Source organism: Ornithodoros turicata, chromosome 3 (assembly GCF_037126465.1).
Source record: "Ornithodoros turicata isolate Travis chromosome 3, ASM3712646v1, whole genome shotgun sequence".
Lineage (NCBI taxonomy): Eukaryota > Metazoa > Arthropoda > Arachnida > Ixodida > Argasidae > Ornithodoros > Ornithodoros turicata.
In genome coordinates, this window is record NC_088203.1 from 33,412,956 (window position 1) to 33,485,044 (window position 72,089).

The window sequence follows — 72,089 nt, forward strand, 5'->3', positions numbered from 1 at the left end:
AGTAAGAGAAAGGGGAAGGGTATAAAATGCAAACGAAGTACGCAAGTGCAAACGTGCCATGGCTAATTATGCACTACTTATTATTCATGCTGCTAACGTCATATGTGACGTCATTTATTTACAAGAGTAGTAGTCCGCGCAACGGATGGATGGCGCTGACAGTCTCTATCATGGCGCCATCTGAAGACGCAGGGCCCTATGGGAGTTTCGCTACCTGTTTATATACCTTGCAGAAACGCTTGCGAAGCACCACGTGATACTTCCCATGATGCAACGCGCGCAGAAACTCATAGAACGTCACCTACTGGGGATGCAATCTCAAGTGTTTACATGGGGCATCCAAGCGAACCGTACCGACTCGATCCACCCCTCCGAAGCGGACCAAGTTGGGCCGCATTTGAGTGCGCTGTGAGGCATTTACATGAGCGCACCGGGACCGCTAACCCGGTTCGGCTCGCTTTAACCGGTCCCATGTAAACGGGGTGATTGTTTGATTTGATTTAGGTTTTTCTGGCGCATTAGCTACTAAGGCCATAATGCGCCAAATACAACTGGAAGCTTTACCTAGGTAAAATTTGTGTGTTTACTAAAACTAGGCTAAATGCTGGGTTAGTAATTAAAATGACAGATCCTTTAAAAACTCCGTATCTGTAAAACACATGTAGACATAGGTCGAAGGGTACAAACTTCGAAGGGTACAAAACTTTCATCGCCCAGCGAAAGCGCCGTGTGCAGTGCTAAGGTTTCTATAGAATAACACAAAATGATTTTGACGAAGATGCTGATATGCTGGACATACAATGAGGATGTGAATGATTGAGAGTTGTTCCCCACAGTGACGGTGGGATTGTTTCAAGAACCTCACACGAATTATGCGAGCGCTCAACGGTGAACGATGATTTACTTTTCATGCGTGAAGATAAAGAGATGACACAGCGGTTAAACGAAACAGCTAAGCGGACTGAACGCCACGGTGACCCATCCAATTCCTCCCATTGCTCACAGGTGCCGCCACATCTCAAGCATGGGGAGGGGATGAAAGATGAAAGTCACTGAAAAGGTTAGCCAGCTGTAGGGATCGAACCCACATCTTCTGGATTACGGGTCCAGGGCTCTACCAATTGAACTAAGCTAACACGCCTCTCCAGCGACTTTCGGGGTGCGTCATTTGAAGGGACGGCAAACCAGCCACTCACTCTCACTCACCCTCCTTTCACTCTTACATTTTTGCTCACTCATACACACATTCATACGACAGAAATCGACGCGAGCGGCACCTGTTGAACAAGAGAGAAACTGATGTTCTGAGGCTGGAACAACATAGAAGGGACAGATACAAAGAAAGCCTCAAATTACCAAGGAAATCAACGATGAAAGTCACTGAAAAGGTTAGCCAGCTGTAGGGATCGAACCCACATCTTCTGGATTACCGGTCCAGGGCTCTACCAATTGAGCTAAGCCAACGCCTCCTCTATACTGTCTATGCCTGTCAAGTCAGCGGGCACCCCCGGGCCTCCGTCAGGTGGCGCCAAATCCCTAGGATACGCACCACGTGACATGCACGCAGCAGCTGTCCGCAAGCAGAATTTAGCCTCGCGTTGCGGCAAGAAGCACTTCATCTCGAAAAATCTGGAAAACATTTGAAACAATTCGAAAAACGACGTACCGATAGCAGACGACAGTTCTCGCGACCCTCGGGAACTAGCGCCACCGATGCAAAAAAGGGCCGCGGGAGAGGAGGAACAGGAAAGAGGCGCTGGAGTACGGAGCGACCGTCTTGCCAGGCATTACAGAACTATAGGAGGCATTGGCTAAGCTAACACGCCTCTCCAGCGACTTTCGGGGTGCGTCATCTGAAGGGACGACAAACCAGCCACTCACTCTCCTTTCACTCTTACATTTTTTGCTCACTCATACACTCATTGATACGACGGAAATCGACGCGAGCGGCACCTGTTGAACAAGAGAGAAACTGATGTTCTGAGGCTGGAACAACATAGAAGGGACAGATACAAACAAAGCCTCAAATTGCCTAAGAAATCAACGATGAAAGATGAAAGTCACTGAAAAGGTCAGCCAGCTGGATCGAACCCACATCTTCTGGATTACCGGTCCAGGGCTCTACCAATTGAGCTAAGCTAACACGCCTCTCCAGCCACTTTCGGGGTGCGTCATCTGAAGGGACGACAAACCAGCCACTCACTCTCACTCACCCTCCTTTCACTCTTACATTTTTTGCTCACTCATACACTCATTGATACGACGGAAATCGACGCGAGCGGCACCTGTTGAACAAGAGAGAAACTGATGTTCTGAGGCTGGAACAACATAGAAGGGACAGATACAAACAAAGCCTCAAATTGTCTAAGAAATCAACGATGAAAGATGAAAGTCACTGAAAAGGTCAGCCAGCTGGATCGAACCCACATCTTCTGGATTACCGGTCCAGGGCTCTACCAATTGAGCTAAGCTAACACGCCTCTCCAGCCACTTTCGGGGTGCGTCATCTGAAGGGACGACAAACCAGCCACTCACTCTCACTCACCCTCCTTTCACTCTTTCATTTTTTGCTCACTCATACACTCATTGATACGACGGAAATCGACGCGAGCGGCACCTGTTGAACAAGAGAGAAACTGATGTTCTGAGGCTGGAACAACATAGAAGGGAGAGATACAAACAAAGCCTCAAATTGCCTAAGAAATCAACGATGAAAGATGAAAGTCCCTGAAAAGGTCAGCCAGGTGTAGGGATCGAACCCACATCTTCTGGATTACCGGTCCAGGGCTCTACCAATTAAGCTGAGCTAACACGCCTCTCCAGCGACTTTCGAGGGGAGGCGTTGGAGGGGAGACTTGGGGAGGCGTTCGTTTCGGAAGGGTGTTCCGCTTCCCACTCGCAAGACGCGTGCACGCTATGAATGCAGATCAGCTGTCCGTTCGTCTCTCTCCTCCATTCCCCATACAGCGACCTCATTGGAACACTCTCATTCCTCATTCCTGCTTGTGTTTGGACAGGCCGTTTCTCCAAACTTTACCCTCTCCCCTGCATGGAGAAAAACTGTCGTAGCGTATAGAGAGTCAGAATATGGGTGCGCTTACGATTTTCTAAATCTCTCTAATGATGATTAGTATTCTTGGCTTTCCACAATAAAAATATCTGAAGTATGCCCTATGAGACTCAAAACTGCGTTCTTCCGCGAAGAAAAAGAAAAGAAGAAAAGAAGAACTCTTAATAATCCATTTCAAGTGACAAATGCAAATAGAAGTTTGTTTCAAAATTTTAGATTGTTAACATAACATACATGAGGAGGAAATACGGGGGAGAAATCTCCGTTTGAAAGCTCCTCCAAACAATGATATCAAAGAATAATAAATGTATTTCACAGAATTATATTAATAACAACGAGTAATACAACAAATAAATCACAGTAACAATAAAAAACGTCACGGGCGTTATACACAATCATAACTAAACGAAGACATAAAGGTGGCTCTCTGTTTTATGCGAGATGTATTTACAATGGAGTATTGATAGCGATAGCGATGTCATAACTAGAAATTTAAGCACATACATCTGCAGTCAGTAAGAGATGTCTGAGAGTTTTGTAAACCGAGATAAGTTGTTCCATGAGTTTTATGTCTCAAGGTAACTTGTTCCATGCATGTGCACCATATATGATGTAAATGAAAAATTTGCCTAAGTTGGTTCTAGTTTTTGGTGTATTCAATATACCGGTCATCCCTGCTGTGGTACGCTTACTGGCATTAAGGCTACTGAAATCAATGAATGTTAGTCTGATGTTGCCCTCAATGATACGGTAAGTTATACTGCTAATACTAAGTATGTGAAAGCCTTTGAGAGAAATAGGAAAGTCAAATAGTAATTTGGGGGGGGGGGGGAAACGATTCTCACGGCCCGGTCTCGAATGGTTAGTACAGGACGTATGTGTCATTTACTATACGTTATAATAATAGTTCGAGGTTTTATGTTGTGAGACTACGGGATTTATATGTTATGCCCAAAACGGAAACGCAGCATGTTATGTAAGAATGAACAAAGGTATGGTAGAAGTTAAGTAGCATGTGTGTTGGAAAATAGTGTCGACTAAACGATCGTTGTCGATCGTTGAACACTCGCATAGTGACTCCGCGATGTCACGACCCCCCACATGAACCAAGACATTGAAATATTACGTAGATCTTATACGTATACGGATACGTATCTTCTATTAAAATCCGGCTTCAGTCCGACTAGATTGTATATTCTCAGGTGTTCATGTATATCCCTCTACTTCCGTGACTACCCCGACTGATACGAATATATGAGGCACATGCGTTATAGAGAACGTGAGAGTAACTAGAGCGCAACATTAGAGCCGGAGGAATTTGACAACATTTTCCTCGTCTGTGCGCTGATGTTCGAAACGGAACAGAATTCGTGGTACTCTGAAGCTCCGCTCTACATTAGTTGACGAAATCGAAACTCGGAGCATGCGTATCGTGATGTGCAAGAGTACCGAAGCGTGTTGAACGATGATGACCGCGGTGGTGTCGTAGGCACACCGCTCCGTAAAACCGTATCCAGAGAGACCTTCCACGAAGGCACCGAGTGTTCAGCTTCGGCGGAGGGATCTTACGCATGCTGTTTGCTTCACGATATAGTTGCCGCACAGGAAAATCCGCATCAAAAGTTATTGTTTTATCCACGTTTGACCCTTGTTCACAATTTATTGAAATTGCGCGAGAGAGTGCATAACTAGCGGTCTGGTGAACAGTTCATCGCGGAGATACTGGCATTGGTGGATCGTTAGAGAGGAGACCATGCGGCGTTTTTGCCGCAAAAGGCAGAGGTATGTCAGCACTAAAGTAAGCACTGTGGCAAGTTCCGCAAGGAACGAGCTCTGTGAGCTGTATCCTAAAAACTATTCCCCCATTCGAATAAAAGAAGCATCACCACGCTTAGACCAAGGTTTGAACCAAAAAGAAATGCCTCGAATGGCATAATTACTTACAAATGAGCTGAAAATGCAACAAATACATTACAATCAATCAATCAATCAATCAATCAATACATGCTTTTAAGCCTATGTGGGGGTTTATCATGCATTCATTCTTCGTAGCTCTTGGTAAGAAACGTCCACGCAATATGACTCGTCGCTGGCAGGTAAGAGATGCAAAGATCTTCACACGTCGATAGTAACTGGACGTACGCTGCTCATATAACTCCGTTGGCACAGTACACTGTATAGACCTTCGGTACACACTTCTAATCAATGACCAATAAAAATAATTACAAAATCATTCTCCTCCTGACTTGTTCAAAACTGGAGGCCTTTCTTGGACATTCCGCTAGTCAACCTTAAAATGCTGGCTCTCCGAAATCGGGCGAAAGCAAGCTACAGCACCTCTCACCTACCAATTCACGCAAGCTGTGTGAAACATTGTGAAAAACCTGAAAGTAGGGAGTTTTGGTATAACGTACGCTGCCGCCTTTGCGTACGTACGGGATAGCGTTGGTGGTTCTGCGCACGCGCAGAGACACAAGCTGAGCTTTGCGCATTGCGCAGAATCACAACGCTACGCCTTTACGTACGCAAAGGCGACAGCGTACGTTACACTGAAATCCACTAATAATTCTTGCGTTCTTAAACGGGCAATTCGGAACGATCGGTGAAAAAATTGCTGCACATCGTAGTTGGTGCATAACATGCACAAGTATACCTGCCATCAACTTCGTTTCTTGCTCGTGTGACGAATTATGCCTCGAATAAGAGAGCAATCAAACCGAAACAAGAATGTGGAGAGGAGAATCAAAAACTTTCCCTTCCGAAGGCCAACGCGTTACGTCGCCCTGCACCCTGGTCGTAGCCGCTCCGTTACATTCCCGGAACAAAACAATGAAGGAAGATTGGGGATGAGATCACTTAGACACAGATGGAAATAAACAGCGGTCACCTGCTTCCCTGAGAGTCAGAAAACAGGGCAGGAATGGTATGACTAATGCTCGGTGACGTTGGCCGAGCAGAGAAAGGAAGAAGTACTTCCATCGATGTTCGGTGGGAGCCAGACTTTATCAAATTTGGAAAGTCGTTTTTATGATTCCACCTTCGTTTTCAAGTGAGATATTTCACAACAGTGTTCAGTTCGTGTACAGTCTCCGAAGCAACACCGAAACAGACGTGACAAACAAACCTCTTCCTGTCAGACCTCAATGGCACTCCACAGCGTGTACGAGCGTCTTCCCCAAGCAATTACTCCAGACAGCTAGAGGTGTTCGCGGGCGCGGATATACCCGCGGATCCGCGTGGATATCCGCTTTACATCGAGGTTTGCGGAGAGAAATATAACGTATTGAAATCCGCGCAGATGATGTGCGGATAAACCCGTGCACCACCGCGATACGCGCGGATATCCGTATCTTATCGGCAAATAAGCATTAGTGTCTCTGTCGACGTACCCCAGGTGGAGCCACAATTGACGCTGGTCGCTGACAACTGTCGCTGTCGCAATCTGGCGACCGAACTACGTTCGTGCGCCAACCCGTGACGCTCGCTCCCACGCTCCAGGAATCATCTTCATCCTCCAGCTACTACATTAATGTTCACTATTTGTCAGTAAATTATTTATTCAACTTCTATCATAATTAGGCGACCACTTAAAGGCCGGCCCGTATGTTGCGTGTTTTTGTGAATATCGCGCTGCGTAAAAGTCTGCATGACCACGCACCCTGAACAAATACGCCCGTCAAACCGCATGGGGTGGAAATCCCGCTGCTGCGTGCAAAGCGGGTTTGGCGTATGTGCTTTACGAGGTGTTGGCAACATTCTCCTCTCCTTCCTGTTCCATCCTGAAACTGTTGTTTTCGTGTGCCTTCCTTTGTAATTGATTTGCATTTGTTAAAATGAACCCTAACGAACGAAAGTTGTTGTACTTGGATATGTCCTTCTGCAGCTTTTCCGCAAGAGCGGCCATTGCTAAAAAGGAAGTAGGATGCTGGACAGGAACCAGAAGCGACTTGCTGCGCTGTGATTGGTTGCTATGGACGCCCGTGAACTGACTGCTGCGTGAAATATCAAACCTGCTCTGATGCAGTGAATCACGCGCTACAAGCAGCTGGGACGTACGAAATTTCTCGCTGGGCGTGAAAACTCACCATGCGGGCCGGCCTTAAAAGTGCCAGTTTAGAATATCCGACTCGGTGGGCATTATACAGCAACAACTTAACACAAAATTAAATCATACCCGTTCAAGCCTCTGCAAGGAACCACGAAAGACGCACATCTAATCCTGATGTGATGTCCACAATTCGACCACCCGGGAAATCTACTTGTACAGTTCCTCAACACTATCGAGTACAACACCATCATCTTCTGCGAAATTAAGAGGGCATACCAGCTCTCCGTGCCAATGTATTTCCATGAAACACGTTTTATGCTTTTTCTCGGCAACCACCGCGCAGATTTTAACGCGGGTGGTTTCACTATAAAGAGGAAGACGAGATGAATCGGATAACTTTTATACATTTCTGATACATGTCGTATGTATTTTACGACGACGTCACGAATGTGAAAAAATACACAATTTTTCTCCTCCCTTTTTGAACAGGTTTTTATTAAACTTCTATAGCCATTACAAAAAAAAAAAAACACTTCGCATTTACTTTCTCTCGAAATATTTCGGGAATCGATACACACCAAATTTATATGTCTACCACTTTTCGTGTTTATAAAAAAGCATGAAACATGAGTACGCATACACACCGACTGAAAGCCCAGTGAAACACGTCATTCTGTGTTGCCATCTGGTGATGCAAAGCGAAAACCGCGCGGACCGTATCCTTCCGCCGAACAAGCGGTGCGCGTGCGCAGCAATGCTGGCTCGTATGGGTGATGTGGGGTGGAGTGTGAATGACATGCTGGTTCCTGCATTCTCTTTCTCTCTCTCTCTCTCTCTTCTCGTTACTTTCATGGCCCACTGACTTAGGGCATGGCCTTGGAGGCCGAGTACAAAAGGTTGCTTAGTTGCTCGTAAAGGATGATCCTCTGAGCCTGCATAGTCGTGGCCTGTGTAATGGAAAGAGAAAGCACACCGAGATCAACAACCCTCTTCTTTTCTCTCTCTCGGTGCGCACGGTGCGCGTATAGAAGAGTGAGATGAGTTTATTAGCTTCACGTGAAACATCAATTTGTCCGATTTTGCCAGTTCGAGTTTGTGCGGACGTAGTCAACTGTTTGAACTGTCTCACAAGACTAACGAGAATCTCTCGTATTTCCGGTTAGTGCAAGCCGGGCTTTACAGTCATTCTTTACAGTAACTCAACAGGACTGTGCTGTAATGTTCGTAATGCTGAAAAAATGCTAGGATTTCTACCGTCGCCTCCCATAATAATAATCCGCCGTTTCCTTTTCTTTTCGCTAAGAGTGCACGCCTCAGTCAGTTCCAAACTTCTGAAGTTTTCGGGAGGACCACGAAATTCGCCGGGTATAAGAAGAAAAAGGTCCCTGGATGTGTGGACGCAAAAAATGGTCCCGCAAGCACCTGCGCTGCCAAAAATACAGGGGCGTAGTTGCAGATAGCCGATGGAGCACATGACAGCCGACCAAGTGTTACCAATTGCTCTCCTGATTTGAAATTCAATTCAATGGGTAACATAAAATCGATATAATTCGCTGCACTAGTTCGCTGGTTTGATATCGTCCTCTGGATGCTAGTACTATTTTTCTACAGTTGGCCAGACACGGGTTTTGCAGTTGTCCCCTGAATCTTTTCTGTGTCGATGTTTATGTACAATGATAGCTGTACACCCATTTATTCATTGTTTCATGGCCCGTACGACTCCGCTTCTGTTGAAGATACAGTTCATGGACATCGAAAGTATATGAGAGAACAATTGCAAAGTCTGCGTCTGACGTACAATAGGAAAATACCATGCAGGAGATACGATATGCGATATAGAAGCACCACCCAGTGAGCGTCATATAAAGATGCCATTTATTCATTTGACTGATTTATTTGTCAAAAATGTTTATTATTTGACATCAATTATTACTTGAAAAAGGGATGGGGACTATGGATGAAAGACCTGTATGTCATGCTTAGTCACTATCTCAAACGGAACAAAACTTTCAGTGATGTTCCTGGGGATATCCTTTCACGAAAATGTCCGGAAAATCCCGGACATTTTTCCGACAGACGTCCCCCACATCTCCGAGTTCCCACGGTTTGGACTTCCCACAAATATCAGTCATTTGTCCTCACAGGAAATCACACGGAGATGCAGATGCACGGACTTACATGTGTAAGTGCTCAGGGCCCTGTATTTTCTTATTATGATTGATACTGTTTATTGAGCTGCTGCGTAAGTGGACAGATTCCTACTAGACGTTTTTTTTTTCTGCCATTTTGTTTCAGCTTCGGCCACTGCATCTTCCTTTTTCAGTTGCTCCTCTTTGTTTCTTTCTAGTATTTCTGTTACCGACAATGAGCATGAAGTTTTAAAAAGCAAAAAAAAAAAAAAAAAAAGCTCTTAGAACCATGAACTTAGAAAGGCAGTGGCATACCTTTCCAAATTGAAAACAGATATTGTATATTGCTTGTCTCGCGAGCTTCCACAAATTCCAGAGTCCTGTTTGCCTGCGAGTCAAACTAAAGGGTGAGGTGTTAATTTTAATGTGGTTGCGTATACCGATAACACTGGAGTGAAGAACTGCTTGGTGTATTAACTCACTATAACGATAACGTCGGTGTTTCTTACTGCTTTTGGTTTGAGTCATTTAGCTGGTTCGGCGAAAGTCGAGCTCACGGCGCGACACCCCTTGCCATGTTTCTCTCTCTCTTCTAATAATGCTCCCTGCAACATCCCATCAGGGACCCTATTCGGACAATTCTTCAAACGGCCGTTACTGTACATCCTGCGAATGTACAGGTAGGCACGTCCATTCATGTAGCTCCCAGAGACGTCCATCTGATATTTATTTCAGGACATGGACGTTGGGATCTATTTCGAACGTCCGCAGGATATAGTGTTCTGTCTGGGATGTGTCAGAGGAGGAAAACCTTTCAAGTTGCCGAATGGGCTAGGGTGAACAAAGCGGCCCTTGGATCGCTTCCTGGATGCGAAAAGGCGGGTTAGCATGAGGAATGTGTTTACGAGCAAGCGGATTACACAGAGATAAATGTTCCTTAGGATAAAGGCATTTACAACTGCAGCATTATTATTTATTATTATTATCTTTTTTTTCATCAACGCTCCAGGTGAACCAATAAGAAAAATCGAGCAAGCGACCGCTGCACCATCATTTCTGCCCACGCAATGAGGAACCACCTTTTCCGGAACCCAAATTCGCGTTCCAAGGAAAACCAACGACAATGCTCAATTGCTTCGTACGATGGTATGCCGTGTTTAAAAATCCGACATCACTATTTACCACACAAACTCACGAAATTTCTATGTTGTCAAGTCATTTTAGCGAACGAGAGCCACATCTTTGGCAGCTTCGGCTTAGCGGGGCGGACGCGACGGAACAGCACTTTGGTTAGTTTATTATTAGGTTAGTAAAAGTTCGGTGTTTGCATTTTCATGTTTAGGTTAATCTAAGTGCGCTTTGGCAGTTTCCCGCACACAACTGTGCATTTTATAGCCAAATAATATTTATTTACAGTAGTTTATTTTTCAACGGGGAGTTCGACCACGTTATTTTGAGGCACGCCCAATTTTTCGATACCGGTTCCCTGGATTTTCCATCTTTCTACACTCCTTGCTGGTTGCGCGTGGGATGACCCGAAACCTGTACCCGTCTGTTTTTGCACCGCGAACAAAGGGAGGACTACTGACGAAGATAAGGAAAAGCTCTGGGTCACTGGGGATTCTCCGCTGAACTAGTGACTCTACACTGAACGAAAGGTCTGGTGTAATGTGAAGTACCCTGTGAAAACCAAGGAGTGCCTAAAAACATACTAAAGTTTCCGGGTAATAATCATCGCATTATGAGACGGAATTTGTGCTCCGAGACCTCGCGCATCATGTTCCTTTCGTTTTATCTTGCTCATTTATACAGAAAGGCGGAGTTTTAGGAGCTTCCTTCTTCTCTCTTTTTCTTTTTTTGAATAGCTGTTACTAAATACAATGCATTTATTTAGACTGATTGAGTGTAAGTAATGAGCCTATCCAAAGGTCGAAAATCATTACACCGAACTCACAGAAGGCCGAAAGCCAAAAGGTCGGCTACTCATAACGCCGAACTCTCCGAAAGCCGAAAGCCAAAATACCGAAAAATCATAACGCCGAACTGTCAGAAGGCCGAAAATCAGAAGGCTGAAAATGGAAAGGCCAAAGATGCACAGGGTGGACACCCCAGCGGATTTTATTGGACACCCAGTGGTGTTTATCCCGTGTAACGATGGAACACCCATGTATCCTTGCCTATACACCTTGCTTCTCGAGGGGTGCTTGTAATTGGGGAGTGTTTGCTTTGGTCAGATCAGAACAAGCACTCCTCATATCGTTTTGTTTCCAGACAAGCTGAAAACATCTTCAGCGAATCAGGAAACTGAATGATGTCATTCGGATTGTCAAACGGAACGATGTCACTCATTGGCTAGGAGCGCGCTATGTTGTGAATCTTTGTTTCAACAGTGCAGGAAACGTGTGCATCTTCCGTTTTCGACAGCAAAAAGAAAGTACGATACAATTTTAAATGTTGGTTGGCCAAGAGAGCGCACCGCTTCAGCGATGTAGCTAAGCATGTCATCGTTTGCAGAGACTTTGAAGATCTTACCATTAGGCGGGATCACGAACGGTCCGACAAAGGAGACCCCTTCTGAAAGACATGCAACACACAGTAGCAATGGACATCGAAAGTGAAACGTAGGCCAGCTTACTTCGTGTCGGTGCTGGTAATGTCGGGTAGGGAAGCATTTTTCGTGCAAAGAAGTGTCTGGTGTTTTGTGGACGTGCCCTGAGAAAATGAGCGTGTACGGTCACGACACAGTCGACACCCTTAGTGCAGTCGCTGAATAGAAGCGAAACCCGTCGGTACTTACTGGTCGTGCATTGGGAACGACTTTGGAATGCAGTGCCACAAGGTGGGTGCGCGCGCTTCTGTTTTGTCGTTGTCATCTGGAAAGCATTTTAGTAATAATTATGTTCGTGATGGGGGGGGGGGGGTATGGGAGTTTTTCTTTTGAAATCCCACCAGCAAGTTAATCGTGGTATTTGATAAACACGGGGTGCGATTAACGTGTCGTACCACTTGATTTTGATTCGCAGGTACCAATTCCCGCGGTAAAATAAATCAATATTTTTACAGCGGCAGCTATTATATTCTCGACGTTGCTCAATCACCGGGGTCAGCAATCCTTGTTATTCACTGTTTACTGAAGAACCTTGACACCTCTTGTTTTTTACTATGTTGCTTCAGCATCGGGTGAAAGTAATTGCGCAGTTGCAATCTTAAAGGAGCATTAAAGTGGTATCTAACATGGCCCAAAACTGCTGTCATCTTGTAAAGCAGTATGTGAAAAGCATTCTCACAAAATATTTCTGTCCAAAGTTGTATCACCACGGTGCAATTAATTTGGAAAATCGCTGCCGCGGTGACAGGCCGGAGCGCTCCAACTGCAGACCACACCCACTCTAGTGTGACGTTCGTGGTAGAGAGCCCCTCATTCGTTCGTAGGAAAAACCGTCTGCTACGAACATTGCTAGCTGCTTCTTGTTGATTTCTATTATTTATATGATTTATATCACGTTTTCTTTAAAAGAAGAAGCATATACGCAGCCTGAGAAAATAAGATTACGATCACAAGAGTAATATATCCGTGGCTTCTGTGCAATCTCAGAATTCACAGCAGCAGAAAGCTATTGCGAAGCTGTATTGTGGAAGCGGTATTGTGGCGCCACCCGTTAGCCACTCAACCAACTGCGCGGTGAAAACTGTCGGACAGGCTGCACACTGTCGAGAAGCACGGGGTTTTTGCTGTACAAACGCAGTTAATTTCGGGCTGCACCACTCGTTCTTCCCGCGGTGCCTGCGGTCCCAAAAAATCGTGGTTGTGTCGTTGACAGCCTTCAAACCCTCCGTTTCGGACATCACGAAGCCGGAAGCCATCACTGGCGTCTCCCAAGCGGTAGCAGACGCTCCGGCCTGGGCGATGTTGCTCACCTCGATCATGTGATCCCAAGTCCAATGAGGAGCGTCCTCACCACTTGCGTCACATAGTGACGTGTGTGGTGGCACTCATCACGTGCCTATCGTGAAGGCGAAGGAGGGTGTTTCGCGCGCGGGAGGTTCAGGGAACTATTGCAGGCGTCCCAATTTAGCTACGGTTGCACTAATTGTGAGAAAACTGTTTTCGGCCGCCTAACATTCCATACTGACCAAAAACAGAAAAAAAGTTGTGGGCCTCTAGACTGCTCTGACCAGACTCTGACCAGAAGTTCAACAAATCTTTCGTTTGCATCTATTACGAAGGTATAATATGCCTCCAAGCTACACGCGAAATATTTTGGCTGTGCGTGGCGGCAAAGTTTGCCAAATGGGGAGCTCAAAACCCGCTTGGCTTTTCGTCCTGAACCCACGCAATCGGCGCCGAAATCTAGCCTCTTTGTAGCGGATATCCGCCAATTTTCATGTGCGTGACGAAAACATGAGGTTCATGTTTCATTGGCCGCCCGGACCGGAAGCTCTGCTGTTAGGTTGTGAGAGCGGCGGCATCCGCAAAGCGATCTTCAATATGGACGTCGAAGCAAGGAATGCGGAGACTTCGAGCCCGGAACTTTTTTCTGACCTTTCTGCGATGGAGAAGGAAATTCTGTGTGCTGAACAGTTCGGAAGCCTCGCTTTCGAAACGTCGCCGATGCCGCAAATGCGAGCCTAAGTCAACGCTCTACGAACATCGGTCACAGATGAAGCAAACAGGATCAGTCGCCTGTCTTCGACAGCCAGGTAAGCGATGAGCTTTTTAACGCACACTGTGATCAAACATGTAAACGTGTTCTCTGAAATTTTGTGTCCTCATATTTAATGCGTACTTCCTGTTTAAGGTGCCGGTGCGGCTGGTGTGTCATACTGCCGAAGGAGATCGAATATGCTTGTGCTGCAAGGAGCTCGAAAGCGCAGCCGAATGACAGCAATATGAGTGCATTACAACCCACGAAGATTTGTAACTTCTATGCCTCAATACGAATGTCCTGAAGGTGGATATTGAATTCCGTGGGCAGCGCGAACGTATGAGCGACCATATTCACAAGTAAGTCACATTTGGCCCTGTCGAACGATGTTAAAATTTGGGCGCTCGAAATTGGTTTCGTCCTGCATTAAGGTCGCTAAAAACTCCAGTGCAGGGCGCACCACATAAAAGACGACATAATACAGAACTGTGAACTGGAGAAAAGCAGTATTAGGCAACTGTGTAATTGTCAAGGTGATATGTCCTAAATCACCTCTTTGTGTATTGCCCTGTGTTTATGTTTTTAGCGTAGGCTTTTAGCGATATTGAGTGTTCTTACTTTCGATTCACTGAAGAGTAAAAAATGTTAGTTTCTAAAAGAATACAGCATGTGTAGTAATATACAGGGCGTGTGCAGATAAATTGCAGTCGCTTTCAAGCAGGGGCAGATCTAGGATTTTTCCTGAAAGGGGGGGGGGTGTCCGCTATGGACAAGTGTCAGGTGCATGCTGGGATTGGTCCATTGAACCCTATGTTCAAGTCTGGAATTGAGGGGGGTCGGGACCCCTGGACCCCCCCCCCCCCCCCTAGATCGGCGCCTGCTTTCAAGTACATGTAGAAATGCCACGACACACACCCTGTACTGTGACCGGTTGCCTATTTGCCTAAACTATATTTTATGTACACCTGCGTATACGATATGGATATACTGCATATCGCCAGTTCGCAACGTGTTTTCGCCACAAGCTTGGGAAAAACAAGAACATCGTCATCCCAGCCTGTGCAGTGAACAGGATCTGGCGAGCCTTCCACACAGAAAGTTCCACAGGCTTCAAGTACCCAACACCCTAACTGGAGGCACTTCGCACAGCTCGTCTATCACATTTAAACTGATTCAGCATCTGTATTTAGGATTACTTATAGCTCTCAGGATGATGCATGGTTCATCAGTTCAGTATGTTGTGTCCTTTTTAATGAGTCTTGCGGAAGGGTAGATGAGCACTCCTTTCGTTGTGACATTGTGTACCGTTGCTACAATTTCTTGAGCAAAACTGATGAACAAATGAAAATCAGCGTCTGTCTTTCAAATATGTATGTTCCTTGTAACTTCTGTATTTGTTAAGTGACCCATGTTGTCCCCCTCATGTAATGCCCGCAAGGGCCTTTGAGGTATATTCATGAATAAAAAAATATCAAAACCAGAAAAAGGTGTAACATCTATTGTAATACCTGTCCTGTCTGTGTGTATGATACATAAACATTCTCAGAAGGTTTGTTGTCACACTTTGCCTCATTGTGCCTAAAGGCTAATTCCACCTCTTACATCACCTCCACATCCTCAATCTCTAAAGCTGTAAAAGGCTAAATCAGGTACTACATAAAAAGGGGGAAGGAGGAAATTAAAAGATGAACATCTAAATTCAAAGAAACCTGGTGCTTTCTTGGGGCTACTCATGTCTCTGTCCTGGATGAGATCCACATAGAAAACAGCTTTTCTGAGCCTCAGTGATTGATTCCCTTGATTGCCCTGACTGTGAGGAAATACTCATCGGCTTGGTGGCAAGTGGGCTTGTTTTTGATAGTGCGATTTGGAATAAGGGCAGCAAGCAACATCTCTCTACGGTCTTAAGAAGGATATCAACATAACCTGTCAAGGCATAGCATTTCATATTGCTTTCAGTAAATACAACACTGCTCGTAGAAGTTGCGACCATTCATGTTGGGAAAGCATGTTGGAGTTCCCTCAGGCAGTGCATCCAGAGACAGGGAGTCAGGTTCATAGAGAGCACCTTATGAGATGAACAGCGACAGTGCCCAGCGAAGACACTCCAGAAATTTTGTGCAGGTTTAGGGGTCACGCCTTTTAACAGTTTTGATGGAAAGCAGGGTGTGTGCAACTCTGAGCTCTGGTGTATGAGTTCTTCTTATCTACAATCCGGTACCTGTGTTCTAGTAATCTGGAAAAGCCTTAGCTCTCTTGCAGGAAATTGTTATGAATCTGAGTGTCTTCTGTGGAAACAGGTTGTCAATGTCTTTCTATCCACCCTTCTTAGTTGCCCTAGCAAAAGCAAATATGTAATGCTGCAGACAATATCTAATTCTAGCACACTAGTTGCTTTGAGTGTTCTCAGGCTCCTGAAATGGAGCTACCTTGTGCGTACGCTGTGCCATGTTGGCAAGAACATAAATCAGATTGCCTTTGCTTTTGAAATTGGCCCTTGAGTGCTCCACGTGACTGCAAAAATGGTATCCCCTAAACAATAGGCAACAAGAATGATTTCTACAATGTAATGAGCTTTGTAAAACAACAACTTTATTTGAAAATATATTCCAAACGCCGGGTGACGACCTTACAATGTAGCATCCTTTACTGCAAACACCGCTTAACATAACGACTAAAAACGGAGCGTAAACGATTTGCCGCCTATCTGGGTGGCATCATCAGTACAACAAGGGCCAAAGACAAGCACCTCAGCCTACTTATCTAAGCGGGCATCATACACATCCGATAGGGGGCCACTGTTTGTATTACAGGCTGTAGGATGCATCACGTCCGATAAACCAGGACTCTAAGCACTTTCTAAGGCCTCATCGCTAGTCATGTGCAAAGGTTACGGCACCATCAAAATTTAATACATGTTCATCAGGCCAACAATAGTAGACTAATTTGGTCCTGGTTTCAGTAGCATTAGAAGCCTTGGGAACGTCCCTTGTGTGCTCTTTTAGTCTTTTCCCACGTCTTTTGTCTGTCTTGCCAATGTAGGTTGTGTCACAGTCTGTGCACTTAACTTTATATGCACAGTCTTAATGCCTGATGGGCACAGTTCCCCTCAAATGGCCTATCAACACCTTGGATGAAAGGAATGCACACCACTGATTTGACTCCGTCGATGTTGTTTGTGACTGTTCTCTGTTGTAGCGATGATGCCACCCGGATAGGCGACGAAACGTTCACTCTCTTTGTTCTCAATTGTTGTGTTAAGTCGGTGTTTTCAGTAAAGGATTCTACATTACAAACTTTGTTTGAATGATGATTAGTGGCAAGCTTCATACCCTGGACCACTACTCTAACAATTGTTTGCGTTAATGTGGTGAAATGGGGTAATCAGCCTTGTAAACAATTTACTTGGCAATATATTTATTTACCTGTCATAGGTTGAAGAACCGTGTGGTGTTAAATAACGGAGGGACGTGTAATTATACAAGACCGATCACCTAAAGGCCTTGCTTCACACTTGATTAAAATGTGATGCATATGTAACCCGAGGAATGCTGCATGGTGGCGATATGATAGGTTCTCCTCACGAATTGTTGGCATGGTTGCGGTTAGTCAAGAAACTGCATATCCAGTTAATGGTAGCAAGATCAAATTTTAATGGGGCTAGTTTGGCCAACAAGCAATCATAAAACACAGTGCCAAAAGCCCTCACAAAAAAAAAATAAAAAAATACTGCATCTACGTGAACCCAGAAATCAAGACAGTTTAAAATGCTGTGACCGAATTATGTTACTTTTGTCTAAATAACCTTTTCTAAAGCCATGCTGGAATTTAAAAAAAGAAATTTATAGACTCAACGTGGTTAACAACATGCTGGTATATGATGTGTTCGCCAGTGATGGCCACTAACTACTTCTACAGTAGTTTAACTATAACTACTAACTACTTTGGGATTGAGTAGTTTAACTAGTAGTTCAACTACTTTTCAGGGGAATAGGTAAAACTACTTTTTTAACTACTGCAATGTAGTTTAACTACATCTATAACTACTTAACGTTGTCCACCAACACCAATCCCTTGTAGTGTCCTTGGTCATATCGCAAGTATGAATCACTAGCGATAATAAACTTTGGCTCATGCATGACTCATGCGTGACGTCACGCGTGATAGCAGTGAAACCGTGCAGTTTCTCGCCTTCACGATAAGTGCGGAAGGCATTGTCAATGCAAGAAGAGACCACTTGCCACCATCATTTTCCTTCTGAGGTGCTCATCACTAAATCATCCCACACTCTGTACATGTCATTGCTCTTTATTTCCATTCTGTTTATTTCACCAGCACTTTACAATGCCAACACAGGCGTTCACTGTTCATGAAAGATTTTTGAAATGAAAGTTTTTGCTTGCGGTTTTCAGCTTACCTCATGAGAACAGCACACTGTTTGATTGTAAAAATAATTTTACTGTACATGTGCATATAAGCATGTATGCTCGATGCTAAGCCAATACATTAATACTCATTAGCACTTGGGACATTTTTCTAAGGATCAGCAGAACACAACTGTGACGATGCTGTTTTCCGGGGCTTAATTAACTCTTAGAAGCCGTTATCCTGTGACGTGATATTCGATATTCGAAGGACAATTTTGTCGATATTCGTATTCGAAAATTTCAATATTCGCACACCTCTAATTAAAAGTGAAGATTTAGTGCACATGCACCACATAACTGCTCTGCACCTCCATTCTCAACAAACAAGTAGCTCAAGGCAAAAGTCGGAAGCACAATCGTGCCGTAAAGCTTGCGGCAAAATCGGAAGTAGTTTAGGCCTTCAGTAACTTAACTACTGTAGTTAACTACTTAAAATAGTAGTTTAACTAGTAGTTGCCACTACATTTCTGCAAGTAGTTGATAACTACTTGTTAACTACAATCAGGTAGTTTAACTAGTAGTTTAACTACATGTAGTTAACTACTGGCCATCACTGTGTGTTCCATTAGTTTACAGGGAACCCTAAAGTGGAGCAGGTTAGTAGATAGAAAGAGCATAGTTGACACCTCTTATGAGGACAGAAATTAGCTTGTGACCTATGGCCATGACTCAGACACATACAAAGCACCTTTCACACAGATTAACGCATCTTCGTTCCGGAACTTCCACCTTTCATCACTGCTGTTCATCACTGTTGAGTGGTCTGTCATTCTTGTAACACAGATCTTAATTGAAATGCAGGTGCATAAGGGATGCTCTGAAAGAAAAGCGTTTGGTGTTAGCCCTCTTAATGTTTCCGAAAACAAACTTCACAGTGACTATTCTTCTGAAATGAGCAACTCCGGAACGAAAGGAAAAAACTATCTCTGGCCACATCATTGTATCCAACTGAAACATGACACTTCAATTGAATAATGGCAGTTAAAGATGATGATGAAGATTCAATTTTAATGGCACATAAACAACTCAGGCTATAGTGCGCCATAACCATGGGAAAATTGTGACTATTAAAAATCAGACGATTATACTAAAATAATATTATAATAAAAACAATCAGTGGAAGAAAAGGCATAAACAATTGTTTGCATTGTGTGGCTGGTGTCGAGTTTTCCACACTAACTGTAATAATAATGTACGTAGATATGCTATAGCATCAAAAGTACAGCGATATACACACTCAATATGTGGTGGGGATATGTGAAACCAACATAACACATACTTACATTTCAAACTTCCTTGAAAACGGCAGTCCAGGCACGTCGGATTTGTTAGACTCGATGCAAAGCCAGTAAGCACAGTGTGGAATGACTGATTCACCTTTCGAAAGCAGAGGTGCAGCCCTCACGACCTTTCGCCATCTCAATGCTTCAGAGCGGCATAGTCTAGTCAGGAGCCATCAGATGGGTCACATAAAGTATAACTGGGTTCCTGAAGCGGAGGGTTCTGTGGGATACGTATAAGAAAGCATACGTGTTACAGAACAGCTACGAGAATGATCGAATGCACTTGTATTGTTTTGAGTGCGTGGACTAGTAACTGAAAAATAAATGCGCTAACCTTGTTGAAACTGCTTTTCCGTCAGAACCACACGAGAGCACACTTTGTTTCTTTAGATGAAGGTTCAAAGAATTCAACTTCCGCATTTGCAGTACATCATCAGGTCCCGATGCTCCTTTGATATGCAGCAAACAGAATTTCGCTGAGGCGAGTGACTGTCGTAGCGGTTCGTTGCTTTGCAGCAGATCAAGAACAGTACGCCGCAATGATAGGTGAAACGTTCAGGTTATGGCGAGCAACTCCAACACCAAATACAATGACCCGAAAAAGGTAGGATGAGCCGGGAATCACACACTTTCGCAAGCTCGTCATGTGGCAGCCATTACAGCTGACCGGATACGGAACCATATGGAACGCAGGACAACATCAACGCAGATTGAAAAAGCAATCGCAAAACTTACTGCATGTGTTAAATGCAAGGTATATTTTTCTTTTTGAGACTCTGTAACAAAAACATATTAACATATAAATGACATTTCATAAAGGCAATTGACAGAGTTTTGTGTGACCATGTGACGCGTTTGAGCCAATTGTGGGTGTTGCCAGTGGCCCTCATGTTGACGTCATGTTGATGGTGGGCCGTGGTGGATATTCTATATAAACGTATGTTTTCTCGGTTTGAAGCTAGGCGTGCTCTACTCGGATGAAGTCGAATGTTTAAAATTCGAGTTTGGAGAAACTGTGGGGTTTTAATGCGTGAATTTTCGCATGGAGAGTCCGTGTTGGGTGCTCTATCGACTGCAAGTACGAAAGAGCTCCCACAACTTCTGGTCAGAGTCCCTTTAAGGACAGAGTTGAGGTGTTCGTTTGTCATTTGTGAGCGTAACTTTGACATGTCCATGTTCATCACAGAAAACACCAGGGTCCACTTGCACAAATATTGAGGAGATTCCTCAGTGGTGTCATCGGTAGCCTCAGTAGTGCTCGTGCGTAGAGCACTGCTTACTAGCAGAGCTACTTGGGATAGCACTGCGGAATTTCTTCAAAATTCGTGCAAGCGGACGTTCGTTGCAGTAAAACTTCGTTGGTGCGAGAGAAGTTGTTGGTTCGATGTTTTCTTCTGATCCCACTGCTTGCCGTAGCCAGTTGTTGCGTTTGATGATGAAATCGGGCAACGTCTCAGTCACTACACGACGGGTTTATTATAATACGATGATATATACAAGGCACAGTCAAGACGTTCGTCCTGAGACGTCCGTTCGCCTCGGAGTCCCGTTCGCCAAGTCCCCTTCTTTCTTTCAACCCTGCTGCTCATGGCGTTGTTTTCCAGTCCCCAATGCTGCCCTTCCCTTTGTACGACTTAAGTTACCCGCCTGACGAAAATAATACAAAAACAATACACCTCGTCCAAACGTTAACTCGCCTATCCAAACCATCCCCGAGCTCTGAGATTTATAGCTTCCTGTTTGCTACACACAACCATTGGAAGAACCCCTCACGGTAACCCGATCCCCCGTGTCTTCGCTCCAGACTCTAGGAGCATTATCTAGACACCATACGTGCTAGGAACGAGGGTGGCATCTTCAAAGTGTCCGGCCGTGTTCTCCGAAAGCGCGGGGGCACATAGAGGTAAAAATATAAAAGAAACCCGGTATTTCTGTCGCGCAGCAAGTTCCATCTTTACACCTCCCGCCACAAGAATGTGACAGGGCGTTTTGCGCTGTCACAGTCAAACCAACTTGCGGTGCGACCGACCTTACAACTACTCAAAAATATATCACACACAAACACACAAAATGCGGCAGATCATAGGAGACCGTCAGCATCACTCCAGGGTCCACAATCCTAGATAAAGTCACTGCATCACACTACTCTGTACATATAGTGTGTCTGCGCTGCGGTCCTGCCCTATATGTGCTCTACGGTGGTGTTGTGTCATGTTTTTCTTTCCATCGCTTCCTACGGCGGTATGGGAACCGCGGCAGTACTTCGATACTACCGTGTCGACCCCGCGGCATTCCGGACATATTTTTACTGGACTGTCCGAGTATGGTCTTAGGACATGATACCACGGTACCACTATCAGTGATCAGTTTCTCCGGCCGTCTTTTGGAGGCGGCCTGCGGAAGTACGAGCCCCCGTATTCTCTCCCCGCGGCACGACGCGCTGTCTGTCACCTCTGAGTTATGACCCCTACGTTTCGCGTGCGTCCCCCTGGCTGTGGTTGTTCGCGGTTTTGCCTCTGTCGCTCTCTGGGCGGCCTCGTCTGACTCTGCGGCCTTCACCGCCACTGGGACATTAGACATATTGGCTTCTCTTGCTGGTCTACCTCCTACGCTAGTCAGCGCACCCGAGGTCAGGAGTTCCCATGCTCCTCCCGCAAGAAGGCAATCTGTACCCTCAGCTAGCTCCTCCGTAAAAGCGCAGTGTACGCAACATGACCCTTCGGCGCCTTTGTGGTTATTTTCTTTCCCACTCATACTAAGCGGCACCGTCCCCGATTTTGCTTGGACTTTTTGGCCGAATGCCGATACCAGCGTTACAGTTTCCATGGCTTCCGCACTTTCATTTGGGAATAAGCTAGATCTCATCACTGTTAGTTCAGTTCCTGAATCTACAACAGCTTGTACGGGGGTGCTTCCGCTGCGCAGTTCCACAATCTGCAAGGCGGATATGTGTTTTGCTCCGTTCGCGGTCGTGCAGTTGGCCCTGTATTCCCGCGTTCCATTGTCCAACGTGTCGCAGACCGTGGCAGTCCCGGCATGATCCGTTGCTGCTGATACGGTGGCTACGTTTACTGCAGCTTGAACGCACCTGCCCTCTGTCTGTCCCTGCGGGCAGTTTCGTGCGTAATGCGGCCCTTCACATATAAAACATTTTAAGTCGTTTGGGCTCCGACCGATTTGTCCTCTTCTGTGAGGTTCTCTAGGCGCGTCCCTTGCGCTCGCGTTTACGGTTCCTTCCGTTTGTGGCTGCAGTCGTCCAGCGTTCGGCGACTGTGGAGCTCGAGCTCCAGTTGCAGCACCAATTCCTCTCGCTTCCTCAAAAGCATTTACCATCTCGGCAATTTCTTCCGCCTTTCCCCATCCGCTTCCTTCTTGTATCTTAACGTAATCGTACGCCGCGGGACTGATAACCGTTTTCAGCTGATCCGCTACGACCAACTCGACGAAATCCTCAAAATTATCGACGTCACGTGACTTCGCGTAGTACAACAGGTAGCTCCTAAGGCGCGAAGCGAAATGTGTCCACCCTTCGTCCCCAAGCCTGAACGCCGCTAGGAATTGTCTGCGGTACTCCCCCGGAGCTAACCTCAGCTCTTTCAGCACGGTATCTTTCACGGCTTCGTAGCTATCCAACTCGTCTGTAGAGAGCCTTGAGTACAAGTGCTTTACCCGTTTCGTGACCAATGGAAGGATTAGGTGGCTTTGTATATCAGCCGGCACATTGTATGATCGAAATACGCCTTCGATTCCCTCAAACCACATCGGCACCTCTAAGTCAGGTGGTAACGGCAAGAGTACGCTCTTTAGCCTTTTAGCATAGCGTTCTAATGTATCTTCTCGCGATATTGCAGGAGGAGATGAGGTCCTGAATGACCTCTCGCTGCTTGCCCGTGACAATTCCAACTCTATGCGCCTGGCGCGTTCTCTTTCTGCTTGAGCGCGCTCCTTCTGTACTTGAGCACGCTCCTTTTCTAGCTCGATCTCTAACCTCAGTCGCTCTAGTGCAAGGTCGCGAAGATCGCCCCGGTCGAGAGTAATGTTATCCTGCCTGTCCATCGGCTGGTTACGTTGACTTGACGCCATGCCAGCTGCAACTAACACGCTGCTATCAAGTGTCTCCTGCCTGTCCATCGGCCGATTACCCTGGCTTGACGCAATGCTAGCTGCAACTAACACACTGCTATCAAGCGTATAGTTTGCACCGCTGCGTGTGTGCATGCGTGCAGAGTCCTACTCCTATAGGTACTCCTAACTACACTGGACTCTGGAGTATGCAAACGCTCTCCTACCTGGTGTATGGTCGTGCCAACGCTGCTCCCAACACCGTTGTCCAGTCGCCAGTTCAAAGTTCAATGTCTACGCCGTGGCATACACACTGTTGACTCTGTTGACCCTGGTGATGCCGCCGCTCCAACGATGCTTCACCCTTTTTGGTCCTCTTCGCGTCGGCTGTCCGTCGCCGTCGATGCTGCCCGTTGCGGTCCAGTCGTGTTCACTGCAGTCCGTCGCAGATACGATTCCAACGCCGCTGTCCGTCGCAGTCGTTGCTGGCCTTTGGCAGTGTAGAATGCTGCAGTCCGTCGCAGTTGAGGTTTCAACGCCGCTGTCCTTCGCAGTCGTTGCTCACACAGCCGCCCCTACGGCTGTCCTTGGCAGTGCTCACGAATGACTTGCCTGTACCTTGTTCCATGTGCATCATCGGTGGTCGTTGTGATCAAGCAGGGGATCCTTGCCGACTGCGCCAGTAAAACTTCGTTGGTGCGAGAGAAGTTGTTGGTTCGATGTTTTCTTCTGATCCCACTGCTTGCCGTAGCCAGTTGTTGCGTTTGATGATGAAATCGGGCAACGTCTCAGTCACTACACGACGGGTTTATTATAATACGATGATATATACAAGGCACAGTCAAGACGTTCGTCCTGAGACGTCCGTTCGCCTCGGAGTCCCGTTCGCCAAGTCCCCTTCTTTCTTTCAACCCTGCTGCTCATGGCGTTGTTTTCCAGTCCCCAATGCTGCCCTTCCCTTTGTACGATTTAAGTTACCCGCCTGACGAAAATAATACAAAAACAATACACCTCGTCCAAACGTTAACTCGCCTATCCAAACCATCCCCGAGCTCTGAGATTTATAGCTTCCTGTTTGCTACACACAACCATTGGAAGAACCCCTCACGGTAACCCGATCCCCCGTGTCTTCGCTCCAGACTCTAGGAGCATTATCTAGACACCATACGTGCTAGGAACGAGGGTGGCATCTTCAAAGTGTCCGGCCGTGTTCTCCGAAAGCGCGGGGGCACATAGAGGTAAAAATATAAAAGAAACCCGGCATTTCTGTCGCGCAGCAAGTTCCATCTTTACAGTTGCCCAGTTATGTCGCGACGGAGAGCAATGAATTACGTATTATCTCTAGACCGATTTGGATTATTAGGTGTACCGAGCATGGACATGCTTCTCTGCGACAGCATCTTGGGATGCTTTCGTCCAACGTATGGATAAAACGAAGCTGCACCAACTTAAGCGAACTTGTTCTTATCTGTGCATCGCACTGCAGGTCAATCAGTTTCATTTGTAAGTCATCAGGAACGTTGACCACAGCTGTGGAAAACGGCGAGCCAAAAGGCTTCGTTTCAAGTATCCTGAACTCGAAGAATTTTTCCTCGAATTCACTTGGAAGATGACGATGGTCATCTTGTAAGTAAATTCGAGAAAAAATTGGAAGGCTTCGAAGCCTGCGACTGGACTGGTGTGTTTCTGGTAGCATTGAAGACACCAATATTACAAATCGGTCATGTAGGGTTCGCTCAGAAATTTTGTTAGGAATGTGAAATATCAATGAAGTAAAAATCAGACGCACGGGGGGGGGGGGGGGGGTTTAGAGAGTCATCAGCGAAAACGACGAGAGCAACAAAGAGACAGACATGGGAGATCGAACTGATGATTATGATTAAAAGTTGAAAAGTCAACGTCTCCTGTCTGTCTCTAAAGTAACACAGTTCTGTGTTACCTTCGCAGTCTCCGATCTTGTCGTGTACCAACCCGTCCCCTTCGTCTCTTATCTGGGTAGTCATTGGCTGTTACATGTCAATGACAACAGCTTTCTATCACTTATCAACGCAAGATAAATTGTACGAGTACACGGCCCAATTCACCGTCTATGAAGCTTGGCCAGCGGGCTGCCACAACGGCACCCCTGCCTTATACCACGAACAATGACAACATCAACTACTAAAGGGACACATTCAATTCGAAGATTCTTTGTTGGCGGGTGAGTTTTCGTGAATCTTGGTCTAAATATCGAGCTTCCGGAATGTTCTGAAATAGGCGCTGGGTCAGCTTTTTCCCCCTGTCACAATCCTATCGTATAGCGTTATAACGTATATCATCATGAATGGATATGACCGGTTTGGCCCGACTGGAACTCCAAGCAATTCTTTCGGAGGAATAGCATACTGCAAAAGTAGTAATGTTCGTGGATTTCACGATCATCATTTTTCACGAATTTCCCGCGAAAATTTAGATATTGTTGGCCATGATAGAGAAGCAAAGAAAATTGGAATCTGCTACGAAGTTAAGGTTTTTCGATATGTATGATTTGATTCCATGGGCGTCCCACACTCTTAAAAATGAACTTCACCACATAGCACGCTCCTAGCCAACCATCATCCCGAATGACAAAGTTCTCGCCCCTGATATGTTGAAAACGGGAGGCGGAGCCTATTCTGTGCCGTGCATAATTGACACAAAATAGGCTCCGCCTCCCGTTTTCAGCAAATCAGGGGCGAGAACGTTGTCATTCGGGATGATGGTTGGCTAGTAGCGTGCTATGTGGTGAAGTTCATTTTTAAGTGTGCAGAAGCACTCATCGACAGTTCCGGATATCCTGGTGCTTCTAGAGTATAGGCTGCTCGTCCAGATGAAGCACATCGGTACAACTGCGCGTAGACCACGCATCACGAGAAATATACCCGAAACGCATGGATGCATGGACCGAAATCTTCCATGGACTGAAGGTCATTGAAGGGAGCCGGCTGTGGTAGGCTTGTCGAAGAGGTGTCGTTCAAGTTCCGGTGGATTGTTTCCTTCGTGATAGTCGAGGTAGTCGATGCACTTTGTTCGGCTATTTCAAGCTGCGCACCGGTATATTCAAGAGGGTGATTGTCATCATCCAGGGCGTCATGAACATCCGACGTCAGAGGGCGGATATGTTTATTGAAAAAAAAAAAAAAGGAGACGAAATGTTAGTCAGGCGTAACCTTTGCTGCCGGAGTGCTTTGGCGTCGGTGAACTGTGTATTAGGCAGCTTGGGAAAGCTTGGAGCCTTTATGTGTTGCTGCGAAGTATTTCTTGATGTCGTGGCTTCAAAATTAGGGTTTGTTGTCAGGGCGCAATGCGTTGAGAGGTAGCACTTGGCACTCAAGGCTACTCGGGTGATGAGCTTCAGGTAGCAGTCGCATGGAGTTGTTCCATGCGTCGTCCTGGTCCTGGTCCTGCGGTCCTTTCGTCGTATGGATAGGGACGGTGATGACTCCGTCCCGGGTTTCGGCACCAAAAATGTAGGGAAAGGAACAGGAATCAAGTTTCAGGTAAGCTTTAACGGTGAACGATATCATTCGAGATTATGGTTGGCTAGGAGCGTGCTATGCGGTGAAGTTCATTTTTAAGAGTGTAGTTGCATATGCCGTCCTACTGGATGTCCGCCTACACTCTTAAAAACGAACTACGCCGCACAGCACGCTCCTAGCCAAACATAATCTCGAATGATATCTTTATCTGTTTGACTTGTTGAAAACGGGAGGCGTACGCCTTTTTTTGTGACAATTATGAACATCATAACTGTCACAAAAAAGACGTACGCCTAACGATATCGTTCGACATTATGGTTGGCTAGGAGCGTGTTATGCGGTGAAGTTCGTTTTTAAGAGTGTAGGCGCTTAACATGCCTGCCAAAATGGCATCAACCCTGCTCTCACAGATTTTTATATATTAAAAAAATCGGTACCAAATAACAAAACCCTACGCTCTTAAAAATGAACTTCACCGCGTAGCACGCTCCTAGCCAACCTTCATCTCGAATGATAGCGTTATCTGCCCTGATTTGTTGAAAACGGGAGGCGTACGCCCTTTTTGTAACACTAATGCTGTTCATGTTACAAAAAGGGCGTTCGCCTCCCGTTTTCAACAAATCAGGGCAGATAACGCTATCATTCGAGATTATGGTTGGCTAGGAGCGTGCTATGCGGTGAAGTTCGTTTTTAAGAGTGTTGGCGCATAACATGCCTGCCAAAGTGGCATCAACTCTGCTCTCACCGCATAGCAAATCATCAGCAAACCTTCCTAGCAGACCATCATCCCGAACGACAACGTTTTCGCCCCGATTTGTTGAAAGCGTGCCTTGTTTTTGTACAGCATAACTGGTACAAAAAGACGTACGCCTCCCATTTTCATGATATCAAGGGGGAGAACGTTGTAATTCGTGATGATGGCAACATGCTGATGGAAGCGTACTTCGCAACGGGGAGTGCTGAAGAAAAAAGTGGAAAGCATGTGACCTCAAGGTACTACGTGATTAACTGTGTTTCGTCCATCCGATATCAGTCAGACAAGCGGGGGACTAACAAAGCCTGTATGACGCTGTTACCTTTTCGTCAGCACGTCCTGTTACGAAGTAACTCTCAAGAACACGTAGTTCATTGGTGGATATAAGTGAGTGGAACAGCGTCCTTTTGCGCTTCACCGCGACCAGCCGCGACGAAAACTGTAAACCGTAACCAATTAATTACTGCGACAGATGACCCGCTTCGGGGGGGTGGGGCAGATTTTTCTCTCAAAGGTGTCCACTGAAGGCAGAGCAGTAGCCAGGCAAGTTTACGCCCAGGGCCGGGAAGCCGGAAGCTCCCCCCTCTCTAACTGCCGCCGGAAGCCCTGTAAACAAAGAAATGAAGACGCGTATTGTATTTGTATTGCCCAGATCGTAAATTCAAATTCCCGTCGCTCCTGCTTTATCCTGTCCAACCAACCTGCCATTCTAGCGCCCTCTTTGTTGAGGGCTACCATACCCCCCCCCCCCCCCCCCCCCGGTGAGCAATTGTCCCGTGAGCGGATCTCCAGTGAGCATTTGTCCGCGCCCTGCACATTTCAGATGTCATGCAAACAATGCTCAAACAAGTATTTTCCTTCTCTTCTGTTTTTATTGGTTCTGATTTTAATGTTTGGACAGTTGCCGCCCCTGCGAACGGAACTGACCGCGGGCAATACATGTGCACAAGGTCGCAATGTTGCGGGCGTGCCGTTATAATAAAAACATGATTTCCACACTGTTAAAACAGAACTTCACCACATAGCGCGCTCCTAGCCAACCATCATACCGAATGATATCATTCTGTGTCATGATTTGTTCAAAACAGGGGGGAGGCGCCTATGTGGCGCCTCCCCCATTTTCAACAGATCATTACACAGAATGATATCATTCAGAATGATGGTTGGCTATGAGCGTGCTATGTGGTGAAGCTCTGTTTTAACAGTACACTTCATCGAAGTCTCTGCCATGCTGCGTAATCGGGGAGGGCTTCGATATTCCCAACTTGGCAAAATCCTCGATCTCGAAATTCACGTTGTACTCTGTTAAAACAGAACTTCACCACATAGCACGCGCCTAGCCAACTGTCATTCCGAATGATATCATTCTGTGCATTGATTTGGTGAAAACGGGAGGAGGTGCCTATCTGGGACAGATTATCTTGTCCCAGATAGGCGCCTGCCCCCTGTTTTGAACAAATCATTACACAGAATATCATTCAGAATGATGGTTGGCTATGAGCGTGCTATGTGGTGAAGTTCTGTTTTAACAGTACACTTCATCGAAGTCTCTGCCATGCTGCGTAATCGGGGAGGGCTTCGATATTCCCAACTTGGCAAAATCCTCGATCTCGAAATTCACGTTGTACTCTGTTAAAACAGAACTTCACCACATAGCACGCGCCTAGCCAACTGTCATTCCGAATGATATCATTCTGTGCATTGATTTGGTGAAAACGGGAGGAGGTGCCTATCTGGGACAGATTATCTTGTCCCAGATAGGCGCCTGCCCCCTGTTTTGAACAAATCATTACACAGAATGATATCATTCAGAATGATGGTTGGCTATGAGCGTGCTATGTGGTGAAGTTCTGTTTTAACAGTACACTTCATCGAAGTCTCTGCCATGCTGCGTAATCGGGGAGGGCTTCGATATTCCCAACTTGGCAAAATCCTCGATCTCGAAATTCACGTTGTACTCTGTTAAAACAGAACTTCACCACATAGCACGCGCCTAGCCAACTGTCATTCCGAATGATATCATTCTGTGCATTGATTTGGTGAAAACGGGAGGAGGTGCCTATCTGGGACAGATTATCTTGTCCCAGATAGGCGCCTGCCCCCTGTTTTGAACAAATCATTACACAGAATATCATTCAGAATGATGGTTGGCTATGAGCGTGCTATGTGGTGAAGTTCTGTTTTAACAGTACACTTCATCGAAGTCTCTGCCATGCTGCGTAATCGGGGAGGGCTTCGATATTCCCAACTTGGCAAAATCCTCGATCTCGAAATTCACGTTGTACTCTGTTAAAACAGAACTTCACCACATAGCACGCGCCTAGCCAACTGTCATTCCGAATGATATCATTCTGTGCATTGATTTGGTGAAAACGGGAGGAGGTGCCTATCTGGGACAGATTATCTTGTCCCAGATAGGCGCCTGCCCCCTGTTTTGAACAAATCATTACACAGAATGATATCATTCAGAATGATGGTTGGCTATATGAGCGTGCTATGTGGTGAAGTTCTGTTTTAACAGTACAGTTCATCGAAGTCTCTACCATGCTGCGTAATCGGGGAGGGCTTCGATATTCCCAACTTGGCAAAATCCTCGATCTCGAAATTCACGTTGTACTCTGTTAAAACAGAACTTCACCACATAGCACGCGCCTAGCCAACTGTCATTCCGAATGATATCATTCTGTGCATTGATTTGGTGAAAACGGGAGGAGGTGCCTATCTGGGACAGATTATCTTGTCCCAGATAGGCGCCTGCCCCCTGTTTTGAACAAATCATTACACAGAATGATATCATTCAGAATGATGGTTGGCTATATGAGCGTGCTATGTGGTGAAGTTCTGTTTTAACAGTACAGTTCATCGAAGTCTCTACCATGCTGCGTAATCGGGGAGGGCTTCGATATTCCCAACTTGGCAAAATCCTCGATCTCGAAATTCACGTTGTACTCTGTCAAAAACAGAACTTCACCACATAGCACGCGCCTAGCCAACTGTAATTCCGAATGATATCATTCTGTGCATTGATTTGGTGAAAACGGGAGGAGGTGCCTATCTGGGACAGATTATCTTGTCCCAGATAGGCGCCTGCCCCCTGTTTTGAACAAATCATTACACAGAATGATATCATTCACAATGATGGTTTGCTATGAGCGTGCTATGTGGTGAAGTTCTGTTTTAACAGTACAGTTCATCGAAGTCTCTACCATGCTGCGTAATCGGGAAGGGCTTCGATATTCCCAACTTGGCAAAATCCTCGATCTCGAAATTCACGTTGTACTCTGTTAAAACAGAACTTCACCACATAGCACGCGCCTAGCCAACCATCATTCCCAATGATATCATTCTGTGCATTGATTTGGTGAAAACGGGAGGAGGTGCCTATCTGGGACAGATTATCTTGTCCCAGATAGGCGCCTGCCCCCTGTTTTGAACAAATCATTACACAGAATGATATCATTCACAATGATGGTTTGCTATGAGCGTGCTATGTGGTGAAGTTCTGTTTTAACAGTACAGTTCATCGAAGTCTCTACCATGCTGCGTAATCGGGAAGGGCTTCGATATTCCCAACTTGGCAAAATCCTCGATCTCGAAATTCACGTTGTACTCTGTTAAAACAGAACTTCACCACATAGCACGCGCCTAGCCAACCATCATTCCCAATGATATCATTCTGTGCATTGATTTGGTGAAAACGGGAGGAGGTGCCTATCTGGGACAGATTATCTTGTCCCAGATAGGCGCCTGCCCCCTGTTTTGAACAAATCATTACACAGAATGATATCATTCACAATGATGGTTTGCTATGAGCGTGCTATGTAGTGAAGTTCTGTTTTAACAGTACAGTTCATCGAAGTCTCTACCATGCTGCGTAATCGGGAAGGGCTTCGATATTCCCAACTTGGCAAAATCCTCGATCTCGAAATTCACGTTGTACTCTGTTAAAACAGAACTTCACCACATAGCACGCGCCTAGCCAACCATCATTCCCAATGATATCATTCTGTGCATTGATTTGGTGAAAACGGGAGGAGGTGCCTATCTGGGACAGATTATCTTGTCCCAGATAGGCGCCTGCCCCCTGTTTTGAATAAATCATGACACAGAATGATATCATTCGGAATGATGGTTGGCTATGAGCGTGCTATGTGGTGAAGTTCTGTTTTAACATTACACTTCATCGAAGTCTCTGCCATGCTGCGTAATCGGGGAGGGCTTCGATATTCCCAACTTGGCAAAATCCTCGATCTCGAAATTCACGTTGTACTCTGTTAAAACAGAACTTCACCACATAGCACGCGCCTAGCCAACCATCATTCCCAATGATATCATTCTGTGCATTGATTTGGTGAAAACGGGAGGAGGTGCCTATCTGGGACAGATTATCTTGTCCCAGATAGGCGCCTGCCCCCTGTTTTGAACAAATCATTACACAGAATGATATCATTCACAATGATGGTTTGCTATGAGCGTGCTATGTAGTGAAGTTCTGTTTTAACAGTACAGTTCATCGAAGTCTCTACCATGCTGCGTAATCGGGAAGGGCTTCGATATTCCCAACTTGGCAAAATCCTCGATCTCGAAATTCACGTTGTACTCTGTTAAAACAGAACTTCACCACATAGCACGCGCCTAGCCAACCATCATTCCCAATGATATCATTCTGTGCATTGATTTGGTGAAAACGGGAGGAGGTGCCTATCTGGGACAGATTATCTTGTCCCAGATAGGCGCCTGCCCCCTGTTTTGAATAAATCATGACACAGAATGATATCATTCGGAATGATGGTTGGCTATGAGCGTGCTATGTGGTGAAGTTCTGTTTTAACATTACACTTCATCGAAGTCTCTGCCATGCTGCGTAATCGGGGAGGGCTTCGATATTCCCAACTTGGCAAAATCCTCGATCTCGAAATTCACGTTGTACTCTGTTAAAACAGAACTTCACCACATAGCACGCGCCTAGCCAACCATAATTCCGAATGATATCATTCTGTGCATTGATTTGGTGAAAACGGGAGGAGGTGCCTACCTGGGACAGATTATCTTGTCCCAGATAGGCGCCTGCCCCCTGTTTTGAACAAATCATGACACAGAATGATATCATTAGGAATGATGGTTGGCTAGGAGCGCGCTATGTGGTGAAATTCTGTTTTAACAGTGTAGAAACGAGTAAAATCAAGGAGAATGCTCGATTGGCTTATAACATAATATGCCGTGTTTTAAAAACACGACATCACTACTTAACATGAAAGAACTGATGTTCTGAGGCAGGAACAACATAGAAGGGACAAATACATACAAAGCCTCAATTTGTCCTGTCAATGAGTCCTACAGCTGGCTTTCAGTGACTTTCATCTTCCATTTAATCGCTAAATATTCACGTGTTTTCGATGTGCGTCCACGTCGTTAGCGAACGAAAGCCACCTTTTAGCAGCCATTAGGCTTAGCAGGGTGGACACGACGAATGCACAGCATAGGTTACTATCAGGTTATTCCAAGTTGGGTATTTGCATTTTTATGTCCAGGTTAGTCTCAGTTCGCCGTTGGCAGTTTTCCGCGCGCGACTGTGTATTTTACAGTCAGATAACATTTATTTACAGTAGTATATTTTGAAACGGGGATTTCGATCACTTTATTGCGAGGTACACCCCATAACCAGTGGGGCGGAAATGGTCGCGACCATACTTGGCCAGGTCTCGGTAGTGTTTTAGTGAGTGCTCTGCAGAGTTATTTGGACCTAAGTCGGGAATTGAGCGCATAATTCATTATGCAGCTCGCCGCTTTCTAAGAAGCGAGATCGATATTAGTGTAAAGATGAATCCTAACAAAATATCTTGCATGTACCGGGGAATCAGATGAAATGTAGCTGATCCGAAAATAACCACTGTTGCGGGGGGGGGGGGGATTCTATTTATTATCACAGGAAAAGTCAGCCAGAAAGGGTGGCTTGCTATTCCTTTATAAAAAAAAATTCCTAAGTGCGTATTGCCACTGTTGCGGCTTCCTCTCTAAGTGACGACTAGACGACGACAGCATATAGGAGGGGGGGGGGAGGGGCTCTGGGAGGCATTGCTCGCTGATTGTCGAGGTAACTTCATGTGTCAAGAAAAGCGAGCGAAACGCGACTATTGGACAGCGGGGACCACGTTGCTACCCGCAGCCCAATAAGCGCATTCCGCTTACTTTTCTTGACTCATGGAGTTAGCTCGACTGTCAACGAACATAACCTCTCTGAACTCTTTAATACCGTAGAATGTTGATGTGATAAAAGCGGGAAGGAGAAGCGTCAGTCCATTGTTTCCAGAGACATAGAACGACGAGCCGAGCCTTCGCGGGGCACGGTTCATTGCCCGGTTAGTCCAGTGCTCGTGCTCTGACTAAAGGCTTGATAATGATGACGATCGTAACACCACACCGCTACCGGAAACGACAACGGAAGCGGAGGCGGTGGAGTGATGGACAGAGAAATTGAAGTGAAAATTGCCCGTTACCGTTTCTTTCCTCCGCACCTCTGGCAGTAGAGTGGTACTTTGGAAACAACAAAATATAGTTGTAGCTATATAGTTGCCGATGCATGCGAGTGGCCATGTAGCTCTCCCACACAGATACACGAGTGACCTTACGATTAGGGCGGTGCGAATGCTCTGTGAAGCGTGCCACCCAGGGAGAACGTGTAACCTACTTCCGTTCCAACATCTTTACCACGTGAAACATCCCTCTTGAAAGACAATAAGAGCAACGATGGGCATCTCTACGTCCACAATGGAAGCAATTGTCATTCCGCCGCTCCCTCCGGTTATCGTGGCCGACCCAGAGACCTTCGTCTCTTTGTCCTCATCGAGGCAGAATGTCACCGAAGCATCGAGAAGGCCTCATCTTTGATTTACGAGGTATCAGTTTGACCAGCATGGCCTTTTCGCGATCAAAGAGCTATCCTACCAATGCAATTACAGGGTGGTCAACGTATATTGTAAAGTCACCGCACAAACGACCTGACCAGGGAGACGAATAGTAGAAATTGTGTACACCATGACGTTGTTTGCCGTTTTCTAAGACGTATAGTCACAGGCACTTTTCACAAGCCTGCGCTGAATCGTCAGGGTCTCCGACTATTGATAAGCTCTTGAAGCTCTTCATGACCACCGGTTTGCTTGAAGAAGGAGGAACCAGAGACACGGAGAAGATTGGGACGGACACAACAATTATCAAACCAGGTTTGCACCAGGCGCTTTCGTCGTGCGTCGGTGGTTTCTGCTATTACCTATTCTGTTCCTGTGACCCTCAGTTCTCTGTTTTTGTTCTATACCGCGCAGTCATCTGAGTTCATCTGAGTTCACCAGATACTATGGGGACAGTTACCGCGAAACCGGACGTTTCGGCTCAAGTGAACTGTAACTTTCAGTAGTCACTGAGCACAGATAGCGCGGCGGAGGACATGTTGCATGGTTTTGCTGCATGGTACAAGACGCGTAGAAGTGTCGTTTCCCGTGAGGCCGAAGGGTGCGTTTCTCGTTAGTATGATAATTCGCTTTATGACCAAAATCCACGGAAACGGCGGTAGTCATATTGACGAGGCCTCACTGTATATGAATTGTTGTTCACGGTACACGCGCAGTGAATTTCTCGGTCTGCTCTGAGCAACTGCTTTGATATTTGATTTGGTTACATGGCCCAGTTCGATGTGAACCGTTTCCTCTTCAAACTTGAACGTTAACAAATGCTTTTGTGTATGCGTAACATAACGTAACAAATGTAAACGTGAAACACGGTAAACGTGAAACACAAAGTCACAGTGAAAAAAAGAAAAGAAGAGAGAAAAGCAAATAAAGACGACGAATGCTGTTTTTTGGCCACCCCCTATGTAACTCTTACACTTGCATTACAATAAAGTTAAATTGAATTGAATTGAATGTTCGGGAGCGCTCTCTTTATTGTGTCTTTAGAGATGTGCGAATATTGAAATTTTCAAATAAGTATAGCATACGAATATATCTGCAAAATTGTCCTTCGAATATCGAATCGAATATCGAAGATCACGTCATACGATAAAGGTTCCTAAAAGTAACAATTAGGAACCGAAAAGTAGCATGGTCACAATTGCATTCTGCTGATCCTTAGAAATATGCCCCAAGACACACTTGAAAAGTGTTCATAAGAAATATGTATTAATGTATAGGGTTAGCATAAGGCATACATACCCATATGCTCATGTACAGTCAAATTATTTTTACACTGAAGCAATGTGCTGTTCTCATGAGGCAAGCTGAAAACCGTAAAAACAACTTGCGCTTCAAAAATCTTTCATGGACAGTGAACATCTGTACTGGCATTGTAAGTGCTGATGAAACAGACAGAATGGAAGTAGGGCAATGACATGTTCAGCATCTGGGACGGTTTACTGAGGAGCACATCTCACACAGAGAACGAATGTATAGCAAGTGCTCTCTTCTTGCACTGACAATGCCGTCCGCATTTGTCGTATCGGTGAGACTGCACGGTTTCCCTGGACGATTCATGTGAGTCCATCGTTCCTGAAGGTAATACATCGTTTGGAACAAACTCATCCATTAGCGCGGTAAAACCGCTATGTTCAACGATGTTGTATGGCTGTGCTTATCACTCGTGATTCTTTCCGCAACGTTCGTGTTTAGCGCTTCTTTCATTTCACGGCACAAATCTGTGCGCGCACCTCAAAAGCGTTTTGCAGCGTTAGTGCGTCCTAGTTGGCACTTTTAACATGCGGTCGCACGGCGCCGGAGTTGGAGAAGCTACACTCTTAGAAATGAACTTCACCGCATAGCACGCTCCTAGCCAACCATCATCTCGAATGATATCGTTATCTGCCCTCATTTGTTGAAAACTGGAGGCGTACGCCTTTTTTGTGACACTTATGCTGCTCATAATTGTCACAAAAAAGGCGTACGCCAACCGTTTTCAACAAATCAGGGCAGATAACGATATCATTCGAGATGATGGTTGGCTAGGAGCGTGCTATCCGGTGAAGTTCATTTTTAAGAGTGTATGTCGAACTGTCGTCCCACGTCCCACTCCTCGATTATCGCTGTCATCGCACGTGACCACGATTAAGCTATATATATCGCTAACTACACTCTAAGAAAAAAAGGTGTGAAAAGGTGGTAACTACACTCTTAAAAATGAACTTCACCGCATAGCACGCTCCTAGCCAACCATCATCTCGAGTGATATCGTTATCTGCCCCGATTTGTTGAAAACGGGAGGCGTACGCCCTTTTTGTGACACTTATGCTGCTCATAATTGTCACAGAAAAGGCGTACGCCTCCCGTTTTCAACAAATCAGAGCAGATAACGATATAATTTGAGATTATAGTTGGCTAGGAGCGTGCTATGCGGTGAAGTTCATTTTTAAGAGTGTACACTCTTAAAAATGAACTTCACCGCATAGCAGGCTCCTAGCCAACCATAATCTGGGATGATATCGTTATCTGCCCTGATTTGTTGAAAACAGGAGGCGTACGCCTTTTTTGTGACACTTATGCTGTTCATAATTGTCACAAAAATGGCGTACGCCTCTCGTTTTCAACAAATGGGGGCAGATAACGATATCATTCGAGATTATGGTTGGCCAGGAGCGTGCCATGCGGTGAAGTTCATTTTTAAGAGTGTAGTTACCACGTAGGTCAACATAGCGTCTGATAAAGGGTGTAAAAGAGCGGTAAAAGCAATTCTCATATATCCAAATTGCTACAAAAAGGCGTACGCCCGTCTCGCTCACCGAATCAGAAGCTGTAACCCCATCATTCGTGGCAGGGCGTGAGGTAGCTGGTAGAACTTTGCAACCTTTTAGGCACAACATATGCGACAGCTATTACCTCCACCTTTTTTTTTTCTGAAGAGTGTACACTCTTAAAAATGAACTTCACCGCATAGCACGCTCTTAGCCAACCATCATCTCGAATGATATCGATATCTTCTCTGATTTGTTCAAAACGGGGGCGTACGCCTTTTTTGTGACACTTATGCTGTTCATAATTGTCACAAAAAAGGCGTACGCCTCCCGTTTTCGACAAATCAAGGCAGATAACGATATCATTCGAGATTATGGTTGGCTAGAAGCGTGCTATGTGGAGAAGTTCATTTTTAAGAGTGTACTACAAATCGAAACCGAAAAAAAAAGTAAAAGAAAACGATTTCGAGACGCGGTTTTTTTTTTATTTATTTATAATACTTCTGGCGCAAGCGCCATAGAAGGAGGGACATACAAATACAACACTAAACTACATCTCTAAATTACAAAAACAACCGACGGCTGTGCACTGCCCGTATACTAAATAGGTAGCAAGAGGAAATAAATGCACTGAAAATAAAATATATACAAGACGAAAGGATTGACATAATCATGGCTCCCGAAGGAGTTCAGTGATGCATGCTACAAAAGAAGTGAGAGTGCCGCAGTCAATAGCTACCTGTGGCAAGCCATTCCAGTTATCAATGGTTTTGGGGAAAAAAGAATGCCGCAAGCAGTTGGTCCTAAAGCGGTATTGCACCAAGTGTTTAGTGTGCTTAGTGCGACGACTACCAACGTTAGATAATGTTAGATACTTGCGTTTTGCAATACAAGTCTCGTCATTAAGTATGGACCAAAGGAGTTTAAGACGTTGTATTTTGTTTCTAGCATGGAGGCTCAAGATTCCTGCCTCTTGGAGCATACGAGTTGGAGAATCGAAACGAGAATATTTGTTATTTACAAACCGGATTGCTTTCCTTTGAATTAGCTTAAGTTCTTTTATCTTTGCTCCTATCTCTGGGAACCAGACGAGAGACCCATAGTCAATAATGGAACGTACTAGTGTTTCGTAAGCAATAAGCTTTACCTGCCGATCGGCATTACTAAGATTTCTCCTCAGCATGTAAAGCTTTCTACTGGCCCTACTAATGACTTCAGCTATGTGTTGATCCCATTTCAGATCCTCGCTAATTGTAAGGCCTAGGTACTTGTGTTTACCGACCTTCTGTAGAGGCCGCCCACTGACGGAATACTTGAAGGGAAAGACATTTTTCTTTTTCGCTGTTATCTTCATGTGGACGCTTTTTTGTGTGTTAATAGACATCTGCCAAGAATCGCACCAATTTTTTACAGAGTCAAGAGAAGATTGTAGGCATTCTTGGTCTTGATGTGAACTTATCTCTTTATACAGCACGCAATCGTCTGCGAAAAGCTTGATATCAACGGAAACTACGTTTGGCAAATCGTTTATATATAGGAGGGAGAACAAGGGCCCAAGGACTGATCCTTGAGGGACTCCAGAACTTACAGTAGACGTACGAGAACGCGAACCATCAAAATATACGAAGTGCCGCCTTTCAGTGAGGTATGATTCTAGGCATGATATGAGTTTACTATTTTTAAAAACGGAGCGAAGTTTTAGGAGTAGTTTTGAGTGCGACACTCTGTCGAACGCTTTCTCCAGGTCTAAAAAAATCACGTCCATCTCTTTAGAGGAATTAATAGACATCGCAATATCATGTACAAACTCGATGAGTTGGTAAGTTGTTGAAGAACGCTTTCGAAAACCATACTGAAGTCTGCTTAACACAGAATGTTCTTCTAAGAAACCAGACAAATGACAGTATACTATGTGCTCAAAAATCTTCGAACAACTAGACAGCAATGAAATAGGCCGATAATCATTGACTGATAACGCTTCAGATTTTTTTGGAACTGGTATTATCTTTGCTAACTTCCAAGCACGAGGAATTTGTCCTGAATCGTATACCTTCCGGAATATTAACTCTAAATAAAGTGATATCCACTCCGCATAGCGCTTTAAAAAGGCATTTGGGATACCGTCAGGCCCTTCGCTCTTTTTCGTATCTAGGCTGAGCAGGAGGGACAAAATACCAGGCGAATTAAAAGACACATCAGGGATTTGAGGGATTTCTTTGTCGTTGACATGCGATGGGCTACTGTTGTCGTCAACAGAGTACACTGAGACGAAGTGGTCATTGAAGGAATCTGCAGTGAGGGTCCTACTCGCAGGTATTTGATTCATGCTTCTCCTGTTAGGAGTGAGATAACGCCAGAACTTTTGTGGGGAACTAACCATAAAGTCCCGCAAGGTACTGTTAAGGAATGTATGTCTATTAGCCCTAAGCGTGTTGCGGAGCTTTTTCCTCAGCTCTCGTATAACTACGGTATCAGCGTGACCCCTTTTAGTACGCCTATTTATGCGACGCTTAAGATGGATAATCTCACGCGTAACCCATGGCCTCCTTCTGCCTGTTCGCTTCCTCTTCAAAGGAACATAAGACTGCAAACAGAACTTCACTATACCAATGAATATCGACCAAACCTCATCGCTGTCGAGTGCAACTACCATTGTAGAAAATCTGTCAAATTCTAAGGCTAGATGGTCAATAATTGCAGTGTCGTCGGCAGTTCCAAAATCATGAAAAGTTACATACTTATCTGGCCTCCTATGTAATACCAAAGAACAATTAAGCAGGACAGCCTTGTGATCAGATATGCCTTCGATAGTGTCACATCGGAAATCCATCATGGTTGGATTAACGAACATCAGGTCAAGCAAGGAAGATGTGGCTGATGTAACTCTCGTAGGGTCAGACACTACTTGCTGCAGATTATGTTTGAAAGCAATGTCAATTAATACATCAGCACTGTGTCTGTCCCTACAAGTACCTCTGGTAAGGTTATTCCAGTCTACACCTTCCAGGTTAAAATCACCGCACACAATTATCTTCTGATTATTTTTGATTAAGTCACTTAGGTAGTCATTGAGCGTCTCTAACACAGATGGAGCGGCGTTAGGGGGCCTATAAACAACTCCTATAATCACATTTCCAATTGCTGTGTTTAATTTACACCAAGCACTTTCTAGACTAGTAGGAGGGAGGACAGTGAATTCTAAATTTTTCTTAACCAACAGTGCAACACCCCCTCCTCGGGATGACCTGTCCTTCCTAATCACAACATAGTCGTCAGGGAATATCTCGTCCGAACTAATATGGTCGGAAAGCCAAGTTTCCGTAATAGCAATAATATCTGAATTGTGTTCAATCAGCATTGCTTCAACATCAGATTTTTTATTTACAACACTTCGCGCATTGAAACATAAAACAGAGAACGACATAGATTCACTTAGTTTTTTTCAGTACGTGGCCTTACTGAGGTTTCTTTAACACTGTTTGAGTGTGAATCAAAGACGAACTGCTTATCGCCTATGATAAGCTTATCATACCGAAGCCGGTACTTTTCATTTAATTGTTTAGCATGCTTGATAAGTTCGCTTTGGGCTTTACGTACACCCGCGGAAAAGTCCTCATTTATGTAAATATTAGTTCCTCGTAGCTTGTTAGAGTTAGATAGGACGCTATTCTTGAGCTTGTATGATAGAAAACGAACAATGATTGGCCTGCTCTTTTGCTCCCTGAACTGGCCAACTCTATGAGCTCTTTCAATGTCATTTTCCAGTAGGGTTATGCCCAAGTGCTCATGGCAGAGATTTCTAACTTTGGTTTCTGATTCGGTCCACAACTCGGACGGAGAATCAGGCAGGCCTATGATAACTAAGTTGTTCCTCCTCTGGCGGTTTTCTAGGTTATCCAGTTTAAGGTCAATTAAATCGACCTTACGAGTGAGGGCTTGAGTCTCTGACTGTACGCTTTGGGTGCTACTGATAATGGCAGCATCAAGCTCGGAAACTCTGGCAGTTAGTGACGTCAGCTGGCTTTCAGTAGCTTTTTGCTGCTCTTTGATTTCCGTTATCGCATCATGTAAAGATTTTTGCCCTTTCTCTAAACGACTTAGCGCCTCGAGGATCTTCTGTATGTCAGTTGGACCAGGATTCTCTTCAATGTATTGTTTTGGCCGTGCATGCAGTGGCACGGTGAACAGCGGTACGTGTTCAGCTCAACGTGATCAAAATTTCAATTATTTAATCAGAATTTCATCTGTATAGGCCTCACACGAATGTTCAAAGTTCGTTAACCCACTAAAGCGGCGACTGTGCTGACGATGCATGAAGCGTATACCGTGGTTTCGCATTTGGCTGAGGTGGACGTTAATGGCGACTGCCCACAACTGTATACTATAGTTTCGGTTACCGAACGTGTAGCGACGCATTCGCAGGTGAGCGTATCTCAAAAGCTCCGCGCGTTGCTTTGCAGCTGTTGTATTTTTCACGTTCCAGCGCGCAGCCCGCATCAGCTTTGTGGTAGCCTGTTATGATATTCGAAAAAAATCGGAATATTAGAACTTTTACGAATATTCGAAAATTTATAATATAAAATTTTCGAACACGAATACGAATCGAATATCGCAGATATTCGATTCGTATTCGATATTTCGAATATTCGCACACCTCGAGTTTTCTTTGTTCTTATACTTCTTATGTGGTTTTCAGGTGTTAACACCACTTCGGTCCTCACTGTGAGGCAACTCATTTTAGCACATTACCGCCAGCAATGGGGGGGGGGGGGGGGGTATCGCCCCTGGCGATGAAACTAGCCACTCATCATACGTTAGAGAACGTTCTCGTTGCTGTTATCATAGCATGGCTTCGCTTTATATGATCCTTCCATATCCTGCACTTTTAAAACAAAACTTCACCACATAGCACGGTGAATGCCAACCACTGCGCAGAATGCTACCGTTATAACTTCTGATTTGTAAAAAGCCCGGGGCGTATGTCAGTTTTGTGACAATTAATATTTCTGCATAAGTGTCTCAAACAAAAGTACGCCTCCCGTTTTTAACCAATTAAGGGGGCAGAACGATAGTATTCGGGATGTTGATCGGCTAAGGGCGATCTATGCGGTGAAGTTCTGTTTTAAGAGCGTGGACGCAGAGGCAAAGGTACGCTCGTCCTACCACGAGAGCATATATACTTTAGGTTCTCTCCTTTGAGTCTCCCACCGAGTCGTATACCTTTGACACATCGTGCACAGATGCACCATAAATCATGTTGCTCCCGAAGGTACTAACTTTCTCACACCCATATGTGCGACGCTTTGCAAAGCGCAACCGAACCACCTTGACATTGTTGCATCACAATATCAGCCGAAACCTTCTGATCCCATCATCGAGAAGGAGGAGAAAAATAATGCCTGGTCAAATCGTTCACTGTTATGCAGATTAGTGCTGATTGTCGACTTGATTCGCTCGTCGGCTACGTCCATGCAGCGGCCCTTAGGCCTAACGGTGTTACGTCGTAGACGCAGACGTTGCCAAAGCTTGACACGGAGAGAATTGATCAGCTGAAAACGGTGTCTTCTTCCGCTTGTCGCGACGCTCTTTGCTTCTTCCTAACCCATATATTAACGAGAACCGTTACGAGGCACGAGGAAGGTCAACTACGGATATTGTCACCCCGCTTAGTGTGCCTCAACTTGTCCGCGTAGGAACTAAATGGTGTCTTCACTGCGAACGCGGAGTAAGTAGTCGCGGTAATTTGTTTTAACTGGCCGTAGCAGATGAAAAAATAAGTTGGAGCGCATGTGCATAAATAAACTGCGCGGGTGTCCAAACTTTGAAGCTCTCCCTGTGGCACACGTACGATATTTCAATGGGGAACGGAAATTGAGTCAACAACAACAACTTTATTTGATGAGATGATGATTCGGGAGTTTCGTGGCCACGAGCAATACCCTACTCCATAGAATTGAGACATCTAGTATAGGCGGAAGCAGGGTGTCGGAGCGAACCGAAAACCAGAACCGAAAACAAAAAAAAAACCGCTATTTTGGTGTGAACCGGAGCGGAATCGAAACCGTATACGTTTTTTTCGCTCAGGAGGGAAACCGAAACATTTATTGAACGGTTTTCGGTTCAAGAAAAAGCTTCGCCGGTTTGGACTACGAATGAGCGAATGAAACTGACGTCGTGTGTTCTGAAGTCATGTCACGGATACTTTACGAGGGTTACGGTTACGGTGGAATGTATGTCGGTATACTATGACCCCTTGGTAACGTTTTACCGTTCGCGCGCATAGACTTACAGGTACATGTGACCGGTTGTGACTCTCTACCAATGTGCCGTAGTGTTCGCTTTAATTTCATCCGCCCAAACCCTCCTGAACTAAACACGACCAAAGGGGGCTGCGTAACGGCTTCTCTATTGGTAACGTCGCGCAACGCGTCCCTTGTTTGAGAACAGCGAAGTTGAATATATTTACGTATCCGCGAGGGCAAGCGCGTACGAAGTGGCGCTTCTTTTGTGGACAGGACACGAAGAAACGAAAACGGAACCATCGAGCGCGTTTGTAAGTGAAGGTGTTCATCGATTTGCGTCGTACTCGTGCGGTGGTGCTTGCTGGCTAAGAAGCAGCAACAGGTATTCGGATGGGACGCGATCGCACCAATCCAGCAAGAAAGTACTTTACGTATGACATCACGACAAACAAGTCCGTCTGTATCATGGGCTTCAAGAAAGGGGAAAGCCTATTTGAACAGACAGTCACCTACAGGAACTAGGAGCTACCAATTTCACAGCTGCCTATTAATATTAAATACCATGTGTGCGGAATAAACGGGTTTACATTTTGCAACACTATTTTTTTTTTCTGGGAATGAATATGCCCACCAGAAGCGGAACCGGTTCAAAACCGGTATTAACCGTTATTTTTTTGCTCCGGAGCAGAACCGGTACCGGACCGTTTATGATAGAACCGGAACGAAAACCGGAACGAAAAACGTTTCGGTTCGACACCCTGGGCGGAAGGAGCAAATGTGGGTCCATATGCCGAATGAAAGCGGTGATCAGCCATCAACAGGACTTCAAGTACTCTCATAAAACTTTCATGTAGAATGCTCACGTTCCCATCATTTACGCCACGTTCATGTTAGCACAGAAACCATTGAACTTAGAAGTATCGTATAGGGTAAAGTGGGGCTACTTGAAGACGGGGGCAAGTTGAGGACAGTTTGGGTTTTTCGCGTGGCATTTTTTAGCAATATTTTTTCTCGTCTCTGACACTTGGGTGAGCACAGTCGTCGTCTGGGCTTTGAAGTAACGTGTTGACGTTCTGCAAGTGGCTTTTTAGAAAGACGTGAGACGCTGTTTTGCAGATGTGGTCGAGGTAAGAGGGGCCCTTTTTTGTCCCAACCGTAACTTTCGCGAGCACTGACTTCCTTGCTCATTTCTGCTCCTCGGCTGATAAAGTATGACCTCACCGTTATGATGCTGTGTCATTGCCCTGTGTTTCCATTTGCACTACTCGTGGCCGACCGTTTCGACTGGCTCAAACAAAAGACAACACTTAAACCCGGCATTAATTTTTTTATGTCCTCGAAGTACCCATAGGGTGGGGTAAGTTGATGAAAATATGTAGCCTGTCATTTTTGGCTCGTACGAAATAAATATCTGGTTTAGCACCACAGTAATTTGTGGATCATTTCTCAAAGGTGTGGGGATTCAGTTAACGAATTATGGCACAATTGGTATGATACAATGGCGATTATTTTGACTGCTATTAAGAAAATAGTTCAACTGTCTTCAACATAGTACAGATAGTACCCTAGCATAACATAGTATAACATAGTACCCTAGATTTGTTGAAAACGGGAGGAGAAGCCTATTTTGTGCCATTATGCACGGCACAAAATAGGCTCCTCCTCCCGTTTTCAACAAATCAGGGGCGAGAACGTTGTCATTCGGGGTGATGGTTGGCTAGGAGCGTGCTATGTGGTGAAGTTCATTTTTAAGAGTGTAGGGCTCTAGATTTTCGGAGTTTGAATTTTTTGTCATATTCAGAAGAAGCGTGTAAGAGATTATTAATTTCTAAGATCTCGGAGTTTTTCGTTGTTTATTTCTACAGCTTTCGGAGAAGAAGCGATGGCTGTGAAACGACATACTCTCAAAAAGAAAGAGAAGCTGCGTTGTAGAAACACTAACTGTTATGCGACACAAAATTTGCAGGTAACGATATATATATATATATATAAAAAGAAAAAAAGGGAAAGAAATGAAAATTCGTTCGTAAATAGCAGGGGTGGGCAGCAATAGGCAAATCACTGTTTTAATATTGACTTAATTACCTTAGAGAATAGCCTCCAGCATTTCTGTTGCAATAATTTCAGCTTTATACTATATTTTTCGAGGTGAACAGGAGCAAGGTGAGCTCATACCCGGTCACCGCGCTGCGAAGCCTACGTCACAAGTATGCCGCCGAAAAAAAAAAAAAAGAAACTTTCCTCAGTTTAACAATAAGTACTTTTCTAATTTTTTCCACTCATAAATGAGGCGTTCTTCTACAGTTGTATGTGAAGCATGTCTTTCTACGAGGGGCGTTCAAGTCAAACCGGGACTTTCTGTCTCCTGAGTGTACAAATGGCTCCCGCTACTTCTTTTTCATCATCTTCACACGCGACAGGCCTCCGCGTTCACCACGTAGTGGTCCAAACTTTGTGCAAAACAGAAGACACGTGCTAGATAAGATGGCCGACAACGAGGTGCATGCTTTCCTATTCTCAGTTTGGATTTAGAAAGCAACGCTCGGCAGAACTAGCTCTTCTGTCCCAGAAAGAATATATCCTTTCCGGGTTCGAAGAAAAACTCATTACTCTCGGTCTGTTCATCGATTTCACCAAGGCTTTCGATTTACTGAATCACGGTGTTCTCTTAAGTCTTGAGCACTACGGTATCCGCGGTTTTCCATTAAATTTAATACGCACTTATCTTCAGCATCGCAAACAGTTTGTTGATATTTAGGGGCAGTGTTCGGGAATACACCACATCACAACCGGTGTACCACAAGGGAGCATTCTTGGGTCACTGCTTTTCATTATGTATGTGAATGACATGTTTGCCTTATCGAATCACATTAAGATAGTAGCTTATGCTGATGACACCGCCCTATTCCTACAAGGAAAGTGTCTCACAGTTTTAACAACAAAGATGAACAACGTCTTATCAACCTTCCACACGTGGTCTACAAAAAATTATTTGACAATTAACCCCCTTAAAACCAAGGCTGTTGTTTTCCACCCACTGCATAAAACGTTTTCCTGTTCCGAATCAATTGCTATCGGTACAAGCCCGATATCTTTTGTCAAGGAGGTGAAGTCACTGGGAATCTGGTTCACTGATACGATGTCGTGGGATAAACACGTCGGTTACATCACTAACAAAATATCGCGCGTGATCGGCATTTTAGGTCGACACAGAAACGTCCTTCCAACTAAGGCAAAAGTTATGACCTATAACGCACTGGTTTACCCTCACCTCACATACTGTCACCTAGTTTGGGGAACCACAACGCAAACAAATCTTGAAAGGTTACTTTTGTGTCAGAAGAAGGTACTTCGTCACATAGCAAACGTTCCCTTTTTACATCCACACTCTTAAAAATGAACTTCACCGCATAGCAGGCTCCTAGCCAACCATAATCTGGGATGATATCGTTATCTGCCCTGATTTGTTGAAAACAGGAGGCGTACGCCTTTTTTGTGACACTTATGCTGTTCATAATTGTCACAAAAATGGCGTACGCCTCTCGTTTTCAACAAATGGGGGCAGATAACGATATCATTCGAGATTATGGTTGGCCAGGAGCGTGCCATGCGGTGAAGTTCATTTTTAAGAGTGCAACAGGATCCCTCTTCGCGAAATTTAGCATAATCAGAATTATGGATCTCTATAAGTACCGTAGGTCCATTACATATGTAACTTCAGTAAAGCAAAACAATTACATCTTTCTAGCCCTAGCCAATTTAACCATGAGATTAACCTCTTATTCACTACGCTACAATGAGCCCTACTTCACACCGTGTGCATGAACTAATTATGGCTCACAGTTGGTTTCATATAATCTTCCACGACATATCAATTCCCATATCCAAAACAACATATACAGGGTGTTTCAAAAAACGTGTCAAAAAACGGGGCGACGGAAAAATACGGGGTAAACGGCATTTGTGTGGCAACTGAATTTGCCATCTTTCAAAAATATTTTCATTTGATATTAATTAAAAGAAATTGAATTTCTTTAATTAAACTCCAAAATTTCCCAAGTCAACCTAACATTTTTTTACAGAATTAGAGAGCCCGTAGCGAACTTAGTCAGATCCACCAAGAAATTCGCTCGATATTGCAAATAGAACTGCACAAAAAAAGTCCCAAAATTGAGGCTTCAGAGTTTCGGGTATTCAACGGCGCACAAAATCAGTCGCAAAGACGCGCGGAGAGCCTGACATGATCCTGCCCCCACGAAGCTAGTACAATTTATCGCCGAACCGGCGTGCAGCACAAGACGTGCCGATAACAAGGCGGTTGACATTGCACCATACACTCTTAAAAATGATGGTGGTGGTGGTGGTGGTGATAGGGCTTGCCGTTGTCGGCCTCACGTATGTGGGCAACGTCACGACTCACGCCCTGGGGGAATGTGCGTCCTGGGCCGACTTCTAAGGGAACTGTGCCGACATATGTCTGAAAGCGTCTGTGGAAAACCCAGGAAAAACCCCAGACAGCACAGCCGGCACCGGGATTCGAACCCGGAGGCGGAATCATTTTTGTTTGCCACTTATCAACGTACACTCTTAAAAATGAGGGGGGGGGGTGATGGCAGGATAGGCTCGCCGTAGGCTCTTAAAAATGAACTTCACCACATAGCACGCTCCTAGCCAACCATCATCCCGGGTGATATCGTTCCCTTCCTTGATTTGTTGAAAAAGGGAGGCGTACGCCTTTTTGTGACACTTATGCAGGAATGTTAATTGTCACAAAAAGGCGTACGCCTCCCGTTTTCCACAAATCATGTGAGAGAACGATGTCACTCGGGATGATGGTTGGCTTGGAGCGTGCTATGTGGTGAAGTTGATTTTTAAGAGCCTACCGCGAGCCTATCCTGCCATCACCCCCCCCCCCCCTCATTTTTAAGAGTGTACGTTGATAAGTGGCAAACAAAAATGATTCCGCCTCTTTTTTCCCGCCCTCTTTTTTTTCGATCTTCTATCTTTCGTGGGGGCAGGAGCATATGCTGCTCTCTGCGCATCTTTGCGACTCATTTGGTGCGCCGTTGAAAACCCGAAACTTTGAAGCCTCAATTTCGGGAATTTTTTGGGGCAGTTCAACTTGCAATATCGAGCGGATTTCTTGGTGGATCTGACTAAGTTCACTACGGGCTCTCATATTCTGTAAAAAACAAACAAACAAAACGTTAGGTTGACTTGGAAAATTTTGGAGTTCAATTAAAAAAATTCAATTTATTTTAATTAAAATGAAATGAAAATATTTTTGCAAGATGGCAAATTCAGTTGCCACACAAATGTCGTTTACCCCGTATTTTTCCGTCACCTCGTTTTTTTATAAGGTCCGAATAGTTTTTTGAAACACCCTGTATATATAACATCAGCTGTCTTTCAACTCGCTCTATAAAGGCCATGTATGTTCACTAGGATAGTCATATTATTTCCTGTGTTCTCATAGCTTTTTTGTTTTATGCATCTTAATGCATTGTATTCATTACCATTGTCTCACTCCGTAATTCGTCTGGTTTGCTATTTGTCATTGCTTTGTTGTATCTGTCGAGTGTACAAAAGGGGGTCAGACCTCGTCAAGCTGCAGTTTTTGCAGCTTTTTGTCTGTATCTCCTCACCAATTGTCATTGGTGAAATAAATTATTATTATTACTATATTTGTGCTCAACAAGAATTGATGAAGGACAAAAACAACACAGTTTCAATCCTTGCATGGTGTGCAAACGTAGTCAGCATAGCACGCTGTGCAACTTTCGTGTGCCCATTTCAAGCAACCTACGCAGTGTACCCAAATTCTCCTTCCATTCAATAGATATATATCCCCCCCCCCAATTCTCCGGCCCTGCCCCTGATGTAAGGCTGATTGCCGATTACAAGGAAGACCAAAGTCTTCCCCTCCAGTATGGCTCGAGTGCTTTGTGACCTAGCCTGTGATGGTTCGGAACGCAGAAGCTTCTTCCTCAAGCTCTCTTCAAACTCAACTCAAACTCAGCTTCTTCCTCTTCGCACCTGCATGAGTCCGTCAAAATGCGAGTATTTACACGGCGTCTAGTTTTCGTGGACGTTCATGGTCATGCTTTAGGAAGGGGTGTGATTGCTGCAATGGTTGGTGGGACTGCAGGGCCTTCGAGAGTTGCAGATGACATGGAGGCTGCTTCTCCTGCAAGCTGGTGGACATGTTGGCGTGGTGATTGCATGCTCCAACAGCTCCCCATCGCATAGAGCCCATAGTTTGAGATAATTCACACAACACCGGGCACACGACCAATGAAATTGCAACGTGGTGGATGTTATGCACAACCAGTCGGCCAATCAGGAGCCTCAATGTCTGGCTCGCTTTTCGGCCGGTCCTGGCTATCATCGACTTCTACTAGATTTGAGGCCTGCCGCCGTTATTCGGCATTCAAAATAACTAAAGCGATTTTTGGATAAAATAAAGGTTTATTTGATACAAATCAGTGATTCAAAGATCCGATACATGGGTGCACTGTGCGTACAAATTCCATTGCGTTGCTGACACACTGGGACAAAGTCCGAACATGAAGCAGAACGTACACACCGTTCCAAGCCATCTCGTGAGTGCGTACCATTTCATGATGAGCATCTTGTTTCGTTGCTTGCGGCGCATCCATTAAAGCGAAGCGAAAAGCGCTTGTGTGGCGCGTAATCCTGTCTTTGTTGACAGTCCTCGAAATCCAATGGCGCCCGAACTTGTTCTTCACGCTCCAGTTCATGAAGCATTCCGGTACCGTAGTTGATAGATTGTTCGTGGGATAATAGCTGTGTCGAGAAACAGCATAACACGCGTAGACTCACAATGACGCACGAATCAACCCGCGAACATAATTCTGCAAACTGTTCTGTCGATTGACACCACCGAACATAGGAGGACGACATGCCGGCCATGCTATTTCGAAACCATGCTGAACCGGCTGAAACGGCAGAGACCCTGCACGCACATGCGCGCGTACAAAATGCGATTTCAAAACATTCTCGACCAATTGGAGCGCGCGCACAGTCTAGGCCAATGGGCTTGCAACATGGTGTACGGGCGCAGTGGTACACACTCTACAGCCGCGTCCGCGGGTACCTGAGGAGGAGTGGTGATTGTGCCATAGGAATGTCTGTGGAGTAGCCTGGGAGGAACTCCCAGCCTTCAAATACACGCTGATTGAAAAGAAAAATCCCGGCTACTTCGAACTCTTTGCAGATGTTGATGTGAATAGCTATACTTGTGGTAGAGACGTGTTTATAATTCCAGGGCAGTGGCGTATCTAGAGCTACCTGCGCCCATGGCAACATGGTTAACACGATGTCCTTGGGGATGCGTTTTCGTGTGGTCCGCACTAGGTTTCACACTACAACCTCTCTAATAGCGGGTGCTTCAGATCATTTATGAATGTGCCAGGTTGAGTGCCCGACCTGGCACATTCACACCCGACCACATAATGGCGCCCCTGTTCACCTGGCGCCCATGGCACCTGTCCACACCTGCCACACCCTAGATACGCCACTGTTCCAGGGATACCATAAATAGGCATCTCCTGTGCAGGGTGTACTTTAATCCAGCCGTCTCAAGCTGAACTAAGATATTTCTTGAAAGGTCCGTAAACTCTACGATCCAGTGGCTGCTGCTTGTGAGAGCAGTGCGGCGGAAAGGATAGCATAACAATCTTTTTTTTTTCTTGCTTGGTGTATCGCACCGACAGAAATGTGCGATCTATGATTATCTACGAGTAGTGAGACAGACCTGTCATTCGAGCACTTAACGTTCACAACAATATGCTTCAAAGATAAAATGAAGTCTGCTTCTTGGATCCATACTTACTGGTTAACTCGACCGTTGCTGCCAAGCGTAGCTCCATTGACGAAATCGGTCTTATAGGGGGTATGATCTCTACCAAACTAGCCCTCCGCCCAGAAGAAGAACAGTCTCTGTTCGAAATATCGGCGGCTTCTGTCCTGAGGCAACTCCCTTCCTACATCTCTACCGGTTCGCTGGATTTCTAGCCATCTATAGCCCTCCGACTGTTTGCCCACCGACTCCGACTCCAAACGTCGATTTTAACTTGTTGGCTGTGACACCTTTTGTTTAGATGAATCTGTTAAGTCTGTATCTTCATCACATATAGCAGGCTGCTAGCCAACCATCATCCCCAATGACAACGTTCTCGCCCCTGATTTTTTGATAACGGGAAGCAGAGCGTATGATGTAACATAACAGCTACACGATAGGCTCCTCCTTCCGTTTTCAACAGAGCACGGACGAGAACGTTGTCATTCGGGATGATGGTTGGTTAGAAAGGTGCTTTGTGGTGGAGTTCATTTTTAAGAGCACACGGTTTACACGGTTAAAGCTTATTGCTCTTGCGAGACCGGTCGCTTCAAAAGTTCCGAGGGCAAGGGCATAGTGGCGTTTCAGAAACGATGGAATCCAATCTGCTCCAGCCCTCTGAGTCTCAGACCACTTTGATAATATCTGCTTATTGAGCGAGACTGCATACTGGTACGCAAGGCATCGAACTTTTTTTGGAGTCAAGCCAAAGTATATTGTTGCTGCTCCCTTCAGATATGCTTCCATTTCGGCTTCTTCGTCAGCCGTAAAGATAATGGCCGCTCTGTCACCGCAAGTGAAGACGGCTGTACACTGTTAAAACAGGTGGTGGTGGTGACGTAAACCGGCTTGCCATTGTTGGCCTCACGAATGTGGGCTACGTCACGACTGTAGCCAGGATGAGATGAGATGATGTGATAACAAATGAAGGAATGATGACGGCCGAAAGTTACGACCTAAGGCAGGCACTGCCAGAGTTGATGTCCGAGCAGTGTTGATGTCCAGCAGTCCGAGAGTCCGAGCAGTGCTCACAGCCTTTGAGCGATGCCCGATTCCTTGAGAAAGCAGACGAGGCTGCGAACCAAGGTAGGTGAGGCTGCGAATTTTGGAGTATCTTTCCGTGAAAGCGCCTCTGGGATGTAGGATATCATCCACCATACAATTCCTGCAATGGCCAAGGTATTTCTCCCGCACCGCAGCATATACACCGCAGTGCAGTAGGATATGTTCGATAGTTTCAATTTGCTGACAATGTATGCAGTTTGCATTGTCTAGAGAGCCAATCTTGAACAATTGTGATTTAGTGAAAGCGCTTCTTGTTCGCAACCCGAAGAGCAGGGTTTGTGCACCGCGGGAAAGTCCTTTCAGTGGGAGATCATGTCGATGATTTTCCAGGATGTGCGGGAACCCAGGGTGCTGCATAAGAACTATCTCATTGATGTCCAATTTTCTGTCGCTGTCTTCCGGGGTTGGCAAACTAGGGCTAGTGCTGTGGTGGGCAGCAGAAGCAAGTTAAAAACTATAGTTTCTTGGTTTGGGAGGGCGCGTGCCAATGCCTTGATGATGATGATGATGATTGAAAGAAAAAAATGGGGATTGTAGCCCTCATCACGAGGGCCGGCTACCCCAGATCACCTAAGGAAAGGAATGCCAGACACATCCACCCACACCCACTGGAGATGTCGCGAAGCGGAGACAAACGCCACAGACAGGGTCATAGCCCGTCTAACAGCTTGGTGTCCCTTAAAAACTGTGTAACGGCTCGCAAAGCTGGCAGTTGAGTGCTCGTTGACCATGGGCCCAGCACCTTCTGCACTCCGAAGGGTGGATTGTCAACCCGGCCTAACGCGGCTACAAGTCTGTCACGACACTCAGAGTATCTTGGGCACGTAACTATAATATGTTCGACGTCTTCGATTGAGCCACAGACTGGACAATTAGGAGAGTCCGCCTTCCCAAGCCTGTACAGGAGTCTTGCACTGTATGGTACATTGAGCCGGAGCCTGTGAAACAATGACGTATGCTGCCGTGGCATGGATGTTGGGAGGACCAGGGCTAGTTCGGGGTCAACCCGGTGCAGAAGGGAAGATCCAGCCTCGCCACAAAAGCATTGATCTTTTGACAGCTTATGGCTCAGAGACTTTAAGGCACTCTTGGCGTCCGCCTTCGTGAAGTAAACACTGCGGAATGTACTATTTCCGTGTGCTTTCCCGGCGTTGTGATCGGCCGCATCATGACCGGTGATGCCACAGTGGCCAGGTATCCACCGGAAAATCACGACATGGCCAGCGATCACTGCTTTTTGGTGCGCTACTAGTATGTCATTCAGTACAGGAGCTGAGAGGTGGTGTGTACCCGGTGTCATAAGGGTCTGTAAAGCGGCTTTAGAATCACAGAAAATCACCCATTGTCCCTGGGAAGGCGCGCACGAGATATGCTCTATGGCTAGAAGAAGAGCGTGTAGCTCTGCTGCTGTCGATGAAGTACGATGCGATAGTCGAGCACTGCGGACAGTATTCGACGCTGGTACAACGAAGGCACAGGCGGATCCTGTAGATATTGTGGAGCCATCCGCATATACCGCCGTGCGATCATCCAGACGTTGGATCAATTTCAAGCTCAGCTGTCGCTGCATGCAAGGAGGTGAGGACTTCTTCGACGAAAGGCCTGGAACTTCTGTATTGACTCTGAGAGGCACAACACTCCACCATGGCAAAGGTGATGCTGGAATGCGTTTATATGATGGTGAGATGCCTCGGTATGGCAGAATGGCCTGGTGAAAAGTGGAATGATCTCTCTTATTAATTGCTTCAACAAGGTGGTGCCGACGATGACGCGTTGACAGTCGGATGAAGTGACGAAGTGATTCCTGAACTCGTAGAGCTGGTACCAATACCAATACCTTCTTCTTGTGTCTACAGCTCTCTGGATCGACACCTTTCTACATCTAGTAGAGCGAACAGCACGCATCCCTTGTTGAGGGGCCGCTAAGCCTATGTTGGTGTTTCTCTTGTGTGATCGGATTGTGCCTGTAAAAGGCGTGCAAATTTCTCAGAAGCTTTTTTTTTATTCCGTGCGAAACAACTGTAGCTATGAGCGGCGTACAGATATGGACAGATAGAGAGAGGAAGCAGGAAGGAGCGGGGGACGGGGGGTAGTATGCGTCCTGGACAGACTTCAGGGGGAAGTGTGCCGTCATTCGTCTGGAGAGTCTTTGGAAAACCCAGGAAAAACCTCAGACAGCACATCTGGTGGTAGGATTCGAACCCACCACCTCCCAGACTTCATTACGACCTTGGCTATCACCAACGATTATCAGACGCACGCTAATAAAAAGTACATTAAGCGGTTTGTTGCTCACTTAGGCTGTTTTAGCAGTCCATTTCCCAGCTGATGGAATGTGACAACCCACCCGGACACGACCCCAAGTGCTTTGGCCGTGCGTGCCCCCGCCGAAAAGACACTCAATAGATATGTACTGTAGGGAACACGGCTGTCTAAACTCAGCACTCCGTGGTTTATCTCATCTCAAGTTTCCAGGCGTTTCAAGAGTATTTATTTCTAGTAATAAACACGTGCAGCACGTGGTCTGACTCCAGCTAACCGTGTCTCCAGCAGTACATATTTCGGTATATACCACCCGTTTGCTTGCTCGCCCGCAGAAAAAATCATAAAATTCAGAGAACAGAAGAGTTTACTTACACGCGCCTCCGAAATATGTGTCGTGCTGTGCACCGTCGAGCGGGCTTTCCACATTGCTGCAAGTATCTTCAGCTGCTGACCTCTCATGGCGCAACCAAACAGAGTTGAAACTGATCAGGTGCACCACATAGTTTTTGTTTCCGTGGCAATGTGACAACTTACACGTGTGACAACTCTCCCCTGTCTGCCCCGTATATGCGCTTCCTTTCATGGGGTCAGCACTACGCCGGGCAAGTGTAAAACTATGCTTCAAAATCTGGTTTTACGTCCAATTCTTTAATATTTTTTCTGTATATGGCAGCTTCCTTCTGTTCGGTGGACAAAGGCCCTCAGGCCACAGAATAGCTAACTACGGGCAGCACACGCGTTTTAGACCCCTGTTGTATAATGAGACGCCTTCAACACTTCCACGTCTCCATTCCGTTATAACACTGTATTTCGTCTTTTCTCCCCTGAAGATGACGCACTCGATAAAGTTGCTATAAAATTTTGTTTTGTTCGTAAAGCTTGCGTATACAATGAAACAGAGCGGTGTACATAAAAAACAGACATTCGGTCATTGGGAGGAGTCTAAAAAAGAAGCTCAACCTTTGGATAAACTTCCGAACGTGGGCGTTTTTCATTGGTCGCTGATTTCTTTGGGGGCCAGCATAGCACACACAATTCCTCAACATGGAGCTGTAGCTTAAAACGGCTCAGCATGGATTTCACGACAAAAATTTCATAAACTATTTTAGTTTCATTCTGTTATTGTATATTTTATTCCAACTACCTCGGAAAGCACCTTTAAATGAGCCCAGAGAGCCACCCAAAACATTTTCTGTTTCTTGCGAATGACGAAAACACGTAATCTGACATGACAGCTAACACAAAAAATTCTATGTACGGAGTATTTTTCTTATAAAACACCCCCGAACATCGACGCACACGTTCCCGTATGACTCGCTCTACAGGCCGAAACCAGGAGGAGGAGGAAGATTGTGATGTCATCGTGGCTACAAGAGAGACCGCGCTCCAATCGAGGTCGCCGCTTTTCGCACTTTTGTTTTTTTCGTTTCTGCGCCCAGTTATCTCTCTGTGTAACAGACGACGCTTCTCAAAACAAGCAAAACCAGTTAGCAGGTTGCACCGCGATGACGTCAAAGCGAGCCTGGCATCTGGTTGCGGGCATCGCCACCGTTGCGCGGGGTCGCGGTTTGCAAAATCGAATTCCGTGATATGTATGCATATGTCGAGTGAATTACTTCACATGGTGCGTTTTAGCAGTCAGATTAACGGCTAAGTTTGAAAAAAAGAAAAAAGACAGATCGTGACTGAAGCGCTTCTGTGCTCCTTCAAGTTACGCTACAGTATCGATATTTACGCGACAAGAATATGTTTCATTGTCAGGCCTTGTAAAGACCACCGACCCCAAGAAAATAGTAACAACAACAACTTTATTGTGAGATGATGAACGGGGAGTTTCATCGCCAGGGGCGATACTCTACCCCATTGCTGGCGTGGCGACGTTGGGAATGCAGAGTAAATAGTAACAAAAACGACCCCGATGCGTAAAAGTCTGCACCGTATTATAGTGATTAGCACTAGTGGTTGGCACCCTATGATACGCTTTGGCTCGTTTCTGATTCCATCTGCATATGTTTTGTAATCAAAAGATAAAAACCAGTTGCCCTCTCTATGGCACCGTGTATACTCTTAAAAACCTTCAACGCAGAACTTTAATGCATAGCACGCTCCTAGCCAACCACCAACTCGAGTGACACCGTTCTTTCCTTTGATTTGCTTAAAACAGGGGGCGGACGTCATTTTTGTGGCAATTACGAACAGCACAATGCCACAAATATTGCGTACTCCCCCATTTTCAGCAAATCAGGGGAGAGAACGATGTTACTCGGGTTGGTGGTTGCCTAGGAGCGTGCTATGCGGTGATGTTCATTTTTAATGGCGAATTCGGGTGATTATTTTATGGCAACACGGCCTTGCTAGGTCGGTTCATGCGCTGGATCCCCTGACCGTTGCCACCCGGACATGAGTGCCAGGAATTAGCGGTGTTATACTCCTGTCACACGGCAAATTGAATGTCCTTCCCAGCGAAGGATATTCACATTGAATGACATTCGTGTCGTGTCACACGGCGAAACCAAATTGCAATACATACGAATACTCCTTCTCCCAGCAAATGAGTTTGGGGAGCACATTCGCTTTTCCCTCTCGCACCGACAGAGCACCCTCGCAGTGGAGAGGTATCAGAAACAACAACGATAAACCGTTGGAAGAAATGGAAGACGAATGAAAGGTTGTACTCCAATATTTCATCACGAATTTGATAACTTTTGATGCGAAGGAAGGAAGGATAAGCACTGTTTTTCCGAGATCTACCTTCATTCCCAGTCGGCAGGTTGCCAAGTGCGGTGCCGATAGGCTTCTTAGTTGTCTTTGCTTTTGGTACTTAGCCCACTAAGTGTCCTCGAAAAGGCAACGATTTTGTGAAATAGAAATAAGATATAACTAATTTCCAGTAGAACGCTTCCGGTGTTCGGCCCTGGTGTCTTAATTATCGACACTGATATCATTTGCGAATGACATTCTGTTTCTTCGTGTAGCTCGATGTAAGACAAACGAATGACATTCGGTGCGGCTGTCATTCGCTGGGAATGCCATTCTGTTGGCCGTGTGACAGGGGTATCAGACGCTCGGATAACGCTAAGGGTTTCGCGGTCGGTCGTCTTCGAGTTCCGTCGTCTGCTAACCCACGCGAACTTCGACGTGCGTGCCAATGAGGGCCCTCGCTCCCCTTGCAATGCGGATGTAAAGACACCAGATATAGTTGGGCAATCCGCTGCCCGGTCGCTTCGAGGCCGTGCGAAAAGAGTGCTAGCTGGCAAATTCCTGGCGCTCGGAGGGCGGCACGAGAACATGCGAGATCTGGCAACACTGGCAAGAGCTGGCGGGATCTGGCAAGAAAAGGTTGCCACGAAATGACCATCCGAATTCGCCATAAGAGTATAGTACCAATCAACCTGTTCTGCGGTCCATTCAGTTCTGCCAGCGAGCGATTCTGCCATTTTCCGCGCCTCCTCGACTCCCCCGAAGTCCCCGCGCAACCACTCCCGAAATTTCTTTCTGACTATGTCACTTGCAACGGTCAACAGTCTGAAGGAGTTCTGAAAAATGAAGCGGTCAAAAACTGTGAAAAAAAAGAAAAAAAAGAAAAAGATGTTGACTGCCAGTCTTGTCGAAGATGGTTGCCACCTGCCCGAGGATTCCTTTCTTCTCCAGGGTCTGTACATGTTATCCAGGTCCCGATAGAGGTAGCACTTCCACCGAGTGTTGTACACGCGCTTCCTCTTGGCGCCCGCAGCTCATGGCACAAGACCATTATATGTAACAAACACACACACACACAAATAGAGATACGATGATGAGATGTAACAAAATTGCTACATGTGGTATATGTTTTTGTATTCAAAACCAGCGTGGTACCGTGTAGTCGACACATGACGTTCATTCATAGCTGGAGTGCAATTAAATTTCGCGAACACAGCAGCTCTGATGAGAAAAGAAATTGCGATTTTTTTAAATGCACAGACAACGATATGTACGCTAAGCGCTGTTCAGAGCAACACCCATCTTGTACGCTGCGTACTCGTGAGTGTCCCTGGATCGCTCGTCAACCCTTCAGAAAAGAACACCGACAATTCTCTGGCAGCTCAACCTTGAGCCAGCGGAAGGCAACACCGTTCTCATTACCTCAAGCCAACCTACACGACAAGATCACGGGTGTGACAGTCTGTCACGTGCGACAGCCGTAGCTCTGTTCGTTTATTCTATGATATTGCGGCCACATAACAACAAAAACTGATTTTTTCCAGGTCAAAGTAGATCTGTAGCGACTGCAGGACTGGACTGCAAGCTGAGATTCCTGCAGTGAAAGCCTGTGCACCACATTATCCTCACGTATGGGCCAGCATCCAGTATCCTCAGGCCTCCAGTATCCAATAAGCCAGGGCATTGCTAATTGCACAGTGATTAATTCGATGACAGCTATGCTCGATTATTTTAGTAATTATTTTTAACAAAAAAATATCTACTCACAGCTCGCGAAGTATCATTTATACCGTATTAACATTGAACAAGCAGCATGGCGGAATGGATACAACATTTGCCCGTTGGTGGTCATGAAGACTGGGTACTGGTGGCTTCGAATCCCAACACGGGCTGTGCCCGAGAAGAAGAAAAAAATTGGAAGACTCAGTGACAATCGCCGACCACATCATCATCCAATGTATGTGTGTGTGTATGTTCCCACTTCCGCATAACGCAAAACGAAACAGTTTTTAATGCAGCTGAAACGTCAACAAGCAATTAACGAAACATGTGTTTGTCCCTTGATGGAGCTCGCCTCGGCTCGTTTGCCTATCTATTTAAACGACTTTATTTGTTCCATCTAGCTGCCTCCAAGAGGCAACCGCTTCTTATCGTGAGGTCGTAAAGAAATTCACCTACAGGTCGTAGTCCTTCCTTGCACTGCAGCCCATTGATGTTCCTCATTCCTGAAGACGAAATTTGTCCTGGGCATTAGAGGACACAGAAAAGTGTATGTCCCGTTATCTCCTCTAATCGAAGTAACGACGGTGTCGTCCTGTGCGGGCGGTTGGTGCGGTATGTCGTGTGGCTCTGTCAGTGTTTCGTCCTTGAGGGGTGTTGGGCTCCGCAAGGGGGTCTCTTTATATGCTTTTGACGAAATATTGCGCAATCTCACAAAATTTTAGGGGTCTCCTGCAAATTTTTTGTTTGTTTTGGAGGTGTTAGGGGGGTGTAGGGGTCTGGATAAATCACTGGGCTCTGTTATCTAGTGATCAACTTGTGTGGTCTGTTGTGTGGCTCTGAGATCTGTTGCGATCTAGAATGCGTACGAAGCGGAGACATCTCTCCAAAGCACAGTTTGTACATTTCTCGAGGTTCAAAGTTCCCAGCTCAATAATTCGCGCTCTACTGAAGATGCTTCCGCAGTACTTTGAAGAACCTCACAAGACAAACAAACAAAAAACAACGACGCGTTGTCTCGCCCTGCTTGCATGAAACGAGGCGGAGGAAAGCATACAGCTACCGTACCAGAAGAATGGACAATGATACGTGTAAAATGGACACTCAGTGTAACGTTAGACGTGATCCGTCTCTTTGCATTGTATCTGCCCTGCGAACCATCGTTTGCACGTGAGGCGGCAGAAAGTATGTCGCGTGGTAGCTCCCATGAATGAAGGTGCATAAACGCGCGCACAAAAAGCTATAAAATTGCGAGAAATAGCAGCCCGTGAGAATTTAAACAGCAAATGATGGAAAGAAGAAAGGAAGGACGCTATGATTAAGGCTTTGACGTGTTTTAAGGGACCTTCATCAGTCACATTGGTGGCAGTCGCGAAGGAACCATGAATGACTACAACAATGGATACATGATGATACGAGGTGTTTCACTGCAGGACAGCACCCCATTAGCTGCGGGTTAATAGCAAGTATTAGCACATCGGAAGGGTCCGAAGTTGTCAAATCCAAGCTCAGCGATGTCATGCGACCCGCTTCAATGAAATAGGGAGATTGGCTTGAAACCGCTGTCATGAGCATTTTCCGATCACAAAAATCGATGTTATACCAGTGAGATGGCAAGGAGAAAAGACAGAGCGTTTCTGCGACGTTAACGATGCAGAGCGTCCTAAAAGGCACGATAACCCGCCCGAGGATTTCCACGGGCTTTCGTTTCAGGCTTTTGAGGCCTTTTTGTTAAAGGTTAACGCGAAGCATCAGACGGGTAGTTCATGTTGCCAACGTAGTTTGTGTGTGTGTATACGTATGAATCGTATATGTATGAACGTATGTTACATATGAATCGCATATGTATGAATGTATGTTACGTATGCATACTTACGTATCGTAAGTATATGCATATGTATAATACGTTAATACGTATGCGTATACGTATACGTAAGCCATACTTACGTATCGTAAGTATGGCTTATTGCTTGCAAACCCAGTGTAACAAGCAACACATTTGACAGTTCACTCCTAATATAATTAATTTCCCAGCAAAATTTCGGTAAAACGACTCGGGGCGACGTCTGGTGGAAAATACCCAATTCGGCAAGCAACAGTGATCTTATATTCCCCGTCTCGAGAATAATTTGTTCCCCCTGATGGCTACATACCCCACACGTAGCCCACGTAGCCGACATGTTTCGTTTTAGACCCAGTGTTGTGCGCATGAACGGTGGTTTTGCCGCCGTGCTTGACGAGCAATGGCACAGTTTGTGACAACTTCCATACAGTGTCGCCCGTAATGTTTAATTTTAATTTTGTAAAAAAAAAATATATATGAGTGCAGCTAGGACGAAAATTGTGCCCTAAGAGTATTGAGAGCCGACGATATCGATTAGACACGTTTTCTGAGACTCCACGTCTCTTGCTTTAGTGTACCTTCAAAAAGGAAAGTTTACCAGAAATAATGTCTCTCACCACAGCTCAGGCACTGTCTTCGCCTCGCTCGCAAGTTGTTTCTGACATCCGCTCACTGATCCTGATTGTGCACAACCTCCTCGTCACCTCCGGCCACTCCGTGTGGTTTCAGTGGGTGCCAAGCCACATTGGCTTGCCGGGAAACACACGTGCCGACACAGCAGCGAAGCGCGCTCATGGCGCAGCTGAGTGCAACACTGTCATCCCGTTATCACCATCCGTCTGCCGCATACACATCCGCCGGCGCCTTTCCTTCGACACCCTCCTTTTCATGGAAAACACTGTCGCAGCCAACACCTTCCTCCACCGCACTGACCCGAAGATGGCCTTCAGTGTGTCGCTACGGCTGTCTCGGAAGGAAGAGTCGGCTCTCCATCGTCTTCGCCTGAATGTTGCCCGTACCCCATCGTTCCTGTTCAAGATCAAGCAGCGTCCCTCTTCGGCGTGCCCCTCCTGCTCCACCGACGCCGACACCCATCATTTACTCTTGACCTGCCCAAGATATGCCGCTCCTCGGACCGCACTCACGCACCGCCTATCTGCCCTGGGGCACAGAGACCTCTCTTTGGCCACCCTACTGGGCCCCGTAGGGCAGAAGCAATGGGCTGTTACCAGAGCGCTAATATGCTTCCTGGGTGACTCTGGGCTCCTGGACTGCCTCCTGAGCGATCGTGTACTCATGCCCTCCTGCTGCCCATGTGCCGCTTGCGTCTTTCTCCTTTTCAGTTTCTTGTTTTTCTTGTCTTTTTTTACAAGGAATAGCAAGTCGACTACTGCCTGGCTGACCTTTCCTTTTTACCTGCCTCTTTTTTTTTCGCAATAAACATATCCCCCCCCCCCCAGCACAATATCTTGACCCAATGTTGGAGCAATATTGGCAACACCTGCCGAATATTGGTCAAAGCAGAGTTCGAGGTAATTCGTTACAAGTAACTCGTTACTGTAACTACGTTCCTTTTTTTTTTTTGGTAACTTGTAACTCAACTCGTTACATTTGCGCCGTAGTAACTTTCAGAGGAACTCGTTTCTTTTTCAGGTAACTTTGCCAAAGTAACTTAAGCGAAGTTCCAAGTTACTTTTAGTTCGCTTTCCACTCATGCCACGCATCCAGCTACATTGCTGCTCGATGGTCGTCTCTTCACCATAGCTGCTAGCAGTTTCCGAAAGTGGGGCGGAGAACGGGAGGTGCGCGCAGTGTTGCTAGGGGACCGACGGTAGAGCTCCCACACGTACTCAACGAGAATGTGAAACTGAGAAAAATTGCGTCCTTTCCTTCCCACGCCCCGGAAATACGTGGAAGTTGTCCGTTGGAATGCTCATTGAAGGCACACTCTTAAAAGCGAACTTCACCGCATAGCATCCTCCTTGCCAACCGTACTCTCGAATGATATCGCTATCTACCCTGATTTGTTGAAAACGGGAGGCATACGCCTTTTTGTGACAATTATGAACAGCATAAGTGTCACAAAAAAGGCGTACGCCTCCCGTTTTCAACAAGTCGCGGCAGATAACGATATCATCCGATATTATGATTGCCGAGGAGCGTGCTATGCGGTGAAGTTCATTTCTAAGAGCGTATCTATATGTTGTGTACTGAATGATGCTGACCATGATGACGGACAGAAAAAGAATATCAAGAGGTGAGTCGCGACTAAGTCGGACTGGCTGCCCCAGCACATCTACCCAGAAAAAAAAGGGGGCGGGGACGGCAGTAAGTATAAGAGTAAGAGTTCCATCGTGCATATTGGTCATTCTGCCCCATTGAATACTTAGATCACATTATGGAGGACCACGCAGAAAAGAAATGACAGTAATTACTATAAAATACCCAAATATACCATAAAAAAAAGAAAAAGAGAGAGAAATCAACAGGAGCGGTGTAGTTATTGTGAAGCTGGACTATGCGTGCAGAATTCATAAACTGATAGGCTCCATTTCATGCACAACGAGAAATAAATAACCTGACTTTCCAAATCGGGTATTCAATATATGAGCCACGATCCAACCTTTACCTTCTCTTTTTTCTTACTTTGCATTAAACATATCCCCCCCCCCACGATGAGTATGTAGTTCTTCACAAATGATTTTTATGACAATGTTCCTAACTATTTATTATTATTTTGAGAGGGTGGCTTCGTCCTGTTTGTGGTCAAGGGCCCTAGGATCACAGAATAGGCCATAGCGGGTCTAGTGAAATAGAAGCAGTAATTTCACAGCAGTGTTAGACGCTTTCTTTTTTTAGGTTTCCTGAAGCGTACCACTTTAGAGATACGGGTTACGTTGTTCACGCAATTGTTTGGTCTTGCCCCTTGTCAAAATACTGTACTCCTATACACTCTAGAAATACAACTTCACCCACGTTCTTAGCCAATCACCATTCCGAATGATATCGTTCTGCCCCCTCAGGTTAAAAACGGGAGGCGTACCTCTTTTTGGAACGCTATGCAGTTAAAAAAAAGGCGTACGCCCCACGCTTTCCACAAATCATGAGTAATAAAGGAATGTATCATGCTGTACAATGGCTGGCCTTAAAGCGACAGTCCGGACCCCCGGAGGGTGTTCGGATTGGGACTGCATTCAATTGCCCTCTACACTTATATCATCCCCGTAAAATAGCAAGGGCGAAAACTTCCCCGTTTTAGAGAAAATGGATTAAATCCTACGGTTAACTCATATCCGGTTACGATTTTTTTCGGTGACGTCGCTGTTGTTCCCGACGTCACAATAAACCTCTACCCGAGAAACGTCATCATGACGTTGGTAGACACACCGAAACCAAAACAGATCGGAAGGGGAGAGCTGGGTTCCACGAATGGGCAATTATTTCCTGCCTCCTATAAAAAGAAAAGTAGAACCGAAGGTCGCGTCCCTTTCAGAGACCATCGTAATCCCCTCAAGACCGTGGCTTTCTAGCGCGACCTTGTTCGCCACTCGCATTGAACGTAGTTCAACTCTACCAAACTCGTGGCGCTGTCGAACATTATGACGTAATTTGTTTACAAACAGGTAGAGGTCTATTGTGCAAGACGACACAACAACAATCGGCGCTTGGTTGAGGCGCAAAGTGAGATTTTCAAGTGAGACTTGACCGAGTTGGTATTGGCGATTTGGTTTAATAACTTATGTCATTCCGAACTACATAGCGTATGTCATTTGTTATGCAAGTGTTGCTACTGTAACTCAGAGAGATCCACCTGACAAATGTTTATACTGAGTAGGCCAAATCTGTGACGCGAACGAGGTCGACACTTACTTGTCTCTTCAAAAGTCTTTGGTACTGCACTGAGCTTTTATCCAGGACGATGAATACTGGCTATCCGCAACTGTTTTAGGCGTTCGGTCTCCGCAAACCCGAAAAACGACACTCGCGTTGTGTTTTCGTTCTTGTCCTCACGATGCAACAAACAACACATATGCCTCATCCCTCAACACCGTCACATATGCAGTAACCAGTCACAGCTAATAGAAAGCAGGAATGCGTATTGGGAGTACGGGAACCAGCAACGGCAACGCATAAGGCACAACACACAGCCCGCCAAGAGGAGCAGAGCCAGACAAGCAGAAGCCAGAAAGACCGGAAGCGAACGCTCCTGGCGTCACGACTGCTCGAAGTGCGGTTTTCAGTCGGGGACAGAAGATGCAAGTTGAAAATTGCATTACAAATTGTCGGAGCCGAATATAAACGAAACGAGGGATATGGACATGTTCTCTGTCATGCCGGATCTCTGAATGTGTGTGCCTGTGCGGCCAATATATTGTTGTTCTACTGTGAAATCTTCCAAGTGAGACATCAGCTATCAGTGAATGCAAAGTTGCTTCGGCATATCATTCGAACTTCAGAAACAATGTTCATATCACGTTCATTGGTTGGTTGGTTGGTGTGCACAGCAACAGCAGATTGCAGTTTGTGATTTGGAAATATCTATCTCGAAAAATAAAGCAGTTTGTGTAACAGAAACAGCCAACGCCTGCCGCATTTTGTTATTTATTTCACTCGACGCGAACGAAAATCCACAACCACCCAGAACCGCCAAAGCGGGGGAGAGGGTAGAGAACAGATGAGAGAGGGAAAGGCGAAAGCACCCCCAGCGTCACAGGTCACCCAGGGAGACAGAAAAAAGCAAAGCAAAAAAGCTACTCAACCGTCGTCCAACGATTGGCCCAACGCTAGAGGTCACGTGAGTTTTTCCCCAGAATAGAAATATACTACACGTTCATCCCCCTTGTGGCTCTTTGCGGTGGGCTGGGAACGAGAGTACGGAGCCTGGACGAATCGTTTACTGTATTTTTCGCCGGCTATCAGGACTCTGTTGACACTGCAGTTAATGCTTTGTTCTGCTGCTCGCCTGTCAAATTTGAGTATGTTGAACTCTGCCGTGTCGTAAGTCACCAAATGAGTTCCCGGTGTTGGTTCCAACTATTGTGGACACTTGCTATATTATGAACATTGTCGCGAACATCGCCATTCTTCTGCAGGGCTGCCTTGGTTGTGAAATCGTAGAGTTGAAAATTGACGATCGACGAAAAAGCCCGATACCGTTTGGATGTGTTGTGTTTGTCCGTCTGTGTTTGTTTGTGTGTGTTCCAGCCTCAGAACCGTAGAATCGTGAAATCGGAACCTGCGTGTGTACTTTAACCTGTGTCCTTTCCTTCCTGTGTTTCCAATGGCGTCGGGATGTCCCGGCCAGTACCATTATGGGAATTGTAGACCCAACATTCTCGTGTCGGTTACCGACATCTTTACCGCGCGTCATTAAGTCCCTCCTACATCGCTTACGGCTGAATGTTGCCTTTACGCCGTACTACCGTTACCAGATAGGGTGTGCCAGTAGTCCCTTGTGCCCGGAGTGTGGTGTGCCAGCGACCGCGGACCATGTGTTCATCGCATGTGCCTCTCATAGGAGGGAGCGTCACTTGTTGGCAAACGACTTTGCGCGGATTGACAGCCGACCCCTTGACCTCAGACTCATTTTGGGACCATGGGACACACGAAAGCAGATGTCCGTCTTGCGACCCTTCATCAAATTCCTGCAAACTACCGGCCTGATCGACTCTCTAAGGCCCTGTCAGCGTCGTCAGCATCATCCTCATCACCATCCTCTCATTTTCCTCCAATAGTAATGGGGTAGCATTCTGCTCAATGAGCGGAAATCATCCCCATATCATCGTCATCATGTATTTCTCTCTCTCTCTTCCTACTTGTGGTTTTCCTTGTGAGACTACGTTCTGATATATGCAGGGAACAGGTACTGGACAGACTCTCCAAATGCGTTTCTGCAAATAAGCTGCATATCAATGTGAAGAAACTGTTTGTTTGTTTGCAAGAAAAAACTATTTTCTCTCGCATGAATAACTTGAGCCAGCGGAGGTGCCTTAATTTTTGTAACCAGCATACGGTAATCTCAAAGTGTAACGAAATAAGATTCTAATTTCAGGAACATCCACATTGATTCGCGCACATTCCTAGACAACGATTTGCATGTTTTTTTTTTTGCTTCCTAGATGACCTCAAGTGACGAACAAGCTGCAGCACATTATGGTGAGAATTTTTTTTTTTTTTTTTTTTAAAGGAAAAATAAGCCTGTAGATTTTCAATATGTTATCGGAGAGGACTGGTTTTACAAATAAGGGAGGATTTCTTTTAGACGACCGATATGTGATTATACTATCTGAAAAAAAAGTAATTTTTGGCAAGTGCTTGATATTCTCAAACGCTTGGTTAAACAATGAATATAGATTAGCTTGATATTTTTGTGTGAAGCTAATCCCCATGCAGCAGTTTACAAGCGTAAATAATCTGGGGCTCCTTCAAGAATGCTAATTTGCCAGAAATTTATCGTAAACTTGACTCAAAATGTGCTCCGTTCTTGAGTTCTCACCACGTCACCAGATTTATTCTCGTTCTACCTGCCCTTCGGGATAGCAGACCCGTGCTTCCCCCCTAACACCTGGCAAGGAAAGCGCACAAATCGTGTATACAAGATGTCCCAGAAAACGTGTCATTGGATTATAATAAAATTTCCATTTTCCCTGGGGGGGGGGGGGGGGGGGGCAAGGGCGCACCGCGAAGTAAGTACTCTGGCGGGGGGGGGGATATGTTTATTAAGAAAAAAAAAGAAAGGAAAGGTAAGCCAGATGGATGTCGGCTTGTTATTAAAAAAAAAAAGTGAAACACTGTCAAGGAGCCCGCGATGGGGGAATCACACCAGGTTTCCAGAACCAAGTAAACTTACTTGGTTCTTGGTTCTTAAAGTTTACTTGGTTCTGGAAACCTGTTTTATTGTATTTGTTCTCTTGGGTTATATATACTTGTGTCGCACTTAGTTGTGTAACCTGAAGAAGTGCAGTCTCTTGCACGAAAGTTATTGTTCAAATAAATCTTAGTTGCTCCTAACCGTTTTTCCTGTTACGTGTGTAAAAAAAAAGTGAAAGGGGTAAGACAAAAAAGGCTAAGAAAAGAAGAAAGCAAAAGAAAACAAAAAGAAGGAAAAGAAAAATGAAGAACACAAAACTAAAGGTGAAGAATCCCACACTCCTGCGGGATCCTATGATGCATGCAGAACTGGTATAGAAATAAGAGGAAGGAAGAACAGAAAAAAACGAAACAAACAAAAAACAGGGAGAACGTAAACAGTGAACATGTGCACAACTGAAGGCATTACGCCTCTGAAAACTGAGTGCAAAAGGAACAAAATGCATTGAATCCTCGGTGTTTGACGCGAAATGCGCGCAATATAATGAATATGGTCAATGAAATGGAGCAGCGGGAGTTGAACCCGCTCCCAACGGATATGCGTTCCGAAGATCCTACCGTTACACCTCACTGGCAGCTGCTGGTACCTTTTCGACTGCTTCGTTTCATTGAACTGATTGCTTTGGGTGAAATTCAGGCTATGTGTTGTGTCATCCTCTGTGTTTCTTCGCCTCACCTTCTACTGTGATCATGAGTATGATGGGCGGATACACATTTTACAAATTGCAAGATGCATTTTGGGGGTTGGTGCCTCTTCGCTCTTTTGACCCGGGCGCGCCGAGCCCCAAAGGTTGGTGTCAGTCTCTTAGCGGGACTTCCCGGGGGAGGCGGCACCCCCCCCCCCCTAGTTCATGTTCCGGGGGGGGGGGGGCAAGGGCCCCCGCGCCCCCTCGCAGTCGGCGCCTATGGCCAAAACAATATAGTTGCGAGCGCAGTTGACATACAGAAGTATATACAGGTCCCGTACCGTGAAGACCACCCCCCCAAACGTGGTTGCCACGGTTTCGGTTTTGGCCCATTTGCATGTCAAAATTCAGGGATGAATATTTTAATACACGTGTGTGTTTCAAAAATTTTAAACGTGGTGTGGATTTTAACTAGGACAGTCTCCCATATCGGTATCTGGCTTTTGTTCAAGACGTACTAATTAAGGAGTTAATTAATGAATTTCATTAATTAGTCATCATTATAGTCTTTCTTGGAAAAGATATGCGCCTGACCGTAGAACTCAACTGTGAAAACGACGTGCTCTGGTGGCTTTTTTATAAAAATTTGTCCAAGCTGAAACACACACACACACAAAATAGACGAGAACGTGCCACAAAGGCATACTTCGTGGTCGTAGCCCTTTTTAATACAGAATTTTAAAAATAAAACAACTAGGACTACCTGTACATTAGTTTCGCATTTACGGTATGCGAGTGGAGGAAAACCTTATCTGCAAGGTATTTTGACATTCTAATTTCCACAATTCACTAAGATGTATTTTTTTTTTATGAAGCTGTTTTTCTTTCTTTCGAGAAACAGAAAGAGCAGAATTGCTGGCTTCATGTTCATTTTAGATATGAGATGAATCCTTCATATCTACATGCTTCAAATTATTATCCACAGCGGTGACATTTGTTTGTAGTGCACCGTTTCAGGTTTTTCATTACGGAGATACCTCGCTCCCACTATTCTACTTTCCTTATCCGTAAGGGCGTCGGAAGTCCTTCACGGCAAGGAGGAGCGAGCCCTAACCTAACCTAATCTAACCCAACCCAACCTAACCTGAAGGACAGCACTGCGGGACATGGAGTTAGAGATTGAGAAGTGCGGCATATACAAAAACAGGATCCCCTAGCAATGACTCGTCCAAGTGATCTGATGACGGTGGACGTTATAATGCAGATGGGGCAGGCCATCTCGCGTTATGATTACCTTGAGGCCAAAAAAAACTCGCACTAGAGCAGCAGAAACCGAAATGCTTGTTGATGGTTTCACTAAAGGCGGTAAGACAAATTTATAGAAGTGAGCGTGCGATGGCGTGTTTCCTCATGTTTTAAAAATACATATTATCGTCAAAAGTACATTGATTTCTTCGGTAAATGGTGTTTATTGCTGCACTATACGCTCTGTCGATTATTCTAGCCATGGTTGAGGCAAAAACAGCTAGATAAGCTTCACGAGTCATCAAACGTTGTTCTGCCCATTCTGGACTGTGTTTTCCTCCGACTTCCATTTTATTCTCGTAGACGAGACATCGCAATAGCCCGATGTCTGGATTCCTCGGGGCCTCTTCGGGTGCAACGCGCGAGAGACCTTTTGCCTATAAACACGGGACCTGAAAGACGAAACCTGCGGGGGAGACTTGCTCTCGGTCTCTGAACTCTCACTATTCTCTCCTTCCGCTCTCACTTTGCTTTCGGTTTGCAACCTGTGCACATCTTATGTAATCCCAGTCCGTGTAATAAAGCATCGCCTTTTACCTCTCTCTTTTTAACCATTGGAGGAGGTTTAACTGGCTGACAAGTCTCTTTATTCGCTACCTACGGAGTATTGTGATGAGGTCAGCATAGTAAAAAGCGATACTCAACGGCAACTGCGAAGATGTTTCGGCTACGTCGAGGAGGCCACCGCCCAAGTGCGCACGCTTCGCTTCGATAGACAGCCACCGATCTTCTGCTCCGCTTACGGACTTCGGGTTTATCGACGGTTCCACACGACATCTGCACGTACATCTGTTGTTACTCTGGGACGCGCCGTCAAGTACCACAGAAGGCAAGTCACCAATCGTTATCCGTTCCTTCACTGCATCACATGATGGACTCCGACGCTAACGTGAGGATTGATTTGCCCACTAATGATGATGATCATCCGGGGCTTGTCACTCAACCGACAACAGGGAGTGAGTTTGATGTGAATCCTAAACGAAGAACAGCGCTTTCATTGAAAGCACAGCAGAACTACGAAATGGATAGGGACGAGTTTCGAATGAAATTGGAGAAGGCGTGGGAAGCAACCGAGGTAGAGATGGCGAAACTGTCGACTTCACGCATCGCAATCACCAACAACGTGAGCATCGCATATGGTCGATACAAGCTTCTCCCCGAAAGGTTCTTCGCATTCATGACTAGGATTAACACAGCGGAGAGCCTACAGGGACGTGACATCCAGAAAAGGATTGACGAACAATGCGACACGGTTGCTGTCGCGGCAATTGCCGAAGAAGTGCGTCGGCTCGACCTGCTCGAGACCGCATCTCAACACTCGGCCTCCTCGAAACGAACTACGTCCTCGCGACATTCTTCCCGCTCGCACAGGACAGCTCTTTCTTGAGAATCATCTGTTAGCGTCATCGCCGCCAAGGCCCGCGCCGACGCTGAAGCTGCCCACGCTCGCACAGCATACGCTGTCAGGGAGGCCGCTATGGAGGTTGAAAGGGCAAGAATCGAAGCCGACCTGAAGATCTTGCAACAAGAAAAGGAGGCTGCTGCAGCAGAGGCTCAGGCAAGAATTCTGGAAGCAGCAATATCAGAGCAGGACGATAAATGTAAGGACCTACGTTCACTGGTTGAAGACAACGCACAGTGAACGAAGGAGTACGTCCTTAAACAGCCGTCCGCTTCGCCCCATTACAAAGTCACTGCTCCTTGTTTCTATCCTTCTGCACAGCAACACTTGCCGACAGCCGTCGAGAATGCCACCCCGGCCGCACTGCCAAGAAGAATTAAACGAGCCAACGATTACGCCGTTACCGTGGATGACGTTGCACATGGTCGCCAACAGGCCCACGACAGTTCATTTGCGATGACCGACCTTGCCAAGTACCTCGTTCGAAGAGAACTCATACATTCTGGGATCACGAGGTTCGACGACCGCCGTGAGAACTACCGTGCTTGGAGGGCAACTTTTCT

At 45.7% G+C, this 72,089-nt stretch overlaps 1 long non-coding RNA gene across 1 annotated transcript; it reads right to left on the reverse strand.

Moving 5' to 3' along the window:
- Positions 1 to 11,779: 11,779 nt before the first annotated feature.
- Positions 11,780 to 12,127, reverse strand: LOC135390179 (uncharacterized). Its single transcript, XR_010421751.1, has 3 exons — positions 12,045 to 12,127; positions 11,883 to 11,959; positions 11,780 to 11,821 (listed from the first exon to the last, which is right to left on the reverse strand). It is a non-coding gene; the product is annotated as an uncharacterized LOC135390179 (long non-coding RNA).
- Positions 12,128 to 72,089: the final 59,962 nt, after the last annotated feature.